Source organism: Lissotriton helveticus, chromosome 7 (assembly GCF_964261635.1).
Source record: "Lissotriton helveticus chromosome 7, aLisHel1.1, whole genome shotgun sequence".
In the NCBI taxonomy this organism is placed as follows: Eukaryota; Metazoa; Chordata; class Amphibia; order Caudata; family Salamandridae; genus Lissotriton; species Lissotriton helveticus.
The window spans coordinates 1,789,952,640-1,790,024,728 of NC_136068.1; positions in this window are offsets into that span (position 1 = coordinate 1,789,952,640).

Consider the following 72,089-nt stretch of genomic DNA (forward strand, 5'->3'; position numbering starts at 1 on the left):
ACAACATGACCGCCCTCAAAGACGCCACCCGCAAGCACCACCAGCTCATCCGCACCACTAAGAAGAAATCACTGACGGAACGACTGCACAACAACGCCCACGACAGCAAGGAACTCTTCAGCATCGTCAAGGAGTTCTCCAATCCCAGCACCAGCAACAACGACATCACTCCTTCACAAGATCTCTGCGACTCTCTCGCCTCGTACTTCCACCGCAAGATCGCCGACATATACAACAGCTTCGGCGCACCTTCCACTCACTCGACCGTCGAACCAATGCCCCCCACCGCCATCTTCCGCACCTGGACCACAATGACCACCGAAGACACAGCCCGCACGATGAACACCATCCACTCCGGATCTCCGACCAACCCCTGCCCCCACCTCGTCTTCAACAAGGCCGACTCCATCATCGCACCCCAACTCCGGGACGTCATCAACTCCTCCTTCAACACCGCCACCTTCCCGGAGAGCTGGAAGCATGCCGAGCTCAACGCCCTACTGAAGAAACCAACAGTGGACCCCACCGACCTCAAGAACTTCCGCCCCATCTCGCTCCTCCCTTTTCCTGCCAAAGTCATCGAGAAGACCGTCAACAGACAGCTCGCAGCCTTCCTCAAGACGAACGGATCCCTCGACCCCTCGCAGTCCGGTTTCCAAGCCAACCACAGCACCGAGACCGCCCTCATCGCAGCCACCGACGACATCCGAGCCCTGCTCGACAACAGGGAAACAGCGGCCCTCATCCTCCTGGACCTCTCTGCAGCGTTCGACACCGTCTGCCACCGCACCCTAGTTCAACGCCTCAGCAACATCGGTATCCAAGAAAAGGCACTGGAGTAGATCATCTCGTTCCTCGCCGGAAGAACACAAAGAGTCCGCCTCCCCCCGTTCCGATCCGAGGCCACCGAAGTCATCTGCAGCGTACCGCAAGGATCATCGCTCAGCCCAACCCTCTTCAACGTCTACATGAGCCCTCTCACAGCCATCGCACGCCAACACAGCCTCAACATCATCTCCTACACCGACGACACCCAGCTGATCCTCTCCCTCACCAACGACCCCGCCACCGCCAGAACGAGCCTACACAAAGGGATGAAAGACGTCGCCGAGTGGATGAAGAACAGCCGCCTGAAACTGAACTCAGACAAGACGGAAGTCCTCATCCTGGGACCATCGCCCTCCGCCTGGGACGACTCCTGGTGGCCTCCCGCCCTGGGCACCACTCCCAAGCCAACAGACCACGCACGCAACCTGGGCTTCATCCTGGACTCTTCCCTCTCGATGACCAGACAAGTCAACGCCGTCTCCTCATCGTGCTTCAACACCCTGCGTATGCTCCGCTGGATCCCGACCGAAACCAGGAAGACGGTCACCCAGGCACTCGTCACCAGCCGACTGGACTACGGGAACACCCTCTACGCAGGAACCACAGCCAAACTACAGAAAAGACTCCAGCGCATACAGAACGCCTCCGCCCGACTCATCTTGGACATCTCCCGACGCAGCCACATCTCTGGCCACCTGAGGGACCTGCACTGGCTCCCCGTCAGCAAAAGGATTACGTTCAGGATCCTTACCCACGCACACAAGTCTCTCCCCAAGTACCTCAACGACCGCCTGACCTTCTACACACCCACCCGCCAGCTACGTTCTACAAGCCTCGCCCCCGCCGCCGTACCACGCATCCGAAGAGCCACCGCCGGAGGAAGATCCTTCTCCTACCTGGCAGCCAAGACATGGAACTCCCTCCCCATCCACCTCCGGCTGACACAGGACCATCTCGCCTTCAGGAAACAACTCAAGACCTGGCTGTTCGAGCAGTAGCGGACCCCTCCCCCAAGCGCCTTGAGACCCTTCCCGGTGAGTAGCGCGCTATACAAATGCTATGATTGATTGATTATCTCACGTTATTTAAAGGTGACTGGCATGGGAACACACATTGAAGAGATCCTCATTGAAGCACAAATTATTATAGTGCACAGAAAAAAATTTTATGTGTCAAACCAACACTATAGTTCTTTATAAAATTTCACGGATATCACCACGGTATAGATATAGTATGGTGGAAATTCCACACACTTTATCACATTATGTAGGATAACTGGAGTTATTAGTATACAAAATATTTTCCAGTATACAATAGTGAAGAAAATCACAATGAGAGGAGCTTGCCTATCCACAAACCTGGTTTAATGTCCCAGCAATATGTGTTTTCTTATTTCTCCTTTCCATAGAAAAACTACTAGAGAAAAGAGAAACACAGGTGAGTGCATTAGGCTTCATATTTGTTGCATGGAATTTGTGGTACTTTTTAGAGCAGGGATACATAAGAGTAGATATTTGAGCCCTGAAGAAGGCCCCAGACCCAGATGCGCTAAGGTTGTGGGCCAAAACATGTTGGCACTTTGAGGGTACAGCTGAATCCAAATATTCAGATACCATCTGTTTTTTTCATATTTTTATCCCATACCCCAGGTAACCACCAAATAAACATACTGTTTGGGTATAACAGTAGGTATTTTTAAGATCACTAATCTGGTTCTCTGCATGGCCAGTTTTTGCTTTATATAAGAACTCCCATACCATCTTTGGTTAAGTCCGCCCAGTTAGTACCATCTTACCTGGGTGTGGAAAGACTCCTATGATGAAGCATGGCACGATAAGTGAGTAAAGCGTCTTCTCCAATATCTTTGGATATACCAGCACCCAAAGATTGAGTGGAGGGAAAGCATACTACCCTGACAAAACCACTTTCACTTTCTCTTTTTCTTTTCTTCTCCTTCTTGATAGTCTGGATATCATTAGGGATAGAAAGACAGCAGCAGTTGCCTTTTTGTGATGCAATTGAACCCGGGAGATTGCAACTGAACTGCTTCTGTCACTCTCTCTTGTGAATAAGATGCTAAGGGAAGTGACAGTAGTGTAATGTTCATGCGATCAGCACAAATTACAACAACATGTGCATGGAGGTAACCTTTTAGAGTAATGCAATTGCCAAACATGTGCCAGCACATTGACTAATGCATCACCTGTTCTCGGTGTGGTTTAAACAATTCTGCGAAGTATGTTGTTCTTGGAGCACACAAGTGTAAAGAGGCCATGCTATACATCCCACAGCAAGTGACATCAATAAAGAGGCCTTGGTGAGGTTTTTTTGCTCATTGTGCCAATTGTAGGTTCCAGCTGTGGTGCTCAAGGTAATCAAATGTATCCCATGGGCCAATTACAGGTATGCTAACTCTGGTCATCTGTCACGCTGTTCCGTCACATGATTGTGTAGAAGAATCCATTCTCTCCATTCAAAAGAGTGAGTCCATGAGTCTGACTCTGTGATAGTGACAACACATGCCATTAATTGACAAAAACAAGTGGTCACTGGTTGGAACATGGCTGAAAATGTGAGGTATGATGTTAGATCCACATTCCCAACAGTTGATATGTGTGTAAATGCTGTTGACTATACATACTTGGGGCTTTGTAAACCATGTGTATGATGCATCAGTGTCAGCCTGAGAGGTGTACAATATACCTGAATAGTAAAAAAAATAAGATGGGAAAGAAGAGCAATGTAAGCTGTTGAAAGTGTGCAATATGTCTGATAGAAGTGAGGGACATTTAGACTTGAGCCATACAAATGTGGACCTCGGTAGTCGAGACAGATTTGGGACACAGTGTTGACTGGACTCATGTAGAATGGCGGTTCAGTACTGATAGTCTGTACAGACAATGCACCCTGACAGGCCTGTGGCAAGGTGTTCCACCAGAATCATTGTGAAGATGCAGTTATCGAACTTGGAAGTGTGTTGACCATTGTTCACATGTGAAAATGGTGAGCTGTTTACAATGTGCACAACATTCTGATTCATCTTCATGATACTGTGCATAGATGACACAAGACAGTGGGCCACGTGTCTCCCACACTAGCTATGCCTATTACCTTGGTGTGAGAAGTTCCCCTGGTATATGCTCTCCACTAATTGGTTAAATGAAAGGAGAACCACAGAGTAGTTATAACAAGCATTTGCAATGCAATCGGTCTCTCCTTTGGGACCTTATATGTATTTAGCTTTGCAGCACATTAGCCTGAGTGCTGAAACATCTACTGTTGTTTAACATGGAGGGAAAGTAAGCCCAAACTGCGTGATACACCAGGTATGGGAACACATGGAGAGAAATATTGCCTTTCAGTGGGAATTGGTATAGTCCAAAGCTCTGTTTTTAATATAAAATCAGGGCCTTCAGTGGTCGTATCACTGAAAATGCAAAATTTGAAAAAAATGTTGTCTATGGGTGCGCATGGAAGACAATTCTATGGACTGGAATCTAGAGAATGCTAAAGTGATTCTGGTAATTTACTGACCTCTGCTGGTCGTCTTCTATCAAGAAAGTTAAATAGAGGCAGTTGCCAGAAAAAAAGTCCCTCAAAAGAAAGCAATTCTGGTATTTTACTGACCTTTACTGCTCATTTTCTATCAAGACAGTTAAATAGAGGCAGTTGAACAGAAAAAAGTCCCTAAGCGGAAGCAGGCAAGTCTGAGGGCTGTTCTCCATAGCCCACAAATTGCATACACATATAAGTATATACTAAAGTATAAACAAGAGGTCTGAAATGCTCAACCTAAAAAGGGAAGAAAAAAAGCAATACTGAAACGCAGAAGACCAATCAATGTGCAATCAAGTCTACAAAGTCTGAATCTATAGACGGCTTGCAGAAAACTTGTCAATGCAAAGAGTGTGAGTTCATTTGGCAACAGTGTAGGAAAGCTATGTCTCGAATGGCTACAGAAATCCACACTGCCTGAAATTCAGAAACACTTAACTTTACTTAAAGAAGGTGCTGACTTGCGAGATTTCATAATGGGACCTCGCGAACAGCGTAAAAAACGTTTCATATACGCCAGTATATACGCTGCTTACAACGAAGCTTGGAAAGTAATGCAAATTGAAACTGCTGAAAAAATACGAGAAATTGATCCAGTGATTTATTCACTGAACAGCATTGTATCATCTGCTATTGATACAATAGAGCAGGACTTGCTAATGTTACAACATGGCCAGTCCTAATTGCGTTCTATTGTGCAGTTAGGCTGGACGTTACAAAACCCCTGTTCAGGCTACGTGCCATGGCGTCTAATCAACACAACGTCATTATTTTCTGTCTTTAACCTTACTGATAAACAAATCTCTTTGGCACAAAAAGGAGCAGACTATACAGTGCTGAGCATTGAAAAACTAGAAAAATTACCATTGATAATGTCTGAACGACCTGTCATTGAATGGATAATACATGGTACAATTACAATTCCGATAACAACTTTTCAGATTCAATATTGCCAAAAGTATATGCCAGCAGGCCTGTATGAAAGGTTGGGTAAAGGATACATCAAGTCAACCTGGAATTTACCTTATACACAAAGATGTTATATTGAAGGGAAAAAAGAGGTATTTCTTAGTGCTAACAACTGTAAAAATTCATTAAGCGGTACACTTCTGTGTCAAGGTATTAACTTGCATGGAGCCTGCGAAGGTTCATCAAATAACCTTTCATGTCACCTGCACGGCACCTCTGCAACACAGATAGAGCATTTTTTCAGACAGCTTTCCAACGGCAGCTACATTATAATAAGTGATCACAGCTGTTGTGGCATTGTGCCAGGAATAGCCTATCTCGTGAACCTTACTTCCAGGGTCATTTGCTGTATGCAAGTATTGTATCCAAACAGCAAACCAGACAAGGAGGCAGCAATATGGCCTTCTCTGAATATCTCTTCTATTTGAATTGATACTTTAAGCAGAATGAAGTCTATTCTTTTACAGACAACTGTGCCTTTAACCTCGTCCAAAGAGACGTATGATCTGCAAGTTGCAAGGACAGCGGCAGAGATACAAACACTATTATCGACAAATTGCATTGAACCCTTTGAAGCAGTCCTGAACATCTTCCCGAATTTCATGCACTCTGTGTTCGGTGGCCTGCCTCTTCTCTTGGGACTCGTAGCAGGAATTTTATTTTTGCTCCTTCTGCTCCGATATGGCAAGTCAAGTCACAGACAAAACCCAGGCAACTATGGAAGAAACGATCCTAGCGATGAGATACCGAGAAATGATTAATAAAGTACTCGATTGGCTCGGCTAAGAGATCTGAATACTACCTGGTTTCTTTCATTCAGACCAATCTGGCAAGATTGCATCGTACCTGTTTTACGATGCCTGCCATGCGGAGAAGAATGCGTATTGGACGTCTGTCTTACACTACCATCAGCAGTACCAATGGATATCGATACTTTGCTTGGTTCGGTAACGGCTCATGCAACGTGTTGTCCCCAGCAGCTACCTATTCTGATGACGGCATTCGTTGAGACCTCACCATTACAATTAGGTGGCGGTGAGGTACGAGATGAAAGCGGCACACAGGTACAACCTTCTGTGAACATTGCTGATCCAGACATCGATGATGGCAATAAATATCACATCTGCACTATTTCTACTTTTTCGGACTTGGTCCAACTTTCACCTACTGTTGTAGACGAATTCTTTGCCAGCCTATCTGAACTTATTTTCTCCCCTAACAACGAGAATAACTTTTGAAACAAAACATGAGCACACAGCGTTCCCTGAACTCTGAATTCGGCCTTCAGTTTTTGATAAACAAAACTTCTGAAAACATTTTGAACTATTTTTCTTCCCTGAAAGCGAAATTATTTTTTTCCCGTTCCCAAAATATTTACCTTTTTTGGCACATGGTACTCAGCTTAAAGTAGAACTATTCTTAGAGAACAGAAGTTTCTATTTTTAGAATATCTAGAGGCAATATTTTGCCTTAGCCCCTAGCACATGTACAGTCTTGTATAAATATTTGATGAAATGGTCTCGACCTTCTTTTCTGTATTAAGAGCCATTTCATAAATGTAATTTTCGTAAATCATTCAGCCAACGTACCATATATGCATTATCTGAATGATACCACTGCTTGAAAACGTACAGTATGATACTCATCTTTCGTGTATATACCATATACCATTTCAAATGCATTTTTTTGTATTTTGGGGTCACATGTATCATTATATGTTTAGTATTGCTTAGTATTTAGTAATGATGGACATTATACGTGGAGTGGGTGTTGTGAACGTATCTAGGACCCTAATTAAATATTCCCGATTTATGCCCTTGTGTGGTTATAACAAATCATATCCTTATAAAGGCATAAGAATCATATCCATATTTAGTCATAGCCAATGCAGTCCAAATACGGCAAGGCTACTCCCATAGACTCCTAGAAAGTACAACGCATTCTTAAAACAAACCAAGCCTCCAGCAGCCCGGGAATTCCCCCTGCTTCTGTTTTGATTTGTCCAAGAACTTCTGGAGTCCTGAAAGAACTGCAAGTTCTTAGTGACGTCTTATGTCCAACATTACGTCAAACTCGGCACCTTCCAGGTATAAATATACCAGCCGCTGCCCTAACAAACATACGGTGGTTTGGAGCAGATCGGCTATCTACTTACCCGAAGCCCAGCTGTAACGAGAGCCGAAGGAAGCCGACTCTCCCATTGACGCACTGAGAGAGATGCTGTCTTTTCTCCTGCCGAGAAATTCAGCTCCAGTGTTTCCTCCTTGCGGGTTGCTGGGAGATCGAGTCCTGAGAAAGAGATACAAGACTGTTAGACTTGGGCCTTAGGGCAGGTTCACCCCGAATCTTTTTGCCTTTATTTATGACCCTGTGTAGTGATTTTTGGGTCTTGGCGCACTTTTTCCCTGTGTCCCAGAGTGAAAGTGCGTGCGTGTAGTATGGCTGGCCTGCTCTCCCATAGGAATGCATGGGGAATGTGTGTGCCCTGGTAGTTCCTGATGTGTGGGGAGTGCAGGCTCGAGTTTAGTATGTATGAACTCGTGAGAGTGAATGCTGCGCAATGGTATGTGCGGCTTGTATGTGTCTAGAAGGGAAGTGCTACTTCTGGACATTGATGTATGTGTGCAGTGAGGATACTGGAGCGTGATTGGCTGGAGCTGGCTGGCATGCCAGGCTCCAGGAAGTCTGGATGGGTCTGCCCGGTGGTGAGTGAGAGATCAGCATGAGTGATGTGTGGGAGGAGTAGATCTGTGTCCTGGATGGGCTGGGTTTTCCCCACACAATGCTGGCTCCGCCCCCCTGCGGTTTGTCTAATGACCCTAGCCTCCCCAGTGAATGAAAGGGGTGGTTGGGCCATCAAGGGTACTCCCAAGCCAGCTGCAACTGGTTTCCCCCCACCCTGCACCTCCTAACAAAGGAATTCGCTGTATAAAAATGGGGCTGTGTCCCCACAGAAATTGTTCTACTTGTGGATCCTTGCCAGAGGGGGCTGTTGCTGCTGCAGGGGCCAAGAGGACCGCCACTTGGCTTGTCTCCCTGCCTGGAGACCCAGTGTGCTGGCTCTGGCCCTGCCTTGCCCCTCTGCCTGCTTCCAGACCTTGCTGGAAGCTTTGCTGTGCTGGGGGAGCGCTCTCCCCTGTCCCCAGCGCTGGGAGCGCTTCGTTTTGCTTTTAGCGCTGATGAGCGCTTTATTTTCCCCCTAAGCGCTGGGTGCGCTTTATTCTGATTATAGCGCTTTGGCGCGCTTTGTCAGGCATAGCGAGTGCCTACCTCGCTTTATATTTTGATTTGAGCGCCGGTGCCCACCCGGCATTGCCCGTTGTTGGATTTTATAATTACCTCGAGGGAGCCCACTCCTCGGGTACTGGGAGCCCGCCTGCCTGTCTACAACGAGCCGCCGCGCTGCCCGCGGCGACCCGGAAGTATCTGGCCGTCCGGCCAATCACAGCGCGGCCCCTCAGAGGCCGACCGGAAGTCCCGCCTCGCCGGCGAGAGAGAGAAGCAGCGCGAGGCGAGCCGGCAGTGTTCCTGCCCCCGCGATGTGCCGGTGAGTGAGGGACAGGGTTCTTTGTTTCTCCAGAGCGGCCCCGGTTGGCAGCGGGCCGCTCCAACGATCCGGCCCACATTTGTTCTTGAGCCCTAGAGGCTCCGCCCGCATTGGTTCCCGAGAGCCCCGAGTGGCTCAGGGCACTTTCTGTTCTTCGAGCCCAGCGAGGCTCCCGGCCACATTGTCTTTGAGCCCACGAGGCTCTCGCCCCTATTTAGTTAGAGCCCACAGGAGGCTCTGGGGGCATTTCATTGGTTTAGAGCGCAGGAGCTCTACATTGCCTACTTTGTTTTGCGAGCTCAGAGAAGCTCGAGGGGGCAGTTGATTTATTTAGAGCCAGAAAGGCTCACAGCGCCCACAGTTGTTCTAGAGCCCCAGAGAGGCTCTTGGGTGCCATTCATTGTTCTTGAGCCCACCTGGCTCCAACGTTGCCTACTCGCTATTCACAACTGTCCAGCACTTAGTGGACAGTTGCTACGTTTAGGCTTTTGTGTCTGTGCTGCCTGCGCAGACCCCCTGACACTGAGACTCAGGGCATTCCGCCCCTTTCGAGGCCAGTTGGCCTGAGGGACATTTTGAGTGTTGTGCTACATGCACCCTGCGCATTGTGATTTCTTTGCTATATGATTCTTGCGCAAAAGTTCTAACCTGCACCTCTGAATGTGTTTTAATGTTACATGTGCAATTCTTGTTTATTATTATCTTTGCTAAAAGTGACCTGCTTAGGTAATTCTTTATGTGTTTATCCCCTTTGCTAAAAGTGACCTGCTTAGAGGATTGTTGATGTTTAATTGCCTTTGCTAAATGTTACTTGCCTAGGTGATTATTTTAGGTTTCCTTCCCCCTGCGTGATTTCCCTACAGAGACTAGGGTGGCGTAGGAGGTGATAGGTTTTCCTTCCATAGGTCCTGATGATAAGGTCCTAGCTCCCTGCGTGATTTCCCTACAGAGACTAGGGTGGCGTAGTAGGTGATAGGTTTTCCTTCCATAGGTCCTAGCTCCCTGCGTGATTTCCCTACAGAGACTAGGGTGGCGTAGGAGGTATTTTCCCTTTACCAGTTGTTACTGGTTGTATGCTACATTTTCTATTTCTGTGTTACAGTCATTGTATGTTTATGTGCTAAAGTGTTATACCTACAAGTATTATTTCTAACAAGTGCATACCCCTGACAGTGGTCCAGGTGGCCCTGTCCTGTACATAATCCCTTGTAAATCTTGCCCGTGCCTGTTGGCACATTGTAAAGTGTGTGTGTTATCTAATGTGTTTTTATTATTATAATACAAAGGCTATTTTTGATATAACCTTGTGTGGAGTTTCCTTTGTGGTGGGCCTTTGGTTGTTGTCGCTGGGGTGCACGCGCAAACGCTTTACACATCGCCTCTGAGATTAGCCTTGCTGCTCGCGCCACGTTACCTAGAGGGTGAGCGGGGGTTATCTTGGTGTGTGACTCCCTTGCCCTGACCTTAGAAATGGTGATCCCTGACTGACCTCGACGCGAGTCTTGGCCGGCCAGGGTCCCGTTTCTAACATTGGTGGCTAGCGGTGCGGATTGGACTTGCGTTTGCGTTGTACCACAGTGGCGACGGGCCACACTTCAAAACTCTGCAATTTTAGATAACCACATTTTTGGGATTATTGTTTTTTAGGGAAGTTCAGTTTTGCTTCTCCTGAAAGGTGTCATTTGTATTTTGTCCAGTACCTTGTTCCCCGCCCTGCTCCCAGAGTTTGGTACCTGTGTCGCTAGTGGTCAGGTTGAGATAATCAGGGGTGGTAGAAACTGCCTTACCGGTCCGAGGGGAGGGTGTGTGTGAATGAGTGGTGTGTTACACTGGACAGTGGAGTGCAAGTTCTGAGATAGGAATCTTGCTGAATTTTGTTGATTGTATACTCCTGTTTAGCTCAGACCCCCAGGTTCCCTGTGTGATCTCGTCTCTAGAACGTCTGCCAAAATGGAGCCTGTTTTTGATCTCAGTGATCTAGTTTGGTACAGTATGCAGGAGTTGGAAAGGTTCTGTAGAGAGAGAGACATAGGGGTGGATGAGTCAGATACTGAGAACCAACTTAGGAACCACCTGATCCAATGGTATAAGGATCAAAGGGATCTTGAGCGCAGCGAGGAAAGGGACCAGGCCACATGCCATGAGGGTGGTGAGTCTGTGGGGAGCCCTGAAGATTCTGATGAAGAATGTGAGTTGGATGATGACAGTGGTTGGGCCCCAGCAGATAGTGAGGACCCCATAGGTAGGGAGTCCCTTGCTGGGCCCAGTGTCAGTACCAGCGCCCCATCCCTTGTCCTGTCCCCAGAAGAGTGGGAAGATAGGGAGAAAGAAAGGGAGCACCAGTTAGCGATGGAACAGCTCATGTTAGAGCATGCCCAGGCTATGGCGCAGCTAGAGATCGAAAGACTCTTAGCGCAGGAGAGGATAGAGGTGGAGAGAAGGGCCATCATCCGTGAGAGAGCAGCCCTAGAGGATAGACTCTCCCCTGCGCACAGTTGTAATTGTCTGGATTCCCCAGAGAGGGTGGAGTCCAGTGGTGGCAGCTTTTTAAATATAAGTGTAGACAGTCCCACTCTCAGTTCCCCGAGTATGGTGCCTGTTTTCCCAGAAGAGGAGTTAAGGTTGAGATTCAGGAATCTTAGAAAACTGCCTCACCAGTCTTGGGAAGATTTTGAGGACGAATGTTGTGGGACACTGTTTGATTGGGTAAAGGTTCACACGGAAGATGATTTTGACATCTTTTTTGATTTGATTGTCAAAGAGCACCTGCTCAGTTGTTGTTCACCAGGGTTGCGCACACACCTGTTGGGGTGTGGATTGTCTGGCGCATGTGAGCTGGCAGCGGAAGCAGAGCGATGGGACAGTGCGAGAGGTTCTTCTGAGTCACTAGTGAGTGATTCCAACAATAGTGGGTCAGGTGTCTTCCAGCCCAGTGTGGTGGAGGAGGGTGAGAGTAGCCCAGCTAGGTCCTTGGTTAGTGAGGAGGGTGTAGGGGCTGACTGCCTGTCTCAGTGGAGCGGGAGTGAGTGTGTGACCGAGAGTCCCCAAACGCCCGAAGCCTTGTCACAGAGTCTGGATGGTTCCTTTAGGGAACACCAGGAAGGGAACCTAGACTTGCCTGTTAGTTCACTTGAGGGAGATCTCCTAGTGGGTAGAGAACCTGGAGCATCTGTAAGCGGAGCTTCCATGGTTATAGAGTCTGGCAGTACTGCTCCAGTAGGGAGAGTACCGGAGTCCAGCGTGAGGAGTGATTGGGGGAGTTCCCCAGTGGAAGAACCAGTGGGTCAGGGACTACCCAGTGGGGCTAGGATCCCGTGTAGTGACCATGGTGACACCACTTCTGTGCTGGGGGATCTTTGCGCACTGTCAGGTGGACAGGAGGCGGGAGATCTGCGCCAGGCAGACAGTCACCCAACATATGTGTCATTTGCTAGCCTCAGGGGGATGGTGTGTGAATCCCCAGAAGTCCTGGAGTGCCAGGCAGTGATTCCACCAAAGGTTGTAGACCGGAGGTTGGATGGCCAGGTTCAGGATCAGCCTGACCTGAAGGGTGGGACTACTGTAATCAGTGTCCTAACCAGTTCTTTCTCCAGAGGTACCGCCCCGGTTGGGAGGGAGCAGGACTCTGGAAGGGGATGCAGAGGGTGGGAGAGCCCACCTCTGACCCCGTTACCACCTGAGGGGTTAAACCCTAGGTTGGGAGACTGGTGTTTAGAGGGTACCCCTCGCAGGAGGAGGAGGAACCCTAGGAGAAGAGGTAAGGGGAGGAGAGCCTTCCCTGAGACTCCTGGTCCGCCTGAGGTTGTAGACCCTAGGTTGGAGAACCAGTGGAAGTCTAGCCCTGTCTTACAGACAGGAAGAGTGGAGCATGGCTATTATGTGCCAGGGGTTACTACCCCCCACTTTGTGAGTATACAGGATCCAGTGGTACCTGGGTGGCCTAGGGCCTGGTCCTGGCCGAGGGCAGCTGGAGAGTATCAGTGGGGTGCCCCAGTTAGTCCCTACAGTAGTTTTAGAAGGAACCCTAGGGGTTCACCGTGGCGTAAAACAGGAGGGTGTCCCTGCAGTTGTGGGCCCGCGTCCTTGTTTTATCGCCCCAAGCAGGGAAGCCCATCACGGTGGTGATCTGTCTGCCCTGCGTTTTGGCTGGAAGGGGGTCGTGTTAGACTTGGGCCTTAGGGCAGGTTCACCCCGAATCTTTTTGCCTTTATTTATGACCCTGTGTAGTGATTTTTGGGTCTTGGCGCACTTTTTCCCTGTGTCCCAGAGTGAAAGTGCGTGCGTGTAGTATGGCTGGCCTGCTCTCCCATAGGAATGCATGGGGAATGTGTGTGCCCTGGTAGTTCCTGATGTGTGGGGAGTGCAGGCTCGAGTTTAGTATGTATGAACTCGTGAGAGTGAATGCTGCGCAATGGTATGTGCGGCTTGTATGTGTCTAGAAGGGAAGTGCTACTTCTGGACATTGATGTATGTGTGCAGTGAGGATACTGGAGCGTGATTGGCTGGAGCTGGCTGGCATGCCAGGCTCCAGGAAGTCTGGATGGGTCTGCCCGGTGGTGAGTGAGAGATCAGCATGAGTGATGTGTGGGAGGAGTAGATCTGTGTCCTGGATGGGCTGGGTTTTCCCCACACAATGCTGGCTCCGCCCCCCTGCGGTTTGTCTAATGACCCTAGCCTCCCCAGTGAATGAAAGGGGTGGTTGGGCCATCAAGGGTACTCCCAAGCCAGCTGCAACTGGTTTCCCCCCACCCTGCACCTCCTAACAAAGGAATTCGCTGTATAAAAATGGGGCTGTGTCCCCACAGAAATTGTTCTACTTGTGGATCCTTGCCAGAGGGGGCTGTTGCTGCTGCAGGGGCCAAGAGGACCGCCACTTGGCTTGTCTCCCTGCCTGGAGACCCAGTGTGCTGGCTCTGGCCCTGCCTTGCCCCTCTGCCTGCTTCCAGACCTTGCTGGAAGCTTTGCTGTGCTGGGGGAGCGCTCTCCCCTGTCCCCAGCGCTGGGAGCGCTTCGTTTTGCTTTTAGCGCTGATGAGCGCTTTATTTTCCCCCTAAGCGCTGGGTGCGCTTTATTCTGATTATAGCGCTTTGGCGCGCTTTGTCAGGCATAGCGAGTGCCTACCTCGCTTTATATTTTGATTTGAGCGCCGGTGCCCACCCGGCATTGCCCGTTGTTGGATTTTATAATTACCTCGAGGGAGCCCACTCCTCGGGTACTGGGAGCCCGCCTGCCTGTCTACAACGAGCCGCCGCGCTGCCCGCGGCGACCCGGAAGTATCTGGCCGTCCGGCCAATCACAGCGCGGCCCCTCAGAGGCCGACCGGAAGTCCCGCCTCGCCGGCGAGAGAGAGAAGCAGCGCGAGGCGAGCCGGCAGTGTTCCTGCCCCCGCGATGTGCCGGTGAGTGAGGGACAGGGTTCTTTGTTTCTCCAGAGCGGCCCCGGTTGGCAGCGGGCCGCTCCAACGATCCGGCCCACATTTGTTCTTGAGCCCTAGAGGCTCCGCCCGCATTGGTTCCCGAGAGCCCCGAGTGGCTCAGGGCACTTTCTGTTCTTCGAGCCCAGCGAGGCTCCCGGCCACATTGTCTTTGAGCCCACGAGGCTCTCGCCCCTATTTAGTTAGAGCCCACAGGAGGCTCTGGGGGCATTTCATTGGTTTAGAGCGCAGGAGCTCTACATTGCCTACTTTGTTTTGCGAGCTCAGAGAAGCTCGAGGGGGCAGTTGATTTATTTAGAGCCAGAAAGGCTCACAGCGCCCACAGTTGTTCTAGAGCCCCAGAGAGGCTCTTGGGTGCCATTCATTGTTCTTGAGCCCACCTGGCTCCAACGTTGCCTACTCGCTATTCACAACTGTCCAGCACTTAGTGGACAGTTGCTACGTTTAGGCTTTTGTGTCTGTGCTGCCTGCGCAGACCCCCTGACACTGAGACTCAGGGCATTCCGCCCCTTTCGAGGCCAGTTGGCCTGAGGGACATTTTGAGTGTTGTGCTACATGCACCCTGCGCATTGTGATTTCTTTGCTATATGATTCTTGCGCAAAAGTTCTAACCTGCACCTCTGAATGTGTTTTAATGTTACATGTGCAATTCTTGTTTATTATTATCTTTGCTAAAAGTGACCTGCTTAGGTAATTCTTTATGTGTTTATCCCCTTTGCTAAAAGTGACCTGCTTAGAGGATTGTTGATGTTTAATTGCCTTTGCTAAATGTTACTTGCCTAGGTGATTATTTTAGGTTTCCTTCCCCCTGCGTGATTTCCCTACAGAGACTAGGGTGGCGTAGGAGGTGATAGGTTTTCCTTCCATAGGTTTCCTTCTCCCTGCGTGATTTCCCTACAGAGACTAGGGTGGCGTAGGAGGTGATAGGTTTTCCTTCCATAGGTCCTGATGATAAGGTCCTAGCTCCCTGCGTGATTTCCCTACAGAGACTAGGGTGGCGTAGTAGGTGATAGGTTTTCCTTCCATAGGTCCTAGCTCCCTGCGTGATTTCCCTACAGAGACTAGGGTGGCGTAGGAGGTATTTTCCCTTTACCAGTTGTTACTGGTTGTATGCTACATTTTCTATTTCTGTGTTACAGTCATTGTATGTTTATGTGCTAAAGTGTTATACCTACAAGTATTATTTCTAACAAGTGCATACCCCTGACAGTGGTCCAGGTGGCCCTGTCCTGTACATAATCCCTTGTAAATCTTGCCCGTGCCTGTTGGCACATTGTAAAGTGTGTGTGTTATCTAATGTGTTTTTATTATTATAATACAAAGGCTATTTTTGATATAACCTTGTGTGGAGTTTCCTTTGTGGTGGGCCTTTGGTTGTTGTCGCTGGGGTGCACGCGCAAACGCTTTACACATCGCCTCTGAGATTAGCCTTGCTGCTCGCGCCACGTTACCTAGAGGGTGAGCGGGGGTTATCTTGGTGTGTGACTCCCTTGCCCTGACCTTAGAAATGGTGATCCCTGACTGACCTCGACGCGAGTCTTGGCCGGCCAGGGTCCCGTTTCTAACAAAGACCTCCTACATTCTATAACCAAGGTAGCTGATTAGATCCTTAGAGAATTCTTGAATCAGATTCTTGGCAAAACTATCTCAACTCAAACTACATCTCACTTACTCCTTCCCACGTACTAGGCTTAGGTTAGGTACACCGGGGTAGGCGTATTTTAGAAACACCAGTTGAGCACGTTTAGTCAACTTTTATCATTGTATGTATTTTATCCGTTTTAAGTATCATATGGCTCAGAAACGATATAAATGCTTTTACAGTATTATTTCATAATACTCCTTTTACTGTACGCACTTTACTTTATGACAAGTATTGCAATTGTGGCAATTCACTTCCCGTCTCTCTATTTCTCTGCATTCCTGGTAAAACTAAGCATGCACGATTGACTGAGTGAAATAGCCATCAATTGTTTTCCGTGACTCTGAAGATATACGCCTTATTCTGGGGGGAGCAAAGTTGTCATGTTTATGCGGTTGTCAGAAAATCCCTTCCTGTCTATTCAGGAAAGTTAACACCTTCCTGTTCACTCGAGAAAGTTTCTAGTGACCTCTGAGCTAGCTGGCATTCATAATTAAGTCTAACATATTCAGTAGAAACCTAGTTGACCTCAGTCCTACGTCTAAACTATCGTTTATGTTATTCCAATGCGCAGAGCCTATTGGGAATATAGGAACTACACTACACAATTACATGCGCCTGCTAACATCAACCAGGGCTGCAGCTGGGCCTTCTCCGTCCCTCTTCTAATTAAACAAAAAATGTTGTCTACCGCGAGATTTTAAAATAAATTGCCCTTGCCAAATACACACATTACACACATTCTATTTCATACCCGGACAACGTCGGGACGGGCTGCTAGTACAATCATAAAGTGATCCGTCCAGGTAAGAGGGGAGATGGAGAGGCAACTGAGACCTTCCATATTGGTAAAGATAAGGTCCAGCGTGTGGCCTGCCTGGTGTGTGGGGTCTTCCACCTTTTGGACTAGTACCATTTGGTTTAACTGAAGACGACTTTATTAACCTCTGGGTTTGCAGTGTCGTCAGCATGAAAATTAAAATCGCCAAGTAGAAGAGAATTTGTGGAGGCCAGGACTTGCATGGCTATAAGTTTGATCAAATGATTTTCAAAGTTTGATTTTAGGCCAGGTGGACGGTAAACTAAGGCGCCTTTCCAGACCTCCGAGGGGGACCAGGTGATTTTAAAGATCCCTAGTTCTAAGGTGTCATTGGTAATGGAGGACATCCATTGAGCCTTTAGATGGTTTTTAATGGCAATGGCTATTCCGCCGCACATTTTACCCACTCTATCTAAATGGATAATTGTGTATCCCTCGGGAATAGCCAGGTAGATTGCAAGGAGACTCGACGCTGTCATCCAGGTTTCCTTGATAAAACAAACATCCGGGGAGTGGGAGACAATCATGTCCCATACCTCTATAGAATGTTGAACAAGTGAGCGTGTGTTGCATAAAATATATTTAGGGAAGTTCGAGCTTCGTGGGGATTTGTTAAAATGGCCGTACCGTGCTGTAGTATCAGCGAGAGTATGAAAGTTGCAAGAGCTACAAGCTACTGGGCCTTCAAGGGCTGCCGGGAGCTTTAGCGGGCAACAGATACTACCCATGGATTCATTAATTGCTCTGGCTCTGAGGTCCAGTAAAGCAGGGCCAGAGTAAGTTAACCAGGTGGTATCAGGGGCATAAAGACAGTTTTGTGTGGCACCTCTGGGCTCTGGGTCTGTCGTAGCGCGGACGGGCGAAGACGAACTTACCTTTGGCGCGTCATCGGTGCACCCGCTGCGCATACATGCTGACATCGTAGTTTTACGCACCCGAGGAGGCAACAACTAGAGCGCTGTGTCCCAGTACCTGCCCAATATGGCCACCGCCTCTGCAGCTGCTCTGTGTGTCAAGGTGATTCCCTCAGCGCCTAACTCAGCTGAGTGGAAATGAGGGGTGATGCGTTTTAGAATAAGCAAAGTAAGTAGAAAATGCGGCGCAAATCAAATTTGAAAACAGAGTACCATTTAAAACAGCTCCCGGCTTCCGCCTTTCGTTGCTAGGTCTGGAGTCCACTGGACTGGGTGGGAGAAGGAATATTTGTAATGGCTATAACTCACATCAGGCCCTGTCCAACATACACCTTCCCAACCATCACAAACAGCCTAACAGGAACTAAGTGTACCCACAGTTTTTAAAAATATACTAGCAAGATGCATGGCACTGGCCATTGGTCTCTGACTTTTCCTCAACTACCAACAGGGCCTTGTGCTACAAACACCTGGCACCAGTGTCATCAAGCTATGTCAGTGCATATCCACTTACTCTCAGGAAAGCATAGTTCCAGGGGTGCTGTTGTGCACGGTAGAAAGAGTGTGTGTAGTACAGAGCATGATGGGAGATCGGGTCATTGAAAACACTCCTCCTCCCACCCAGCTCTGCAGGCCCACTATGAAGCATGCTTACCTGACAATGAGTGAAACTGTAACAACAAAATTCCTGAGACTGGAGACTGTTGTGTGGAGCACAAGGCCATGAGTGGACTTGTTGTAAAGTCAGAGGGGATGTATATTAGCAAGATAGCAGAAACTGGGGACTGATATCTGAACCTCTCACAACTACCACATTTGCCCCTGGGCTACAAACACCAGCCACCAGTAACAAATATCTTGCAAGTACCCTTACCAACATTGTTTGGACAACACGCTTCCTGGTGGCATGTTGGGGCTGAGTAGGAGGAAGGGTGTAAGAATTACACAATTAGAGCACACGCACACAAAAAACTGTTTTTCAAAGTTCTTTGCCACAAAATGGCAGAAATCCGAGTGAACTCATCTGACTATGGGACCAATGTACAAAATACACGATCTGTGCAGGCACAAAGCTAATCAGTCACACATTTTGATACTCACTGACAATTATCATGTGTATAATAAGATGAGAACTTGAAGCACCTCACTCACACCATTCCATAAAGCACTGCTTAGAGGGACCTCTTGGGATTGCTCCAGGCTTTAGTTGAACCTCGTGCATGTTTTGCACGGTTTCCTATTAGTACTGCATGTATGGCGTTTACCTCGCGGGAGCCAGCAACAGCGCCATCTGTTAGTAATTATCGCGCTGGCTCCCGCGAGGTAAACGCCATACATGGACTTCGGGCTGCGCGTGCCACTTACAATCCTTGCCGTCTGTGGTATCCGGGTCATCTTTACACCCTCATCGTCGCTTTAACTTTCGCAGCTGCGGGCCACCCTTGGTCTTAAAATGTTCTCTCATCCTTAAATCGCTTAAGCTTTTCGCTAAAAAACATGCTTGTTTTGATTGAATTTCCTCTACTCCAGCTGGCATTGCATGCTGTTTTGATAGCCATTGCCTCCTTTCTCGCTGTACTGCAGATTGACAATATTTTATGTCTGTTTACTTTGGGCCTAAATTCATCACTAAAACTAAAAACGTCAAATGAAAGCGATAACACGAGAGTGAAGACAAACGCACAGGAGTATAGATACAGAGCAAGACAAGCAAACCGACACTCTGTAGAGCTGCGTAGGATCTGCTGCATTAGTCGGCGCCCAGATTTTCACGCTGGTTTGTCGGCGCCCAGGTTTTCACATGAACAGTTGTCTGTTCTGACCATTACAACCTGTAACTCTTCTGTCATATGGAGAACGGATTCGCACCCAAGGGCCTCCTGATTGCTTGACCAGTCAGTCCATGTATTTACAACAGACCACCCTCCTCTCTATTCATCACAGGAGCATGTCTGCAAGACATGGAAATTCCAGTGAACTTCAGTTGATTTTGAACATAAAAGAACAGAATCCGCCGAGTTTAATACACATACTCTGTTTGGTGAAGATGAAAAATGTCTATGCGTAACTGCAGACTGTAGAATAAAACACAGGGAGGCCACAAGTCTGGCTTGCGTTTTTGCAAAAATAGCGAGCAGCTAACAAAAATAGGAAACTACTTTTATCAATGCAGTAGACCCGAGCAGCCACTGAAAATCAGTTTGGAGCTTGTAATGCTATTTTTTATTCCATTTAGATTTAATTCAGTTTAGGTTTCTGCACACTTCACTCCCATACAAGTCAAATGTAGCTTGAACATGTTACATCACCTCTCGCTGCCTGGCCCAGCCTACTTCTCCAACATTGGTCACAGTCTGGCTCATCCTGCCTCTCTATTACTGCCTGGCACATTATGCCTCTCCATCACTGCCTCGCCCATCCTGCCTCACCGTCACTGGCCACTGTCTGTCCCATCCTACCTCTCCGTCACTGCCCACTGCCTGTCCCATCCTACCTATCCGTCACTGGCCACTGCCTGGTCCAACCTGTCTCTCCATCACTGGCCACTGCCTGACTCACCCTACCTCTCCATCACTCTCCATTACTGGTCACAGTCTGGCCTCTCCGTCACTGTCTGGCCCATCCTGCCTCTCAGTCACCAGTCACTGCCTGGCCCATCCTGCCTCTACTTCACTAGTCACTGCCTGACTCATCTGCCTCTCTGTGTCTCTGCTTGGCCCATCCTGCCTTTCCATCAATAACTGGCACGCTATGCCTCTCTGTCACCAGTCCCTGCCTGGCCCATCCTGCCTCTACATCACTGCCTGGCCCATCCTGCCTCTCAGGCACCAGTCACTGCCTGGCTCATCCTGCCTCTCAGTCACCAGGCACTGCCTGGCCCATCCTGCCTCTCCTTGACTAGTCACTGCCTGACTCATCTGCCTCTCTGTGTCTCTGCTTGGCCCATCCTGCCTTTCACAACGTCCACCACCACCCCGACCACCACCATGTCCACACCACCACCATGTCCACCACTACCACGTCCACCACCACCATGTCCACCACCACCACATCCACCACCACCGCATCCACCACCACCACGTCCACCACCACCACCATGTCCACCACCAACACCACCACATCCACCATCAAATCCACCACATCCACCACCCACACCACGTCCATCACCACTGTGTCCACCACCACCAACACCACGTCCACCACCACCACCACCACCACGTGCACCACCCCACCACGTCCATCAACCCACCACCATCACGTCCACCACCACATCCACCACCATGTCCACCACCACCATGTCCACCACCACATCTACCACCACCACGTCCACCAACACATCCACCACCACTACGTCCACCACCTACACCACATTCACCACCACCACCATGTCCACCACCCCCATGACCACCACCACCACCACCCATGGCGTGGGTAAACTGTCACTGGTGGGCAGGGGTAATAGGAGTGTCAACCCTGGCTGTACATGGGACATTTAAGGATGCATTAGGTGCCACCACGTCCACCACCACCATGACCACCACCACCATGTCCACCACCATGTCCACCACAAGGCCACCACCACGTCCACCCCCACCACCACGTCCACCACCACCACTTCCACTACCACCACCACGTCCACCACCACGTCCACCACCACACCCACCACCACCACGTCCACCACCATCACATCCACCACCACCATGTCCACCACCACCACCACGTCCACCACTGCGTCCAACACCACCACGTCCAACACCACCATGTCCAACGCCAACACCACCACGTCCACAACCACCACGTCCACAACCACCACGTCCACCACCACCATGTCCACCACCACAACATCCACCACCACACCGTCCACCACCATGTCCATCACTACCACATCCACCACCACCACCATGTCCACCACTACCACTACCACCACGTCCACCACCACCACCATGTCCACCACCACCATGTCCACCACCACCACGTCCACCACCACCACCACGTCCACCACTACCATGTCCACCACCACCACTACCATGTCCACCACCAACACCACACCATCCACCACCACCACATCCTCCACATGCACCATCACCATGTCCACCACCACAGTGTCCAGCACCACCACGACCACCACCCCCACCACGTCCACCATCACGTCCACCATCACGTCCACCACCATGTCCACCACCACATCCACCACCACCACATCCACCACCACCACATCCAACAATACGTCCACCACCACGTCCACCACCACCGCGTCCACCACATCCACCACCACCACCACATCCACCACCACCACATCCACCACCACCACATCCACCACCACCACATCCACCACCACCACATCCACCACCACCACATCCACCACCACGTTCACCACCAACACCACGTCCACCACCACCAGCATGTCCACAACCACCACCCGTGATGGGTAAACTGTCTCTGGTGGGCAGGGGTAATAGGAGTGTCAACTCCGGCTGTATATGGGACATTTAAGGATGCATTATGTGCTAGAAGGTGGGAATAGGGGCTAGAAGTATTACACCAGCCCCAAGATACATTTTGAAGAGGCACAATGTCACATGGGCTCCTGTAAAATCACTCACAGAATCTCTACCTCACAGTGACATACCTGCATGAGCCACTCACTCAAAACAAGCATTGACATAGCCAATAGGTCTAGCCTTTGAGACCTTATAAGTGTTTAGCCATGCAACACTTGTTATAAACTGGAATGATAGTGGTGGTAGACCAGGAGGGCAACGTCCCTTTCAATGCTGCAGCGTTCAATATCAGTGGCAGTACCGGAGCCCAGACTTCAATGTTGTCCTGGAAGAGATCTGGGGGAATCCCATCAGGGCCCTGGGCCTTGTTTCGAGACAAGGACTCAATGCTCCTGTAAACATCCTTCAACGAGCAGGTAACTGGTGTGGCTGCTGGACTAGGTACTATATCTATTCGAGACCCTTCAAGAAGGGCAGCATTATATACCCTTTCAAAATGGGAAACCCACTGATCTGGGGTGATGTGATTACACAGGATAGGTTTCGATGGCAAGAAAGTTAGGACAGACTAGAGTAACTAAAGTGTTTCGGAACTTGGGAAAAATGTACTGTAGAGATGCTGTAACAATTAATACCAATTTTCTATCTGTAAATAAAAGTGTCAACCTCAATACATAGATAATGAAAAACAATCACCTCTTCATAAACAACTTAAACAGTACCATGCACTCAGGCTTTTGCATGCTACTCTCTACCAAGCCTGATCTCGCTTGCGACCAGTATTCTTACCACTGTCCACCAGAACAGTCTGTCCTCTAGTCTCATCCTCTTCTTGGACGCCTTTTAGTCCAAATAACAATAACATATGCCTTCTTAATATATCTAAGAGTCAGCGGTACAAGCAACTCAACTCATTTATACAGTTCTGGACTGAATCACCGACACGCTCTGTTCGTCCATGGTCTCCAGCTTGGTACAGAGCATGCATCCTTGATCAGCCACAGCCACCACCCTGACCAGTCTCGCCTCTCTTCAGGGTAGGAAAATCGCTCGGGTAACGTAGGGTGCCGCAGAAACAGGTGAAAAGCTGGTCTGTCAGGTCACCCCGCCCAGACCTGCAGCAACCCAGCTCTGCCGCAGTCAGGGTGTCAGTAATGCTCTTTCTCAACGGCTCACCAACGTTCTCTTAGAGTATGTCGCCATGTTACTGGACCGCTACTTGTATTAGAAACTTGGGAATGTACCCAAGAGTGCAATGGGTATTCTTGGAGGAACTTCAACAGATCAATGTCGGTTCCATTTCTGGTGGACACTGGGCTCCCCCCTCACCTAACATGGCTGAATCTGCTCTACCCATAGCGCCATCTATCACTCTCTCTGCCTCTTCATTGAGAAGACTTAAGGGTTTCCGTCATTTGATAAAATTAAAAAAAGATGCTGTTCCAGTTAAACAAAAACTTAGGAATGTTCCTTTAAATGTAAGAGAAGAACTAGGGAAACTGTTAAAAGACATGCTTCAGGAAGGAGTGATTGAGAAAGTGGAGTCGTCGGAGTGGGTTTCTCCGATTGTTTTAGCACGGAAATCCGATAATTCTTTAAGGTTATGTGTTGATCTTCGTGCTTTGAATGCTAATATCCTCATGGATTGTCATCCTCTACCCAATATAAATGAAGTTGTTAGCATCCTGGGTGGGGCAATGATTTTCTCCACTTTAGACCTAAGATCAGCCTATCATCAGGTGGAGTTATCTGAAGAATCTTATCATATGACAGCGTTTATCATACCTTTTGGGCTTTTCCAATTGAAGAGAATGCCGTTCGGACTAGCATCCGCGGCCTCTGTTTTTCAAGGATCTATCTGTCATTTGTTTGATGGGGTAGGATCTTTTGTGAAATGTTTTCAGGACGATATATTGATTTTTTCTCCAGACAAACTGCTGCACTCAGGACATCTTGAAAAAGTGTGTGAAATTCTGAAAGATCATGGACTGACTTTAAAGGGAAAAGAATGTAAATTATTTCAGAATTCAGTTGAATATTTGGGGCATACATTGTCTAAGGAAGGAGTAATTCCTAAGAAATCGTTAGTAGATGCCATACTTAAAGCACCATCACCTGATTCCAAAGACAAAACTACTTTCATTCTCAGGGTTATGTGAATATTACAGTAAATTTATAAAACATTTTGCCGAGAAAATGGAACCTTTGAGAGAATTGTCGAGGAAAAATGTAGAATTTGTTTGGAGTACAAGGCAGCAGGTTGCTTTTGAGAATATTAAAAAAGATATGGTGGAGGCTCCATCTCTCAAACCGTTTTGTATTGGTAAAATTTGTGTGCTTACGGTTGATGCTAGTCAGTATGGTCTGGGTTGTGTTTTGTCTCAAGTACCTGGCAAAGAAACGTGGAATGTAGCATTTGCTTCACGAACTTTGAATGCCACAGGAGTTGTTGGCGTGTGTGTGGAGTGTAGAACATTTCAGAAACTATATTTGGGGTGCGAGATTTGTTATCAAAAGTGATCATAAACCTTTGATTAGCATATTATCACCAGGTGGAGGATTACATGCTACAGCCAGGATAGCAAGGTTAATGTCAAGGTTGCAGGAATATTCTTTTACTATTGAATATGTTCCGGGGAAGTGTAATGTTGTTGCGGACTGCTTGTCAAGACTACCTTGCGTGGCTCCAATATCACTGAAGTGTTGTCTGAGAATTTTGGGTCTATTTCTGAGGATCTCTGGATTAGAGCAATGAATGATGATGGGTTGTTACAAGATGTCATTAGATTTACTTTGGAAGGTTGGCCACAAAAGAATGACATTTCAGAGGAATTACATCCATTTTGGAAAATTTCTGAAGAGATTGTAGTGGAAGGTGACATAGTATATAAGGATGGTAAATGTATTCCTCCTAGTTCTTTACGTGAAACTATTTTGTCTCTGAGTCATGAGACATATTTGCGTATGTCATCTATGAAGAGACTTATCAGATCTACTTTTTGGTGGCCAGGGATTGATAGATTTGTGGATAGAGTTGTGAGAGAATGCGCTGAGTGTGTGAATAGTGAGAAATCTCGTAAGTGTTTCCCTGCTCCTCTAGTTCCAGTTAAATGGCCTAGTTTTCCTTGGCAAAAAGTAGGGTTGGACATTGCTGGTCCGTTCAATTTCTTGCCACATGATTGTAGGTTTGCCATTGTTATGGTAGATTATCATTCAAAATGGCCAGAAGTAAAATTGGTTCCACGTGTTGATACATGTAGTGTTATTTTGTTTCTAAAAGAAGTTTTTGCTCGAGAAGGAACACCAGAGGTAATTATATCTGATAATGGGGTACAACTGAAATATTATGAAATGGAAGAATTCTTAAAGTGTCATAGTATTACTCATGTCACTACTCCTCTTTATGAACCACAAGGTAATGGCCAGGTAGAGAGGTTTAACAGGGTGCTCAAACAGGATGTTATGTGGGCACGAGGTTTTGGAGCTGAGTGGAAAGATAAATTGAGGGAAAGGTTATGGATGTACCGCATAACACCACATTCAACAACGGGGGTCTCGCCTTTCCATTTACTTAAGGGGCGAGATCCAATTTCTAAATTGTGTCCATGGTGGTTGAAGAAGAATGTGGGGCCTCATTCTTCTGTTGTTGACAATGAAGTGTTGGCTGGCAGTATTGAGAAAAAACAACAAAAAAGTAAGGATTTATATGATATCCGTATGAAAGTCAGGACACCTGACTTTATGGTTGGTGAGTTTGTTAGAATTAAAAAAAACGGGATTTATTCTTAAGGGTAACAACAAATTTGGTAAACCGGTGAATGTTGTTAAAGTTAATCGCAATAGTATTGTTACACAAGATGGTCATGTTTGGAATGTTAGACGTGTTTCCAAATGTAGAAATTTAGTTTCTTTAATTGTTTCTTAATATAGTAATGTATTTCCTTTATTTTCTAAGAGGGAAAATGTGTTACATTTCTCTTTTACATGTATTGCCCTTTTAATATTAGAATCTGTATTCTTTCAATTAGTGGCACATGCCATGCAGTTTATGTGATGTCATTTTGGAATCTGCGCAAGGCATACAGAACTGCTTTTCTGCCTGGATGGATGTACCGTGCTCCCTTTAATAAACTAAGGATTTTTTCTAAAATAATCTTATATTTCTTGGATTCTTACAAATATCTGTTGGGTTGCTCTTTGCTACATGTGGTAAGCCGAGTGGGCAGTGAGTGCACAGAAGTGCTGTGTCGGTCTGCCATGCAGATGACACTGGAGCCAGTGTAACATCCATGCTCTTTGTTGCCACATAGGGGAGAATGAGGAAATATGAATATGAGGCCTAACTGCAGGTGTGTTTTGCAAGGTTAATGTTGCATGTGCTAAGCTAGCTCAAACAATGGTAGAGGTGAGAACGACTAGTGAGTGGAGAAACCTACGTGATGGGGCAGGACACATTTAGATATTGTCAGAGAGTATACAGTATGAGTTTAATTCATAGGCAGTTCTTGTGTAGGAGACATGAATTATACATTGTCCCAATGTGAGTGGTTTTAAGATGCGGCGGTGTGAATCAGAGTATGCCAGCTCGTTAGACTGGTTACATCCTGTGCAAGGTATGGTAGGAATAGGTAGATGTGATAGGGGTATAACCAGCTAGGCAAGGTTTGATTTTGGAAGGTGATGAGAGCTCTAGTCTGTGGCACTATTGTGAGAAATTACTGTAACAGGGCATTTTCAATGTGTGAGGATAGTTGTTAATGTGCATAAGTCAATGGGGTTATTGAGCATGGAAGTCAAATGTGGATGTGACAGGGCCACAGTGAGACAAGGTTAAACTTGTCATATGTAACAAAGTGAATAAATGTATGTAAAGAGTATACATCAGTTGTGCAATTTAGGGTGCTGAACAGTGAAATATCAGGTGTTGTCTAGTTGATGTATGTTGTGTTTGAATCTGTGGATGCATCTGTTTTAGAAATGACAATCTGTAGAACTTGAGCAGAGTAAGGTGGGTATATGGTGATATGCAAATGACTGAGTGCATGTTCACTGAGCAATGTAAGCATCTTGTTGTGAGATGTAGTGATGTGTACATGTCAGAGTGGACTATGATGCTTCACGTTGTGACATGAGTGCAGTCCGAGACATTACTGAGGGTGCAACTGGTAATGAGAGTGGTCCATTTGACATGTTACGTTTGACGTCTGCTGAGGAGGGGATGAGTACAGTACATTGTGTGCATGTCATGTATGCAAGAGGTGTTGTGTACATAGTGATGAGTGTTGCTGTGAATGTAGGTGTGGATGAGAGAAGGGCAGCGCCAAAGTGAGATTGTTGGAAAAGTTTGCTACCAAGGCTGGAGCTTGTGGGGCAGATATGCTTTTCAAGCTCGCTGCACCAGAGGGGGCTTATACGTGCTTGTATGTATGATAATTTTGAGAGATGATCATGTATTTTGAAGTGGATGTGAGAGGGGTCATACCCGCCAAGTAGAGTTCATGCAGGGCATGTGGTTATGTTGAAATTTACATATGTGTAGATTATGTGTATGTAAGTGGTCATACAGAGTAGCCAGAGTAAATATGAAGATGTGAAATGTGTTTGCTTCAGCTTGCTGTCTGCCAATGGATGTGCATGACTGATTGCTGTAATGGCCACTTTGAGTACACAGTCATGAGCAAGTCCTATTGACATCACAGGACAAGTAGCCTCCACCTAGCCTAGCCTTATCTTGTCTGAGTTGTGTGGGCATATGTGGCCTGTCACCCTTTGATGGTAGTTATAGTCAGTTATTGGTCATTCCTGTCCTTGGATACTGTCCTGGAATGGTGCTGGTGATTGTGTATATTGTAATGTCATGATGCGGGAACATTGGATAGCTGTCCATTGCTTAGAGGGCTATAGCCCTGTCATGTGAAAAGTTAAGGATGTGTGTTGTTGTGCTGCATGGGGTCCAACTACTCCAGAAACGCTTCCCCATATATCCCACGCATGGGTATTCATGGCATTCTGACTTTGAAAGTCCAAGGAATGGGGGCACCAAGGGACTGGATTAATTGTGATGACATCACTGGTTGTGCTGAGGACAACACATTGCACTGTAAGCAAACTCACATGTGACACTGGAACAGTACACCCAGTTCCATAACTGTGAGCATTGTCAATATTTTGGAAAGTCTAATCTGGTTTGGCAAGGGTAGCCCTTGTGTATATCCATGAGGGCTCCCATTTTGCCAATTAAACACTGCCTTAGAGCCTGAGGGCAATATGTCTTGGTCTCCTTGATGTTTTCATAGATTTTGAGACAGTATCTCAGTGCCAAATGTGGACAAAGCACACTTCATTCTGCATATATCCCTCCTCCTCACAAGATGTACCCCTATCCACAGTCTTGAGGATGGCTATGTTGATTTTGTGTTTGGGAGCCACAAATTGAGCCACCCCCCTGGCATCCTCACCAGTGCTGGAAGCTTATCTCACACAATAGGCTGTGCACTAGAGCCTCCAACAGTTGTTGGTGGATCCTAAGCTCTGAGACTCATGCATAATCCTACTACTCTGCAGGACACAATTAGCACATTCAAAATGGGTTTATGATTTTACGGCACACACTACAGCCTGAGGAGCTAGATGCAGATTTGCTGTGAATGACATTCTCCGAAGATGACCGTGTATACGTACAGATTGGGAGTTGTGTTCAGCGCCCCCAGTCCGCACATGGTGACTGCATCCTACATTGCTGTTGGTCCATGCTTCTCTCCAAGCCAAGATGGATTTTGTCCACAAATGTTTAGATGACGACTATGACACAACCACTTCTAGGTTTTTGTAGTGGAAGGCCAAGCAAACAGTACTGAGTAGCTGGGTCTGTGGAATAGTGTGTAGTCTGGGCCAATATACTCTGGGCTTCACTGTACACTGACTCATCACAATGTCATACTTTTGTGAGTACATTGGAGTTCTGTTGCCCTGCAGTGTTTCAGTGTGTGTTGTGGTGGACTCATGCATTCACTTTGTGATACATACATATGTGTGGTTATGGCAATTCCTGTTCCACCGTCAAATGTGTGTTTCTCCTAGTGTTTAGCGGGCTAAGTGTACTTACCTGATGATGTCATTCCCTCATTGGTCAGAAACAACATGCTATGGACCCATGGTGGGATTGGGATCACAATAATGGCTCGGCACTCTGAGAGTAATTGTCACACATTCTGTAACCATCGCTTTCATTGTTGCCTCTGTGTTTTTACCTTTACCTTTAAAGGGAGGTTTAAAAAAGGTACACTGCTGCTGATCATGGGGGGGTCAAGAGGGGAGGGGGTAGTTTAGACTTGCCAAATGAGACTTGCCTCCTGCAAGGGACCTACATGCTAGGCAACCTCCCGGCACTTGCCATACCCTGAAAGTCATGGCGGGTATGGGAGAGTGAGGCAGCGAGCCAGCCTCGATTTGCAGCACAGCTGGTGAGCAGACAAAATACTGCAGTACCCCTTCTTCCTAACAAGCGGTATACTGCAAGTCACTCTGCCTTCGATGCTCTCTTAGTGTAGCACATAGAAGTAGATGTTAGGGGGTTAGGTTCTAGATGACATTTTAGCCATCTTAGAAATGTACATTTTTTTCTCATTATTTGTAATATGCCTTCTTACTGTTTTTATAATATGTTGTGTAGCTGTTTTAGACCTACCGAGAAACAGGTTGTTCCTGTAGTAATACACACTTTCACTTAAAAGTGTGCATTATATTTTTAAAATTTTTTTTTGTAGAGCAGAGCAGGAAGGCAATACAAACATTATAATATAATTGATCGTCAAGAGTAAAAATCGACAATATACAATAAAACACATTCTTATTCATTTGTCAGATGGAACCTATATTTTCTTAAAAAGACAAAAGGAGTCTGGCTGAACCATACAATGATTTAAAAATACAACATGATCCTACTACCTAGATTTTTTCTAAAGTGTTAAAGTGTAAAAAAATATCTCAGAGTGAGCATGGCTACAAACATTATGTACATTATTACATAACGTCAAGATAGTCAATAATTGATTACCTTTGTTCGCTTCTACCCTTGATTTTAAAGTGCTAGCAAGCAAACAATCAGATAGATCCCTAAATGAGTGGTGAAAACCTTATATCCATGCTCAAACAGGGACATTAAAGTACAAACGTGCCTTCCCTTAAATATGGAAACATAAAGTGCAGTGTTCTAAAGTGCTTAGTTTCTATCACGGTTTCTATCAAAGTGCGCATTTTTCTCGTGCAGTGTGTGTGTGATATAAATAAAATAATAGGTTTGTTACTGTTACCACAATTTCCCTAATAAATTCATATGGATTGTTAGCAACCCAAAAAGCAATAACTCTATGTCAATCCCACATTGAGTACTTTTCTACGGACTGTATGAACCTGTGTTTTACATTCATTGTTGGTGCATTAAACCCAGTTCCCCTGTGTCACCCGTGGGTGGGGAAACACACCTTGTAGAACTATACCAGAGTCGTAGTTTACGCAACGGAGTCTGACTTGGGAGCTCATTACACACACCAGATGAGCTTTCCTGTATTGAAGGGTCCGTGACAAATATTCAATGAAAAATAATTCATTGGCATTACCATAACAGACGCAGCTGTGAACAAGGTCAGGACTGGTAGCTGGCTGGACCATAGAACTGAATCTGCTGGTTTGTCATGTGGACCTGGAAGCTACTTTGAGTCCTGCAATTGGACTTGAGGCTGAGCAAGGGTGAACTCTAAACTTCAATTTTTCACCTAAAGCATACTGAAAGCTGCCACTGAGGCAAAAAAGTAGCCTAATCAGAGAGGCGCATGGAGGTGATTATAGATGCTTGAATCCAATCTGTATGCAGGTAAGTCTACAATTCTTGTGGTAGCATTTTTAGCAGGACTCCTGAGTGGATAGACCATGGTAATTAGACAGGCTGTGACAAAACAAATGGTACCTACTTCTAGGAAGAGAAACAACAGAGAAGGAAGAATGGCACATATCCCTTTGTGTTGTCATGTGTTCAGTGTGGCAAGCACAGTTATCAATGGTGTATATCAGCTTCTACTTTTGCCTGTAGGAAAGGCTGGATTAAAGGCTGATATGCATAAGTGCTGGAAAAGGGCTATCACCTCTTTTTTTCTTTTGCTAATGCTCTGGGACCGCAGACTGTGTGACACTCTCTTCCTCAACTTCCACCTTCACAGTGTGAGTGGTGGACTGAAGCACATGAGTGGAACAGTCAGGACAGGGCCTGATGAGACTGGAAATGCAGCACAGGCTGCCCACAGGAGGAGATGCTGAGCTCAGCTCCCCAGTGCTACTCTTGGGTGTAACTGACGTGTACTGTGACCTTACATGCTGACCTGCACCAGGAATGGAGCTATTCTACAATGCCATTTCCATAAGAAGAAACTTGCAGTTCACATTCTATCCTTGGACTGTGAGAATAGGATCACACATCAGGTTTTCTGACAATGGGAAAATAGTCTTGCAAATAGGTTTCTTCCCTATTCTGTTGTATTCCGTTTTAGGAGCCTAGTGTAATTTTCCCGATTCATGTCCTAATATAGCTATAACATATTGTATCCTTATATAGTCATAGAAATCATAACCATATTAAGACATAAATCAAGTAGTCCTAATACGGCTTGGCTACTTCCACCAATTCCGAAAATCTACAACGATTTCTTGGAATAACTCGCCTTCACTAGTCAGGGACTTCCCCCTGCAGAATATTAATTTATCCAAGAAATCATGGAGTTTTCAGAGAATTAAGTCTCTAATGACGTTATTATGTCCACTCTTACGTCAAACTTCAAGCACTTCAAGGTATAAATATTTCCGCACTTATCCAAACAAACACACGGTGGTTTGGAGCAGTTCGACTATCTTCTTGCCCGACGCGCCCTGCTGCTGCAAGTCCCAAAGGAAGCCAACCCTCCGACTGACGTACTGAGAGAGGCTGTACTTTTCTCCTACCGAGAAATGCAGCTCCAGTGTTTCCAGGCTACCCATGCGAGTTGCTGGGAAATCGAGTCCTGATAGCAGACCTTCTGCATTCTAAAACCAAAGTACAGTGCTGATTAGACCCAAAGAGAATTCTTGGATTAGATTCTTGGCAAACAAATACTAAAACTAGGCTACAACTTACTTACTCCCTCCCTTGTGCTAAGCCTAGGTTAGGTACACTGGGGTAGGCGTATTTTAGAAGCACCAGTTGAGTACTTTAAGTCATTATTTATCACTGTATGTATTTTATGCATTTTAGATATCTTATGGCTTAAAAACCATATCATGCTTTTTCAATATTATTTTATAATACTCTTCGTACTGTACGCTTTGTACTTTACCGCAAGTATTACAATTGCAGCAGTTCATTTCTTATGCTTGAGAAAGAAGACTGTTCAATAAATATTTTATTGAAAACGCCTGTCTCTTTATTTCTCTGCACCTCTGGTGAAACGAAGCATGCACGATTGACTGAGTGAAATAACTATCAATTGTTTCCGCGACTCTAGAGATATATTTCTTATTCTTGGGAAACAAAGTTGTCATGTTTTGAGCGGTTGTCAGAAACGAAATCCCTTCTTGTTTATTCGAGAAATTTTCTAGTGACCTCTGAGCTAGCTGGCATACACACATTTAAGTTTAGTATATTCTGTAGAGACTTAGTAAACCTCAGTCCTACGTCTAAACTACAGGATACACTATTCCAATGCGCAGAGCCTATTGGAAATATAGGAACTACACTACATGGCGCCCAACGTTTGGTAAGGTGATAATTTAACGCTAGATACTAGAGTAACTCATTTGTGCTTTTCACACAGACCCCTTTTTCCCATAAAATACTCCAATAGACGTCTGGAGTGGGTTAAAGGATAAAATATACGCTTTAAACTGAGTAGGATGAAAAAATCCTATGCATTAATTTTCAGTTTGTTCAACGTTGAAGGATACAGTGTTCCAAAATATTGTGCACCTAATCTTTGTTTCCTTGAAACTTGCTCTGCACACTTTCGATCAACAAAAATGACGGATAGTGAAGAAGTGAGAGTTGCACTAGCAGCTCAGGCAGTTTTGGATGACACAAATCTCCAACAAAATTACCGGGATGCAATACTCATTCCGGCAAATATAAGGAAAATAGTTACTATAAACCTTATAGAAAATGGAATATCACCAAGAGGTGGTAAAGTAATATTTGTTATAGAGGCACATGAATATCGTCAGACAGAGGTATTCTATTCATGGATTCTGTTTCCTGCAGCAAATTCAGCAACACACGAGTTCCAGTTCTATAAATTAGAGGAACCACCAGCGGAATACGTTCCTTTCGAGGACGTTAAAATCACATTACCAGGCTCGGTCCACTAGGTAGACCAGGAGCCACATGGCCGGTATTAGCCAGCTATACACCACATCCTGATATTGAAAGAATGACAGCTCCTGAACTGTTTGCTCAGCTAAAACAGCTGATTAAAATACACAGGCAGTTGGTTCAATATGTCATGCAGACTTTAACAGTCCAACCAGCTGTAAGAATTTCACAGCACATCCCATATCAAGGGAACACAAACAAAATTACACCACAGACTATACAGCCAGTAATTGGTAAATTACCCGCAAAACGTGAACAAATTCCGTTCTGGTTAGCTCAAAAGATTACTCAAACAGAGGCAGTATTCCCTTATAGTACACCTCATGAGAAACACAGGATTCTAACAACCTGTTTACCAATGGGGATTGTACCACACGTAGAGGACTGCGACACATGGGGTACAGTCTTTGCTTCAATCTACACAAAAACACATGGTGTTCCGTCAGATGTTCTGAGACAGATTCAAAATGAATATGGTCCAGAGACGGCTTTAAATCTAGTTATGACATTACTGAAAGATTTCAAACAGGTCTCGGCTATACTTTTAGCCAACATAAAAGGTGAAGCAGCTACAGTGGCAATCCGCCAAAAATTAAAAGAAGCAGACATAACAGAGCAACCATTTGAACTTGCAAGAATTATTGAAAAATCATATGAAGAACTAGGTAGAGATAGTTTGAGTGGTAAACCGGTAAAGCCCCAACTAACTGACAATTCTGAAAAAGTTTTTATTAAAAATAATCTGACCACTACCAAAAAGAAGTGGTAACAGACACTTCCAAGAGAGAAGCGTTCTGAGTCCAGAGGAAGGTCTCCTCAACAGGAGCCCTCTGAAAAAAGATACAACCTTAGAAATAGGGATAATTTGAGAAAAACAGATATATATTAAGATAATGATACACGTTCCTCTCGTACCTTTCAGACTTCATCGCAGAAATCTGAAAGAAGAGGACGATCAGAACAAAAAGAAGAACAAGTGAAGTCCAAGGACGAACAACACGTTCCAAAAAATAAGAAAGCTCAATTTACCAAAAAGAAGGTAGCAAGTCTAAAAACCTGACATGCCGAGGATCTTGAGGACACAACTCAAGAACGGCGAGTGGGCCCAAACAATGCTACAAGTGCAGCAGAGGTAACCATAGCTCCCAAGATCCTGAAGGATCATCTGAAGACAGTGGACTTGAATGAAAGCATCCAAGTTGAAACTGCAGATACCAGGGTTAGTGTACCACTTAAGTTATATGAAGTAACACTCCGGATGGAGGGGGACAAACCAAGAAAAATTAGAGCACTCTCTTGGGAGAAGCTCTCTAAGGGTTATGACATCCTACTAGCTGAACAAGACTGGCCACCTGAATTTGTCAGGAAGTGCCCACATGGCGAAGATATAATTATCAACTATCCCAAACAGAACCTGTTTGCAGAGAGACGCACTTTACACTTGCCCCGAAGGTGCTAAATTTTAAATATTTTCTAACGTGTAATCCAAATGAATTTTACCAACGTAATCCAACATGTGAAATTGTTGTATCACTTTTGTGTAAACATGTTATTCAATGACAAACAATATTTTTCCACAAACAATATGCGAATGATTCTTCATAATTTCTTCTTTATTTTTCTTTTCTTTTCTTTTGCATGTGGTTCTTTTCTTGATTCATGACATCATGAATTGCATGCAAGCTGATTCCCAATGCATTTCGGTAATTGTACCTTCTTCAGGGGAATACTACAATAAAATACATAATAAATCTCATCAATTTGTATGTAAAGCTACCTTATGCTTACATCATGACAAACCAGTGCCAATTCCATTTATATCTTGGGATTAGTGTAGTGAGCTTATGCCAAACTTGTGAGTCAAATAGTGAACCTATTTAACCATCCAGAAAGAAACATTACAAAATAATAAAGTGAATTAGTCCTTGCCTACCAACACCCTTGTGGTATATCAACAGCTCATCAACCAACATGCCTCACTGACCTGTTGCGCACTCGTTAAGACATCTGCCCAAAAATAAACACGTAGTCAGACTCACGGTAATACTTGATATGCCATCTCACCTCCATCTGCTGATTCCTACACATACCTTGCGCTTATGAAACGTGGCTCACTGTTGAATGCTGATTTCGATATCGTTCTAGTTTAGCCTTTGTGAAAAGACTCATCCAGCCCTGATGAGAGTCCCGCAATACAAAAAACCAGGACTTTAAACGCGTCGGCCACTATATTAAGTATAGTTTGATCTTTGGCTAATAGGAGTCTTTGTATACATTCGTCATTACACTTCAGGAACATGATGTATCGTTCACATACCACAACTGTTTGTTTTTTATCTTTGTGATTGATTGTCATTATACTTGCTTTTTTGTCAGTATTGTAAATGATTTATTTGATAAAAATGTTTGTTGCATTACTATGTTTATTGTTTATGAGATTGCACATAATGTGATTGTCTGTTCAGTAGATTATGTGTTCTTTTTTGGAATTTATTGCAATATGAAGAATATTTAAAATTAATCAGCCAAAATTGACGGCTAGGATAAACGCATTTATTTTCGTTTATTTCCTCATAATAGTAACAACTTCTTAAAAAATTGGAGGAGAGGGTACACATTCAGTTTTGTTCTCGTTAATAGGCCTTACCTTCCCTCCCTTATCCTGTTGGGCCAAACCCCTTCTTTGTATAAACATGTCTATATAAGGGCATGAATCGGGGAAATTACACTAGGCTCCTACAACGGAATACAACACCCACTCCACGTATTATGTCTAATATTACTAAAATAATACATAAAAAACATAACTAAAGCATGTGTGTCGTAAGCTCACCCAAAATACATGAAATGCATCAAAATTGGTCTATACACATACATGAGTATTCGTCCTGCACGCATTACACCAGCAATAGCTTGTCATTAAATAATGCTATCTGTCGGTAGGTAAATCACACGTCGAGAACCGTGAATGGAATTGACCAGTCAGGGAAGATCCTGTCCTTGAGATTCAGAACAAGATTGACAAACTGACTAAGGTGGCTCTTGAAGAAGGTTTCCTAGGTCCAAAAGAGTTCGAGTTCTTAAAAAAAAAACAACCGAGAACACCGGTTTTGTATTTTTTACCCAAAATACATAAGAACAACCTGGAACCACCCGGAAGACCCACAGTCTCGGGTTGTGATTCAGTATTAGAACCAGCCTCTAAGTATATTGATTTCTTTTTGAAACCGTTTCTCCAAAATGTAACATCATATCTTAGAGACACACCTGATTTCATAACGAAGGTGGAGAGCCTCGATTTTAATAAGGATACACAGATTATGGCCACACTGGACGTAACATCACTGTATACCCAAATCCCTCAGGACGAAGCTCTTGAGGTGATTGAAGTATACTTAGAGTCTAGGCAAAGACCACATAGGGTCCCCACATCCTTCATAATTTCATTGGCTGAAATTTCACTTCGAATGAACTATTTCAAGTTTGAAAATGACTTTTTTGTACAGGTCAAGGGTACGGCCATGGGCTGTCCTTATGCACCAGAAATGGCTGTATTGTATATGGCTCAATATGAGGAAAGATTCATTTTCAACAATAATCCCTTTTCAGGTAACATACTACAATGGTGGAGGTACATAGACGACGTCTGGCTCCTGTGGCAGGGGAGCCAGACCGAGTTGGACCAATTCCATGATTGGGTTAATTCACGACACACTGATATAAAATTTTCCATACAATCAAGCAAAAGCAAAATGACATTTTTAGATGTCTCAATCAGTTGTCAAGATGATAAACTTTCTACATCACTGTACAAAAAAGAGACAGACAGAAATACTATTCTGCACTATAAAAGTTCGCACCCACAGTGTTTAAAAGAAAATCTGCCGTATGGACAACTATTACGGATCAGGAGGAATTGAACTGAGTTGGTGGACTTTGACATGCATGCTGATTCTTTCTGTAAGGAAATGGAAGGGAGGGGGTACCCTAGAAAACTATTAAAACATTCTAAGAAAAGAGCGAGGTTCACCCCTAGGGAGACTTTATTGGAGAAGAAGATTAAATCTGATTTGGAAAAACTTGTTTGCGTGACAACCTTTGGGCCTCACACAAACAAGTTTAGACAAATTGTTTTAAAAAACTGGCATTTATTGGAAAACCTTGACTCCCCCATGTCAAAACCTATTTTCGCAATGAAAAAGAACATGAGTGTTGGTCAGCAGCTAATACGCGCTGATAGCTACATTCCGAAACCAATAAGCAATTTGACAACACAATGGAACCTACCACCTATTACTGGACACCACAGATGTGGTAATTGTATTGCATGTCCATCAACGCTGGAGGGAGAGGTTTTTGACCAAAATGGAATTACATGGAAGCAGACAATTTTTACAAATTGTAAAACAAAAAATTTAGTTTATGCAGTGCTCTGCCCTTGTAATAAAGTTTATATCGGCAAAACAAGTCAACAAATAAATATAAGAATAACACAACACAGATCGAGAATAAAGAAAAAGGTTCAATATGCACCCATGGTCGAACACTTTTTGACCTTAAATCACAATGAGAACCAATTTAAATGGACCATCTTGTCCGCAATTGATGCGAAACATCGTTCTCCCAGTGTCGAAAGTGCCTTGTTACGCAAAGAAGCGTATTTGATTATGAAATTTGACAGCATAAATCGAGGACTAAACTGCATGAGTGAGCTTAATAGAGTTTAACTTTCAGTTTAACTCTCTGTCTTCATAATACTGTGGATAATCAATATGGGTTCCATTGGTGCAGACCAAATGCGTGAACCTCAGATATTGTTTCTGGGCGAGGAACAACTTTGTTCATTAAAATACAAATCCCATAATTCATTGCTTTGAATAGTTGGGTAGCTCCGCCCCCTTCACGATCATGTGTTGTTTCAACTCGGTAAAGAAGACAGGAGAATGGAGGCAAGCTCTCGCTCCTACCAAGTTTGAGTTATTCACTTTAAACGGACATGAGGCGTTGATAAATGGTAAGCGTGACTCCGTGTTTCAAGAAGAGGTTCGCGCACACGCATAACTTTAAAGCATGTTAGGTTCATTATTGGTAACGTACTGCATTTGTCCTCCGTTTTCAGAACTTGAAATCGGCAGAGAATTGAACACTTTAAAGTCGTGGCTCCCTGCCTGAATTGAAATCGACCTTAGTGTAAGTACAAGCAACGCGATCGCCGGTTGCGTTTGTGTAATATCAAAGGGACAAGTGATTGATGTATTCTTTCGAACCGCTTTCACTCGTTTAGATTTTATGAACCCATGCGCCACGACCTCAGTCATTGAACTTGAAGTCTTGAGACCAGTACGCCCCAAAGAATATTTCAAAGGTAATTCCTTCATCTTGAGAAATAAGAATACAAGTGGTTGTTAGTTTTTTTTATATATAAAACGACTTAGCCTTTGCTACTTTGTTGCAGAGTGGCGAGCACTGCATGAATTTACATCGCAAAGCCTTAAATTGCGCTGGTGAAGGCCAGGTAGCCAGGTATGTTGGTATTTACTTAGGAAAATGTGTAATCATTTTGAATATTAAGTGGGAAGCGCGTCACAATTCAGCTTTTGTTTTTTATCATAAACAGTTGGCCTTTATGAAAAGACTCATCCAGCCCTGATGAGAGTCCGGCAATACAAAAAACCAGGACTTGAAACGCGTCAGCCACTATATTAAGTATAGTTTGATCTTTGGATAATAGGAGTCTTTGTATAAATTCGTCATTGCACTTCAGGAACATGATGTATCGTTTATGTGTGTAAAAGTGATTCTAGTTCACATACCACAACTGTTTGTTTTTTATCTTTGTGATTGATTGTCATTATACTTGCTTTTTTGTCAGTATTGTAAATGATTTATTTGATGAAATGTTTGTTGCATTACTATGTTTATTGTTTATGAGATTGCACATAATGTGATTGTCTGTTCAGTAGATTATGTGTTCTTTTTTGGAATTTATTGCAATATGAAGAATAATTAAAATTAATCAGCCAAAATTGACGGCTAGGATAAACGCATTTATTTTCGTTTATTTCCTCATAATAGTAATAACTTCTTAAAAAATTGGAGGAGAGGGTACACATTCAGTTTTGTTCTTATATAGACATAACATATTGTATCCTTATATCGGCATAGAAATCATAACCATATTAAGACAGAAATCAAGTATTCCTAATATGGCTTGGCTACTTCCACTAGTTCCGAAAATCTACAACGATTTCTTAGAATAACCCGCCTTCAGCAGTCAGGGACTTCCCCCTGCATGAATATTAATTTATCCAAGAAATAATGGAGTTTTCAGAGAATTAAGTCTCTAATGACGTTATTATGTCCACTCTTACGTCAAACTCGGCACCTTCAAGGTATAAATAATTCCGCACTTATCCAATCAAACACACGATGGTTTGGAGCAGTTCGACTATCTACTTGCTGAATGCACCCTGCTGCTGCAAGTGCCGAAGGAAGCCGACCCTCCGACTGACGCACTGAGAGAGGCTGTACTTTTCTCCTGTCGAGAAATCCAGCTCCAGTGTTTCCAGGCTACCCTTGCGGGTTACTGGGAAATCGAGTCCTGAGAGAGAGATACCAGACCTCCTGCATTCTAAAACCAAGGTACGGAGCTGTTTAGACCCTAAGAGAGTTCTAGGATTAGATTCTTGGCAAACAAATACTAAAACTAGGCTACAACTTACTTACTCCCTCCCTTGTACTAAGCCTAGGTTAGGTACACTGGGGTAGGCGCATTTTAGAAGCACCAGTTGAGTACTTTTAGTCATTATTTATCACTGTATGTATTTAATACATTTTAGATATCTTATGGCTTAAAAACCATATCATGATTTTGCAATATTATTTTATAATACTCTTCGTACTGTACCCTTTGTACTTTACCGCAAGTATTACAATTGCAGCAGTTCATTTCTTATGCTTGAGAAAGACGACTGTTCAATCAATATTTTATTGAAATCGCCCGTCTCTCTATTTCCCTGCACCTCTGGTGAAACTAAGCATGCATGATTGACTGAGTGAAATAACTATTTATTGTTTCTGCGACTCTAGAGATATATTTCTTATTCTTGGGATACAAAGTTGTCATGTTTTGAGCGGTTGTCAGAAACTGAATCCCTTCTTGTTTATTTGAGAACGTTTCTAGTGACCTCTGAGCTAGCTGGCACACACACAATTAAGTTTAGTATATTCTGTAGAGACTTAGTAGACCTCAGTCCTACGTCTAAACTACAGGATACACTATTCCAATGCTCAGAGTCTATTGAGAATATAGGAACTACACTACAATCCTTATGTTAGCACCTCACTTGCATAGGGCCAAAGATGGAAATTGGTGCATGCGATAAGGAAAGTCACTAGGTGCCAACGCCCAATATTTATCACCTGATTCTCCAAATGCTCTCTATAGCAATCACCACAGCCTTACCCCTTATGTAATTTAAGTGGTTCAGGAGAAACCTTTTACCAATGATAGCATACAGGGCACATTTCACTGGAGTATTTTTCCCCAAGCATAAGATTATATGAACTACATGTGGCAATAGCCAATGACAATGCCCATGGCCTAAAGCATGTAACACTCTACCTCTCCACCTCCGTCAGACACCTTCACTCGCCATGTTTATGAGGGGAGTCAACACCTGGCTCTTCGACGAAGCACCGTAACATCCTAGAGCCGCACATCTGCCTCCGCCTCCCGTGCTTTGGGACCCTTTCGGGTGAGCAGTTGCACTTTACAAACCCTTGATTGATTGATTGATTGATTGATTGATTGATTGAAAGCCTGCCTGGTGAAACATAAGCTATCTTAGCAAGAAGAGGATGAAGGGAACATATTTTACAAAAAGAATCCTACAATTATAGGAAATAGGTCTGACAAACTAAATTTGCTCATGAGAAGCAAGTTTTGAACTTCACCATCCAGTGGCAAAAAGGAGGCTATTGAAGGCTGGAGTGCGTAGAGGCAATAATGGGGTGTGCTGTATATTAGCAATGCATCCATGCCAATGCTCTGTATTTAACAGCTTTATAAGTAGGTTAGCGGGGCGTGGCTGAGCAGCTCATGGAATAGAACGCACCTTGCGGTGTCTTTGCTTCCCCGCCGCCGGCCTATACTTGTCTGATGGAATCGGGACCTGGGAGTAGATAGCGGACCAAGTGCTGACGAGCTGCTTGTTGCCTGCTGCGCCTTGTGAGTACCCAGGACCCCTGGGGGGAATCACCTAAATGTAGCACCGAGGGCTGGGAGCATGAAACAGCTGGGTTCGCCATCTTGTAACCAGGAGAAGGCAGAGGCGACAAGTTCCCGAGGGCCGGGAGCTGATCTTGGAAGTGCATTGGACCCTCCACCCAGAGCGTAGATGTCTGTCCGGGCTTGGATAGGGCCTGTACTGCTGCTGCCATCCTGAGATGCAGATGCGGCCCACGTGGCAGAGAGTGAGACCGCCATATTGGGGGCCTATTGCTTGATGGTAACCTCGGCTGCCTGGCTCCACGGGGGCTGGGAGTCTCATTCCCCTGGCCTTGGCAGGATATTGCGGGCTGGGTCGGGCCCAGGAGGCGCCACTATGGCCTGAATCAGACCGTACATCAGACCCCCTGTTGCTTGCCTACGTGCACCCTGGGGGGGTGGTCCATACTCGGCTTCCCCCGCGGTGTCCTGGCCTGGCTGCATGGTGCGGCAGGGGAGTGTCAGTGAGCCTGCAGGCCTCCTGAGGGTGCCTGTGTCAGGGTTTGTGGATGGCCTACATACCCCACATCTGAGGCTGATACTGGGACCAAGGGGGTTCGGCATAACGATGAGAGACCCTATTGGCATTTCAAGTCTGACACTGTTTGCAGCATGGGAATGCCGGTGCCTGGGGGTATCAGATGCATTATCAGGCGGTGAGTGTTCCCCCGGCCACCCACTGAGTGACTGAGGGTGCTGAGGTCTGCTACTTGGGCCAATATGCCACTCTCGATGATCGGGCCTACCCTGGGCTGCCACCCATTGGAGAGACTGTCTTGCTTCTTCTTTGTCTCTACCCCTGCGCCGTAACTGGTAATTCTCTGCCTTGTCTTGCTGTTGGGCCCTCCTGGATTGACTTGGCAGTCAGCAAAGGCGAGCACTTTGTGGAGGATTCTTTGCAGTTTGGCTGCTGGTGGGGGTTACCTGGAGTGGGGCGGGGTTGATTAGCCATGCTGTCATGCGGCAAATGCTCACCCCCACTGCCTAGACGCAGATGGAGGACCACTTCTTGACCCCTGAACCGTAGTGGAGAGACAGGTCTTCTCGTAGCCCACACACATGTACCGAAAAGACCAACCTGGAGCCTGTCTCCCACTTTCATCCCTCATCTGGCCAGTGGTTCTAGCTGCTCTGCTTCCCCTTTCGAGGAGCCCTTGGCATACTAGTCTATCCTTTGGCCAGACCTGGACCACCCGGTGAGACCTCTCACCTACCTTCCACCCACCTTGATACCTGGGGTGCCGCTGGGACTCACTCTTGGACTGCTTTTGGGTGCTCCAAGACTTCTCGCTCCTGAGGAGAGTGACCTCTGGGAAGTGGTGGACCCCCCTACTCCTTGGCTCCAAGATAGGATCTGTCGCCTCCTAGCACTCCGGTGGTGGAATGGTGACACCTGCCCCGGCCCCTGCCACTCATCGCTGGTGTCTCTGTGTGGGAGGGGATATCCCATAGGAACATGCCCCGCACCAAGGCCAGAAAGGAGACATCTGCTGCTTCCTCCTGAGCTGCTACTGTTCCATCCTTGTGGATGATATCTGGCCCCTCTAACTCATCTCTGCTGTACCCCCTGCTGGCCTCCTCCCTGGGGACCCAGGTTTGAATCCTCTCACACAGGCCTTGATGACTAACTTTCTACAGGAAAGAAAGACGGAGATTGTCTTACTTAAGTCAGACTTTCAAGCCTTCCTTCATGGCCCTCAAGCATGATGTGGTGGAAATCAGGGGCAGGGTTGAGGATCTCAAATGTACTCTGGACTCACAGTCGTAGGACCAGAAGGACCTTCAGCGCAGGATGAATGCCTTGGAGGGGCAACATATAGAGCAAATCAAGCAGGAAGACCTGGAAAACAGGAGCAGGAGGAACAACCTTAATATCCGTGGATCCCAAGGGGTGCGGAGGGGTCAGATATTATGACGTGCACGGTGGACCTCCTCCATGCAATTAGGGGAGATGCCACCAGCCCTAGACAGGACCCACAGGGTTGCAGCTCCATGGGGCAACCCGGACCTCATGCGGGACATTCTCACCCAGTTGCACTTCTTCATGGAGAAGGAGGCAATCTGTGCTGCCAGAGACAAGGCAGAGCTGACCTACAACGGGCATCGTATTTAGATCTCAATGCAGTAAACACAATGAAATCACCCTGCCACAGACAGCTAAAAGCGGTCAGGCTTGCTCTTCAATGGGACAAATGTTCCCACACGTAGGCCAAACCACCCTAGTGCTTGAAAAATAAACTAATATGCGTAGATATATAAAAATATGCTGAATTAATACAAAATATTTTCAATACATATAATATCCTTTAAATAAATACAATATAGTCTAAAGCTAATACTGAATCAATAATATGAAAAGAAAACAAAAGAAACAACAATTTTTAACCTCTACTCAAACAACATTTATACCTCCTCAGTCATTCCTACACGTGTATTTAATCTTTCACACCATGCATTCATTCATTCATTCATGCATTCACTTCTTAGTGCAGAGCACTCTTGTGACTTAACTTTTTTTTTAGAAATACTTTTAACCTTTTTCTAAAATATCTTGTGTGTACCTGCTAATTTGCACTTCTTGTCGGACACAGCTCCCCGGTCCACCGCGATTTATCCCCTTTGTAGTGGAGGGAGTACCGGCAACTTTCACTTCCCTCTTCCTGGTTGCAGACCGGAGGGGGGGAGCTTACGAAATATTTAAACCCATGCCCATTCTCCCGCGCAGTGGACGCACGCGGCTGGCCAGGCAAGCTAGGTGATATCACTCCTTAGTGCAGAACACTCTTGTGACTTTAATTTTTAAAAAATATTTTTAACCTTTTTAAAAATATCCTGTGTGTACCTGCTAATTTGCACTTCTTGTCCAGCACTGCTTTCCCGGTCCTCCGCGGGTTATCCCGTTTGTAGTGGAGGGAGTACCAGCAACTTTCACTTCCCTCTTCCAGATTGCAGACCGAAGTGGGAGGCGCTCTAGAAATATTTCAACCCATTCCCATTCTTCAGTGCAGCGGGCGCACCTGCGGCGCGCCAAAGGCAAGCCTGTTTTCTCCCATCCGCACCCGGCCTGGACCAGGGGCCATGACCCCTGCTAATTTTCAGATAAAGTCTATAACTTACAGCGCCCAGTAACTTTTCTCACTTAGTAAAGAACCCAATAATCCATGCCGGCACTCTTTAAATCCTATCAAGGGCGACTCCCACTGCCACTACTGCGGTTTCTTGCTGCAGCCATATGCAAAAACGGCAACCTCTTCAGACACATCATCGCCACTAAAACGTTTCTTTTAAACTGAAGATCGCTTTCAAAACATTCAACAGAATTGTCAATATTATTGCAATATTTAAAACCTGATGCACTGTTTTTGACGGAAACGTGGCTCCACAACGATTCTGACCCTATTCTTATCCAAACTCTCCCACCCGACTATCTAAAACACAGGGTAGATCAAAAAAGGGTAGTGGTGGAGGAATAGCTGTTATTGTCAATAATAAAGTCAATTGCGGTATCACAGCAGACCGTTTCCCGGACTGCGAACGTCTCATTTTTGCGATTGATGTCTCACTGACTAGCACCTTTTCAAGCCTCCTAATCTACCGCCCTTCAGGCGCTCCTAAACATTTCCTTGATGCCCTCCCTATCACCGTCGCTAATCTAGCCTTTGATCCTTCCAATTTCACGGTGCTCGGAGACCTTAATCTCCATCTAGATGATCCATCTAATAAAACGGCCAATGAACTGTTCGAGAACCTCCTGGCATTTCTGTTTAGTGAGAAAGTGAGAAAACACACTCATGCTAAAGGCCATTTATTGGACCCTGTTTTCAGACACTGTAACAAACTAATCGCTGGTATTTCTGTCCCTCTCATTTTTTGATCCTGTTAATCTGGGAAATGCCCGGACCATCTCCTCCCCGTAGTACAATCTTAGTTCAGGAACGGAACTGGCCCAAACTTCCCACGGATCAGTGGAAACACGTCCTGGAAGTCACTAGACCAGCCAATGACCCTAATCTCCACCAGGCCATCGAGAAGTTTAACCACTGGATTCAGGGCTCATTGGATGCAGTTCTTCTAAAAACACCATAAAATTAATTAAGCAGGCAGAATGTTGCACCATGGTTCTCCCCTGAGTTGAGAGATGTGAAACAGTACTTCAGAAGGCTTGAAAGGAAATGGAGAAGAGACTATTCAGACCTCGCTAAATCAGAATACAGGGAGCCAATTAGATCCTATCAACTTGAAATAAAAATTGCCCAAGCTGTCTTTTATCAAGGAAAGATTAACCTAGTCGGTAACTCTCCCAAAGAAATTTTCCTTTTTGCCAAAATCCTCAACAAAATGCCCAAGAAACAGCCCTCGCCGGATGGTGCTCTCTAACGTTGTAATAGCCTGGCTGAATTCTTTTCTCAGAAAGTCCAAAACATTTATTCATCATTTCCAACCTCAAAGAACCCTCCTGCTGTGCTATCTATGAAAGATCCACAACCTGGACAGATCCACAACCAAATTTCTCTTGAACAATTCCCTCCCCTTGATCTTGCACTGCTGAGTCCAATTATGACCAAACTCAAATCTGGCTCCCCGACAGACCCTGCCCCCCGCAGATCCTTACTTTAGCCACCGATATCGTTTGGCCGGTTATTCTTGACCTTGTGAATGCCTCCATCTCATCGGGCATAGTTCCCCCAGCCTGAAAATGTGCCATGGTCAAAGTCCTCCCAAAGAAACCTAATTTAAATAAGGAATATCTTTCCAACTACCGGCCCAGTTCTCTGCTCCCCTGGGTGAGCAAGATTCTCGAGAAACACATTAATACTACCTTTGTGGACTTCCTTGAATCAAACAATCTACTCCATTCCTCCCAGACCGGCTTTCGCCCCCAATTTGGGACTGAAACCGCCCTTCTCGCAGCAACTGAAGAGGCCAGGAAGATCTTGGATGGCATAGGTAATGCTTTGATTATCCTCCTCAACCTCAGTGCCGCTGTTGACACTGTAAATTATAACACCCTCATCCTCCGACTCAAAAACCTGGGAGTACCCAGCACTGCTCTGACCTGGGTACAATCCTTTTTGAACGAGCGATCATTTAAGGTCTTCGAAGGTGATGTTGTCTCCAATCAATAGCCCCTTAGTTGTGGGGTGCATCAGGGCTCCTCCTTGAGCCCCACATTGTTTAACGTGTATATGAGGCCCCTGGCAGAGATTGTCCATCCATTTGGCATGAAAATCATCAACTATGCAGATGACACTCAGCTCGTGGTGGCGCTAAACCACAACGAGTAGTCAGCTATCACCCTAGGCTGCTGCCTAGAGCAGGTTGCCAGATGGATGGAGCTCTCTTGCCTTAAACTTAATGGGGATAAGATGGAGCTCATGCTCCTGGAAAATTCCTCCTCATTCAACTCTGCCTTGCTTTGGCCCAACTGCCTTGGACCCGCACCAGCCCCAAAAGACAAGATTAAAAGCCTGGGCATATGGCTTGACTGTTCCCTTACATTCAATCATCAGGCAGCGAAACTTTCAGCCACATGCTTTGGCCTACTTAGGATGCTGCGAAAGATACTTCCACTCCTCTGTTTTTAGCCAGAAGAATCATGATCCAGGCTCTCATTCTCTCCCGCCTGGACTATGGGAATGCTCTCTATATGGGTGCCCAACAATATAACATCAGGATACTCCAGATTATCCAAAATTGTGCCGGCTGTCTCCTCTTGCAGATCCCCCACCAACAGTCTGCAAAGCCAGCCTTGGAGATCCTGCACTGGCTGCTGATTAGGGAAAGGATCCAGTTTAAAGCCATGTGTCTGGCCCACAAGGCTTTGTTGGAGAATGGTCCTGCCGTTATCCAATCCCTTATCACCCCCATACCAACCTGGGAGGAACCTCCGCTCAACTACTGCCTATCTTCTCCTACCACCTAAAATAAGAAGAGCCAGATGTGGTGGACGATCCTTCACCTATAACTCGGCCACCCTCTGGAACATTCTCCCACTTTCTCTTCACCAGGAGCCCAATCTGCTGGCTTTCCGAAGACTTCTGAAAACATGGCTCTTTAGGAACCACATCTAATCCCTCTTGCTGACCACTGCTTGTTGCCATCAGTAGCACTTGGAAGCCTCAGGGTAGCCATCACGCTTTATACATTTAATTTAATTAATTCATTCATTCATAACCAACTATCATCACTTACATCCTTCATAATATTCTTTTAAGTGTCCACAGTGTAAATACAAAGAAACAAGTAACATACAGCCGGAGCAGCATGAAGATAGTAAATCCAAGTATTATAGTGTAGTGAAGACTATGTACATCAGTATACATTCTCCAATACATTCAAAATATTTATATTAATCCAGGCGCCTTAATAAGTCACTATAATGTCCATAATTATAACCATTTGGCAAAGGTTTCTTAGTACATCATTGGCATCCTGATGCTCCTGTTGTGATCTGCGCCAACACGTGTTTCAGTTACTCCATGAAGAGGGGCTACACCTTCATCAGGGTGCCCAGATAAGATGATCCCAAAAAACAATGGCGGAATAAGGTGGGGGTAAAGCTGAAAGCACGTATATATAAGCTCAAGAGGGAACCGCAAAAATATCAATGAGCATGGGGAAGGCACACCCCTTTGGTCCTTCTGGGTGAAGGCACCCACCCTCTCAGGACTAACACTTGCTTTCCTAGTCCACAGGGGCTATGTTAGCAACATTGAAGAGGGACATTATGGCCCTAGGCCTGGTAAATGCATTGCGCTATAAGTCCCCTGATGCACAGGACTACCCTTTCTTATCCCATGTCCCCCACTTGTATGCACGCTTTGACTAGATTCTCCTATTCCATTCCCTTGTCCGATCCCTTGAAGCGGTGAGCATTCACGATATCCTTATCTCTGACCATGCACACCTTGAGATCACCCTGTCAGGTGCTGGGGCGGCACGCCATTTTGCACAGCACTGGCGGCTCCCCCCCACATTCTACACGACCGGGTAAATATCATAGAAATCCAGCAAGAGATCCAAACTTATTTTGAGACAAATGATCTCCCTGACACTAATGGGTATGCCTTATGGGATGCCTTTAAAGGTGGCCATCTGCTGCACTATCACCTCAATCGTAATCGCCAGTACCTGGGAGGCCCAGCTGGTAGAAACCAGGCTATCTAGGGAGATCTGGGCCCTGTAATGCTGGGAACATGCCGTACCTTTGCAAAGGCACAAGAAGCAGCTGGTCTTGCTACGTGGCCAGTTTCAGGCATTGAGGGTAAACAAAGCGGAGAGCTCACTCCTGGCACGTTGGTAGCCTCCAAAAATGACAAACAGCGGGCATTCCATGGATTCTATTCTGCCCTATATAGCTAAGAGGATACCTCCCAGGGAAAGGCGAGCTCCTTCTTGCTTTGTGTCCATGGCTGCCTCTGGACCGGGCCCACACTTCCAGTCTCGAGGAAATGTTTACACTGAAAGACCTTCCGGTGGGCAGAGTCCCAGGCCCAGATGGTCTTATGGTGTCTTTCTACTGCTTGTTTCTGCCCCAAATACAAAACCACCTCCTTAACATCTACAAATCCTTCTCCGATACCAGTAGCCTGATGCCTACAATGACCATGGCTGAGATAGTTCTAATACACAAGCCGGGGAAGGACCCATTGATCTGCGCATCATACAGCTCTATCTCCCTCCTTAATACGGTTGCCAAAATATACACCAAGCTGGAGCCATATCTACTGGGTTTAGTCGACCCGGACCATGTCAGGTTCATTCGGCAGCGCCAGGTGGCATAGAACATCCGGCGCCTGGCCCACTTGATGGAAAAGGTCCAGTAACGAGACATCCTGACATGCCTCCTCTCCCTGGATGCTGAGAAAGCTTTTGATAGGGTGAAATGGGCCTTTCTCAGAGCGGTCCTGATGAAAATTGGGCTCTGACAAATTAATGATATCCCGCATAATGGCAGCCTATTTTGCTACTACAGTGCAGATCCAGGTCAACAGTCTTCTCTCCCCCATAGTGCACATCTGTAGAGGCACCTGACAGGGATGCCCACTATCCCCCCTACTCTTTGCCCTAGCAGTGGAACCTCTGGCGATAGCCATTCGTTGGGTGCCCAACATTAAAGGCATCCCTTTAGGAGGCGACGTGCCCAAAGTTGCGTTATTTGCGGATGATATTTTGCTCACTTTGACCAACCCCAGTGATTCATTTACTGTCCTGCTCTTGATCCTTCTTACATTCAAACAAATCTCCGGCCTCAAGATCAACACAAACAAATAGCAAGCACTGAATTTAACACTTCCGTGACAGGGGGCTCTGCAGTTGCAGTCACTCACCCCGTTCCAATGGCCAATCCACTTGATCCGATATCTGGGCATTAACGTGACTCCTAAGCTAGGCAATTTGTCCCAAGCTAACTGGCCGAAAATGTTGGCGCTCTGTCTTAGAGAACCTGAGACGATGGAGAACCTCCCCTATGTCGTGTCTTAACACAGTAAAGATGTCACTACCGACGAAAGTGCTTTCTCTTTTTCAAACACATCCTATGCCCATTCCCCAAACAGCTATCACAGGCCTCCAGAGGGAAGTGGACATCTTTATTTGGGGAAAAAGGTCATCCACGGTTCTCCATCAAGATACTCATGCTACTAAAAGATCGCGGGGACTTGCGTGCCCCAATCTACTTGTTTACTACTGGGTGGTACACCTTTGCTATATCTCGGAATGGGTGGTTCATGAAAGCGAAAAACATTGGTTTCATATGGACAGGGCGGTGGCATGCAGACCTCTGGCCAGATCTTGCCTGGTTCCCGAAAAGGCTAGGACAATGCAGTGCTTACATTGCCACCCACACAAAAATTGTTCTGGACATATGAGACAAACTTGATTTTGCCAGGGGCCTCACTTCTTTATCTCCCCGCAACAGCCAGTTGCTTCAGAATACTGACTTCCCTCTGGCATTGCAACCCCACTCCTTCTTAGACTGGGGGAATGGGGAATGTTGCATAATCAGCGATCTTTTTGAGTGAGAAACCTTTAAGACTTTCAGCCAATGCACATGAGACTTCCACCTCCCCGCCACAATAGGGCTACAATTTCTCCAGCTCAGACATTGGCCATCATCGATAAAACAGCTGGGGAACATGGCGGCGGCAGGCTAGCGGCTGCTGCGAGGTTCCGTCCCTGATGCCCTAGTTAAGAAGTTACTATGGGTCTCTTCTCTTCTCTTCGTTCGTTTTCCCAAGCTGGATTATAAACGGAGCATGTTGATTGAGTAGGTGAGTGAGAAGTCGTATTTTGTCATCGTCCTTTCAGGGTACGGCAACTCAGTTTCTCTCACCTTTTTCCCCGACGTCCACGGAACGAGAGCGACAGCGGATGCAAACGCCGAACAGGGAGACGGAAGTAAGGAGAAGGCACTAGGACCTACGCGGACCGCTTGGTAGGACGGATGAGAGAGCAACACGGCGCGACTCACGAACGGCGGTATGCCAGGGAGTCGGCTACTGGTCAGTTGTTTCGTGTCTATGGTGAGGCGCTACCGTTAGCACTTGGAGTGGGTCCTCAGCGTTCTGTGAACGGGCACTGTGGCTGCAATGTACGATCCCAGGCAGAGCAGATCGCAGTCAGTATAAAACCCTGGGTAAGCTGTAATATCATTGGCCCTCAAAAGAAAGCTGCTCTATGGTATCGGTTAACAGGAATTGCAAGCCGCGAGAACTACCCTCATTTTCCAGTGTTTGCATCTTGTTGGAACTCCACAGTTTGTATGGATGCAGATAGGAGGATTCCTGCTACACAGCTAATTAACTTGGGAAACATAAGCCCCTCTAGGAAGGAAGACACAACGAAAGGGCTCCTTACAGCTAGAGCACCTGAACAATGTTCCAAAGTGGGAGTAGTTAGCGCCGAGCAGAAAAGTGCCATCAAAAATAGATATCAGCTTCGCTCACGAAGGGAGCTTAAGATAAAGGGGGTACTAAATACTGCAGATTTGGCCGAAGCTACTAGTAAGGGTCCGGAGCCAATTTCACCAGGTAGACAGAGTAGAAAGGGGGGAGCGAAGAGGGGTAAGGCTAAAGGCTCAAATCACTCTAAATCTAACTCGTTTAAAAGTACTCCGTCACTTAAGAGTTACTTTAAGATAATGGAGCATACACTGTCTTCTAAAACAGACAGCACCGGTATGGAGAGAGGTGGTGGAGGGGAGCCAAGTTTAAATAGTCCGACTCAGGTAGCAGTTTCCCCTCTTCTAGCCTCCTTTCCCCTGAGTAATAAATTTGGGGCTCTGGAATCAGCTAACACTCCAGCGATAGCAGTTGAAGAAGTCTCAGCTACTAAGGCAAGTGAAGCAATTGCCCAACCTTCAGTTAGTTTCTCAAAGACTGCTAATCAAGAAATAAGCCATGGGAGTGAGCTGCCAGAATACATTACGCAGGAGGTTGAACTCCAGCCTCTCCATACAGAGGAAGAAGGAGCTTGCGGTGGCAGTGACTCTTCAGATAAAAGTCTAGAATTCCTACTACAGTCCTTAAGAGGGGATCTACTAGGTAGATTTGAGACTTCTGAAAAAAATCAACAGCGTCTGCATGATAGATTTGACCTATTAGAGGCAAAAATTGACGGTATAAATACTAGAACTAGCACACTGGAAGGAAAGGTTTCTACACTCTCAGAGTCCTCAAATACCAATTCTAAAGAAATAAAAGCGTTGAAGGCCCAGAATAGATCGCTAGCTATGGATTTGGAGAGGCTGGAAACTCAATCTCGCAGGAACAACCTGAGGATTCTAAAAATTCCGGAAGGGACAGAGGTGGAGGACTTAAAGGGTTTTGTTTGCAGATTATTGCGTGAAGATATCCTCAAGGATCGTCCTGATATAGATCTAGAAGCGGAAATTCAGAGGGTACACAGAGACCCATATAGGTTGCACCCGGACAGGAAGGCACCTAGGAAGATTTTGGTGAACTTCCAGACATATAGCGTGAAAGAACTGATTCTAAACAGATGCTTATCACGCACTTCCCTACACTTCCGAGCTAATCCATATCATATTAGATCTGATATAGGTGGTAAAACTGCTCAAAGACAGTGGGAGTTAGGGTCTAGAATGCCAGAATTACGTTCCATGGGGGCAAATGTACAGATGAAGTTTCCAGCACTTCTTAAAATTATGTGGAATAATAAGATGTACACGTGCCAATTTCCAGAAGAGGTAGATGCTGTTCTAGAGAGGATGAAGGCCCAGGAAGAATAGCATATGTAGAGGCGATCTTGAGGTTCCATGTCTCAAATCTAATTACTCTGTATTTCACTATAGGGTAGAGTATGTTAGTGAACAGGTGAAGGGAAAAAAAAAAAAAAAATAAGAGAAAAGGGATTTAAAAAAAAAAAAAAAAAAAAAATGTGTGCAGGTGTACACATATGTATATATACAGATACATATAGATAAACATTACAGAATATACAAAGGGGAAGAGGGGGGAAAAAAAAAAAAAATAAAAAAAAATAAATAAATAAAAAAAAAAAAAAAAAAAAATTAGTAAGTATGTATATATATATATAAAATATATATAAAAGAAAGATTAAGAGTTTTTTTTTTTTTTTTTTTTTTTGCATGTAATGGTCAATAAAGATAGGGGAATGTGACCTGTTTATATGTTTGTCTTTCATTAGAGTAGGGTAATCAGGAAACGGGGCCTTCTAGGGCGTTTTCGCCAATCCGGAGGGAAGGGTTCCCCGCAGGGTGGGTGGGTGGGCGCTACAGGGGAAGGGGTAAAAAAAAACAAAAAATGTCCTCAGACACCATAAAAAAGTTTTTTTTCTTTCTGTTAATTAATTTTTACTTTTATAAGGTACCAAGTTATGCTACTAGCCACATTCAAAATTTAAAATTAGAGTATGCAAGCTAGCCAAACTATAATCCTCTCCTGGAATGTGAACGGTTTAGGGAGTTATAAGAAACAATTTAATGTTTCTCATTTTTTAGAAAATGTTGGAGCATCACTAATCCTTCTGCAGGAGACTCATCTGGAAGCAAATAAATGCAGTGAAGTCTTTAGAAAACATAAATGGGTTCAGGAAATCTTCTGCTCAAACCAAATAGGTACTACTAGGGGGGTGGCAATCATTATTCGTGCCAATAAAGGAATAGTTGTCCATGATTGGGCTACAGATCAGTCAGGGCGGTGGTTGGTGGTGGTGGTATCAGTGGGTACTGTTAAATTCTTATGTGGGGTTTATTATGGCCCAAATGAAGATAATCCATGTTTTCTCCATAAACTAGCAAGTTATTTACTACAATTTTCTATCCCTATAGTGCTAGGGGGAGACTTTAACTTACTACTGGATGCAGAACTTGACCGCACCTCAAAGGCTAGATACAATTGCCCAAAAAAATCGATATGTACGCTACAAAACATCATTAAGGAGTATGCGCTGTGCGATGCCTGGAGAGTCAAATATGGCTCGCAGAGAGAGTATTCGTTTTATAGTAAAAAAAACCATCAGTTCTCCAGGATAGATTATTTTTTGTTAGATAGAGCGATGTTACCAAATATTCATTCTATTGTATATATACCGAACGGATTATCAGATCACTCTGTGGTTAAGTTGTGTATTAGCATTCAAAAAAAAAACCCATCAGAGTACAGGTGGACTCTCGATAGGACTATTTTATTGAAAGCTGACTTCAATACTAGCACCAAGAAAAACATAAGAGAGTTCTTCTTATTTAATAATGATTCAGCCCCGAACCGAATCATATGGGACGCCTTTAAATCCTTTTTAAGAGGTATATACGGCTCCCAAATGGCCCTAAATAGAAAGTTAATTAAAGAAAAAGAAGCAAACAATCTCAATCTGATTAAAATAAAAGAGCAGCAACTTCTTCATGCCATCTCTAATGATCGAACAGAAATATTGAGGCTGGAAAAAGAATTAAATGACTTACAAACTAATTACAGATTATGTTCTGAAAAAATACTAAGAGACAAGTGGGAGGTAAGCAAGTTGAGTAATTTTGAATATGGGGAGAAATGTGGATCATTACTTGCCTGGAAAGCGAGAGCGGAAAGGTCCAGAAACAGCATCAAAACTTTAATACAACGTGGAACTGGGGCTGTTCTATCTGAGGATGAAGACATCAAGGAGGAGGCCAGATCTTTTTATGAGGATCTTTATCGTGAAAGAGTGAATACTGCACCGGAAGAAATAGAAAACCTAGAAATTCTGAGAAACCTAACTTGTTTGAGGAATGAAGAAATAGCGTTCTTAGGAAGTGAAATCACGGAGGGGGAAATAAGATCTCAAGTCGAGAAAATGTCAAGAAAGAAAGCTGCGGGTCCGGATGGGCTCCCAACAGAAATCTACAAGGATAATTTGGATGAATTTATTGTTCCAATGCTTAAACTCTTTAACGAAATTTTCATCCAAGGTCAACAAATCCCATCTTCTTGGTTGGACGCAACCATCTCATTAATTGCGAAGCCAAACAAAGACCCACAAAGGATAGAATCATATAGACCTATATCTTTACTGAACTCCGATTTAAAAGTTTATTCAGGTATTTTGGCAAATAGGCTCGCTAAGGTTATCAAATCCATTATACATCCGGACCAACGCGGATTTATCCCGGGCAGACAATTGAATGAACTCACATTTCAGGCAATTGGAGCTATTGACTATGCAGTCCAAAACAGTAAACCTTTGGCTATAGTTGCAATAGATGCTGCGAAAGCGTTTGACCAAGTAAACTGGAAATATCTATGGTCAACGATGAAGAAATTTGGTTTTCCTGAAATTTATATTAAAAGTGTGGTGTCTTTATATAGAAGTCCCAGGGCTAAGATTTTGGTCAACGGAGGACTGTCAGAATGGTTCAGTGTTAGTAGAGGAACGAGGCAAGGATGTCCCTTGTCTCCGTTATTGTTTGATGTTTACATAGAGCCTTTTGTTTGTTCTTTAAGACAGGATTCTGTCATTTCTTCGTTTAAAATTGGGGAATTATCAATTAGGACAGCGCTATACGCAGATGATCTTTTGTTGTATACTTCAAACCCTCTCGAAGCAATTCCTAGGTTATTTTTGCTTGCGGAGAACTTTGGCTTGGTCTCAGGTTATACTATTAACAAGGAGAAAACCGAGGTAATGTGCTGGAATAATCCACTCCCTATTCCAGAAGCCAAATGCAAGATGAGATATCTAGGTATTTACTTAACCCAGAATATAGACGACACCCCGAAGGTTAGTTGGGAAATTGTGATAAAGGAGATCAAAAAACTTCTCTCTAGGTGGAATACTTTACCTTTAAATATCTACGGCAGAGTGAATCTTGTTAAAATGATCATTCTGCCTAAGGTTACGTTTTTGTTTAATTCTATTCCTTTAGTTTTCAGTAGAAAAGATATTCTTAACCTTCAAGGTAGAATAGGGTCTTTTATTTGGGCGACAAAATCGCCAAGGATAGCTTGGAAGAAGCTGAGGAGAGGTTTAAAATTAGGTGGTTTAGCTCTCCCGGACTTATTATTTTATTGTTATGCTTTCCAGCTTAAAAACTTTAGGATATTAGCTAATAGATTGGATTTTACTTCAAACAGTTTACTATTCCAGGCTATGCTACAGGATCTCCCTTTTGGTACTGACTATTTTCTCTTTAAATTTGGTGACAAAAAATTCTTCAAAAAAGTCAGGCTGAAAATGTTAAAAGCGGCTTTATATTATTGGTCGCAGGTGTGCAGATTGCTGTGTATTCAATATTACCATCAATATTCCCCACTATGGGACTCACCAGGCACTCCGGAGTGTTTATTGGATCAACTGGCTCTCCCTTTAAGAAGAGCAGGTCTCCTGAAATGGGGGGACTTATGTGACGAATCGAAAGTTCTAAAGTGGGAATTCCTTGTGGGTGTAACTGGAGGGACTTTAACGAGGTTTAAGTTTTATCAACTATCGGCCTGGTGGGGAAGTCAAAATTGGGCCACAAATGACGAGAATTTGTTCTTAGAGTTATATAGTAATTCCAGAAAAATGAAAAGGGAAACGGCACAATGGTATAATATATTACTGAACAATAAAGACAACCTAGAAGTAGAGATTGCAAAAATATGGGACCCCTCCTCAGTTCAGATAGCTGAGGATGTTGAGAAATTGTGGGTTGACTCTTTTTCTTTAGCCCAAAAGATAATTAAACCTTCTAATTTAAGAAGAAATCATTTATACACGTTACACAGAGTGTATTGGACCCCGGCTAAACTTTCTAGGATCTCTGGGGCGCAATACTTCTGTCCTAGGTGTAATCTAATGAGCGCAAATGATATTCATATGTTCTTTGAATGTCCGAATATAGCAAATTTTTGGGAACAACTGTGTAACTTCTTGGAAGAGGTTCTGTCGGTTTCAATTCAATGTACACCTAGATTGGTGTTTTTTGGCCTATTGTCAGATTATGTGTTTAACAGTAACTTGTCACAGTTTATTTTTTATGTTATGACCATTGCTAGAAGAGAGATCTGTAAAGCATGGAAATCTGCTTCCCCCCCGAAATTTGCAGACTGTCTTAAATACATCGTGGCGGTGAGTAAATTTGATGTTCTATGTGGGGGTGATAAAGCTGTTAGGTTGTGGTCTGCACTGAATGCCTGGATTGAAAGGTAACAATAGTCCAATGATTATGCCAGAGGTAAGTGGTCCTGTCCTTCCTTGCTGCATGAATCAATTCGAAAGGAAGTTGGACGGGTAACGACCATTCCTCTGGGCAATCTTCTACAGCTATCCACAAACATGAGGGCTGGAAAGGATAGTTTGTGACAGTGGCTTGAAGAGCGCCTATTTTAGAGCAGATATTAACTGGTGGCATATATGAGGACAAAAAAAAAAAAAAAAAAAAAAGACATTGGCTGTACAAACCCAATAATACACAAGGGGCCATCTTACAGTTCACCTCCTGTGATACACTTGTGCGTTCCTTTGATGGCTTGCGAGGGCTTATTTCGTGTACGTATCAGGCCTTACAACACTCCAACCCTGCGCCCCTCCATACTTACCAGACGCAGTGGCATTCAGACATTCCAGATACCATCACCATGGAGCAGGCAGTGGGAACAGCTCTGGCGCGAAATCCGTAGGATCTATCGAAGTATTTCTCAGCGTGAAACTGCCTATAAAGTTATGACCCGCTGGGACTATAGGCTTGTCTGGTTTCAGATAATGTTTCCTACATCCTCACCTTTGTGATGGCGATGCAGCTCTGCTACAGGCCCCTTCCTCCATATTTGGTGGTCCTGTCTACTTGTTACTCTTTTTTGGAAGGAGGTACTGAGTAACATCAAAAACATAATGGGGTTTCCCATATCAAGTATGCCACAGGTATCCATTCTAGAGACCCGGCCTCAATCTCTCAAAGCTATGACACACATTAACTGGGGCCTGATCCTACAAATGCTGGGGGCAGCAAAACAAACTATTGAATTGCAGTGGAAAAAGCCCCCAACCCTACCTACCTCACTATGGTTCACCCATCTATGGCACATTATGGCAATGGAGCTCCTAACCTGTTGTATCATGCACTCTGAAATCAAATTTACACATGTACGGAAACCACTGCTTGACCACCTTTCCAAACTAGAAAACTGCCACGTTATCCCCCGGCCTCCGAGCTCACTAGCTATTTGAAGATATCCTCCTGCCACGAGGGTTCGATCCCTCATAATGCACCGGCCCTCCCTAACAGAAAAAAGGATCCTCTTTCTTTAAGTGATAACCTCCTTGGGCCCCTCCCCTTATTTTCCCTCTTTCCCCCTTTTCTTCTCCCTAGTTTTCTGTATTATTCTGTTCTATGTGGCACAATCAGAATGCGATCTCTAGATTGCAGCCCCCTCTTTAGCCAAGGTGGTGCGACCACAATATATGCTGTATACTGTGTAACGCTTTGATTTATATTCAGCGGTACAAAAGGGGGTGGTGATGGATGGAGCATCCGAACCAATCAAACACTCACACCCAGTCAACAGATCTGGGTTTAATCCATCACCGTTCTTTAGCCCACTTTGCCACCCCAGTTCAGATATGGCCATATGCAGTCTGACCCTGTGCCTCATGGGAACAGTCCAGCCCGAACTGCTAAGCCATGCTTTCCCTGGACCGGATTCAAGCTGTAGTGTAGTTCCTATTATCCCAATAGGCTCTGCGCATTGGAATAATATCTTCAATAGTATAGACGTAGGACAGAGGTTAACTAGGTCTTCTACTGACGATATTAGACTTAAAGTTTAGTGTTTGCCAGCTAGCTCAGAGTTCACTAGAAACTTTCTCGAATAGAATAGTTTAACCTCCCTGGATAGACAAGAAGGGATTTAGTTTCTGAAAACCATAGAACATGACAACTTTGCTCTCCCCTAATCAAGAGTGTATCTCTAGAGTCGTGTGAAAACAAAAGACAACTTATTTTACTCAGTCAGTTCAGTGCATTCTTAGTTTCACCAGATTGTAGAGAAAAGGAAGATACGGGCGTGTTCAATAAAAAGATGTTATTTATTGATCAGTCTCTTTTCTCATACAAGAGAAATGTATTGCTATTATTGCAATACTTATCGTGAAGTAAAGTGCATACAGTAATAACAGAATTATAAAATAATACTGTAAAAGCATTGATATGGTTTCTTAGCCATATGATACTTAAAATGGATAAAATAGATACATACATATATACATTGAATAATCGTTCTCAACTGGTGCTTCTAACTACGCCTACCCCAATGTACCTGACCTAAGCCTAATACGTGGGCGGGAGTAGATAAGTAGCAGTTTAAGTTAAGTTTGCTTTGCCAAGGGTCTGCTTCAAGAATTCTCTGCAAAGGGTTATTCAGTTCAGTACCTGGGATTTAGAAGGCTGGAGGGCTGGTATCTCTATCTCAGGGCTTGATATCCCAGCTGCCTGCAAGGGCGGCTGGAAGCGCCGGAGCTGGATTTCTCGGCAGGAGAAAAGGCAGCGTCTCTCTCTCAGCGCGTCAGAAAGGAGGGGCAGCGTCTGTGGGCTTCGCTGTCAGCTGGGCTCCTCGGAAAGTCTCGCTGCTCCAATCTTGTCACCACCTCGTGTGTTTGCTTAAGACAATGTCGGTATTATTTATACCTGAAAGGTGCCGAGATTGACGTAAGGATGGACATAAATACGTCAATAAGGATGTCATACGAACTGGTCGTTCGCACATTCTTTACTGAAGTTCTCGGCTAAATCAAAACAATGGCTGCGGGGATTTCCCAGGTCATGGTAGGTTTGATTTGTTTTGAGAACACCGTATGCCTATTAGGGGGCTGGAGAAATAGTGCTTGCCTAATGAGATGGCATGCGCTATGACCTAATCAGATAACGGGCTTCTGTGCCGGTGTATGGCTAATCAGATAACGGCTTTCTGTGCAGTTGAATGGCTGCTAGTTAATTATTAACCAGACAAGGGTCAGAAATAGGGGGATCGATACAGTACCCATAGTAAAAACATCACACCCACTCCACGTAATCTATGTCCATATTTACAAATCTAGGCATAGTAAACAAAACTAGTAGTGCATGTGTATACCGAACCACCCCAAAATACAATCAAATGCATTCTGTAAATTGGAAATGCGAAATACACGAAAAGATGAGTATAGTTACTATGTGCACTGTAAGCAGTATAATAATGCTAAATCTAATACGCATATTTTGAAATCAGCATGAAATTACACATGAAATGGCTCTTAATACAGAAGAAAAAAATTCGAGACCATCTCATCACAAAATCATAAATACTTGTGAACATGCTAGAGGGTAGCTAATGTCTCTAGAGTAGTTAAAAATAGAAATGTTGTTCTCTAGGAATAGTTTTACTTTAAGCAGAAGATAAGTGTCCCAAAAAATCATAAATATTTATGGAAATGGATGGGAAAAAAAACAAAATGTCTCGCTCTCCGTAAAAACTGGTGAGAAAATTTCTTATTGCTTTATTTTCAAAGTGGAAGGCCAAATTCAGGGTGTAGGGAACGCCGTGTGCTAGTTTCCTCAAAGTCATTCTTTCTGCTCTGGTGAAAACATCATATTGTTGAGACTTTTGAAAAAACTGTAAACTGCTTCTTGCGAAAGTTCCACTAACTCGGAAAATTTTTGTAACATGCATTCATGAGCATGATTGCCTTCATTGATGTTTCGATCAGCATAGCTGACAGAAGGTCGTACCTGATCGATGCTGCTTTGATCTTGTACTTCACTACTCTTCAATCGTAGTGGTGAAGTCTCCACGAATGCCGTCATCAGGATTGGTAGCCGCTGGGGACAGTACAATGCATGAGCCGTTACCGGACCCAACAAAGTCTCTGCGTCCATTGGCACATCCGATTGTAGTGTCAGACAGGTGTCCAACACGCATTCTTCGCCGCATAGCAAGCACCTTAATACAGGCATAACACAACTTTGCCACATCGGTCTAAATGAAAGAAACCAAGTCATGTTCAGGTCTCTAAGCCGGGCTATTCCAAGGACTTTAGTTATGCGGTCCCTGTAGCGTATGGCTAGGATCGTTTCTTCCCTTGTCGCTTGTGTCTTTTCTGTGACGTGGTTTGCCATAGCGAAGTAACAGGATCAAAAATAGGATGCCTGCCACTAGTCCCAAAAGGAGAGGAAGTCCGCCAAAGATGGAATGGACAAAATCAGGAAAAATACCCAGGATGGCTTTGAATGGGGTTAAAGCTCCCGAAAACACTGTCTTAAATACACTCGAGATTCCACTTGTATCAGAAATATTTAAGATTTCGCTCGGTATTTCTGCGAAATGTATGGGGGAATTGGTTGATAACAGTGAATGAATTTCTGCAGTTGTCCTTGCAACTTGGAGATCATACGTTTCTTTTGATGACGTTAACCGGGTTGGCGTCTGTAGGAGCACAGTCTTCATTCTGCTTAAAGTATCAATTCGAATAGAAGAAATTTTCAAACTGGGCCATAACCTTGCCTCCCTGTCTCGAGCATCGTTTGGGAACAATACTCGTTCACAGCACATGACCTTCGTAGTCACGGTTATGAGATAAGGTTTTCCGGGCAGCAGACCGCAACATCTGCGATCTACAATTAGAATGTAACTCCCGTTCGAGAGTCTCCTAAAGAATGGTTCTATTTGTGTTGTAGGTGTGCCTAGCTGGTGACATGAAAGGTTATTTGTAGTCCCTTCACAGGCTCCATGCAAATTAATACCCTGACACAGAAGTGTACCGCTTAGTGATCTTGCACAATTATTGCCACTAAGAAACACATTCTGGCCTTTATTACTAACACATGTGTGTGTATAGGGCAGGTTCCATGTTGACTTAATGTACCCTTTACCCAACCTTTCATACTGGCCTGCCTGTATATATTTTTGGCAGTATTGAAACTGGAAAGTTGTTATCGGAATATTTATTATCCCATGTATTATCCATTCAATGATAGGTCGTTCTGACATTGTCAATGGTAATCTCTCAAGTTTTTCAATGCTAAGAATTGTATAGTCAGCACCCTTCTGTGCCAAACTGATTTGTTTATCAGTAAGGTTAAAGATATTAAATAGTGACGTTGTGTTGATTAAACGCCAAGGCACATAGCCTGAACGCAGATTCTGTAACGTCCAGCCAAGTTGTACAATAGAACGCAATTGGGACTGACCGTGTTGTAACATCAGTAAGTCTTGCGATATTATATCGATTGTTGAAGACACAATACTGTCCAGTGAATACATTCTGGAGGACAGAGTCATTAACCCATTGTCCACAACAGAAAGTAATTTTTCCAAATTAATACGGTCAATTTCCCGTATTTTTTCTGCTGTCTCAATTTGAGTTACTTTCCAAGCTTCATTGTAAGCTGCATATATAGAGGCCGCTATGAAACGTTTTTGACGCTGTTTGCGTGGTCCCATAATGAAATCACGCAAGTCAGCACCCTCTTGAAGTAAAGTTAGGTGTTGCTTAATTTCTGCCAGTGTGGATGTTTGTAGCCATTGAAGGCAGAGCTTGCCCACACTGTAAGTAGTTACTATCCCTGGATGTTGTCTTTGGGAATATCTAGGGTCTGGCCTGGTCAATTTGAACCCATGTATTTTGTTCAGGAATCTGTCTTGACAGTTATTTGTGTCTGTGGGCCAGATCAACCATTGTTTCCAATCAGGATGTGTTCTGTTTTGGTTTAAAATATGGTTCACGTCTATCTCAACATCTATAGAGCTATTACTGTTCGTTGTTGGCTTTGGAATAGACGGTTTGTTTAAGTCTTTGATTTTGGCTAAGCCAAGACAGGTAGTTTGTTGAATAGTGTCATTCAAAAATATAATTTGTTCTGGGATCATGCAGGCTCTGAACAATGATTCTATACCTTGTACTTGCCAATCTTTTGTACCCCAAACAGTTTTTGTTTCAATGTTATTGTTCCAGAAATCAAAACCAAATGTATTCATTTACTCAAAAAATTAATCTGAATATATCAATTTCGTGTTTGTAAGCATGGTCTTCATACCTGTCTTATTCGACAATTTAAAATAAAATGTTTCTGCATTACTTGTGTTAAACCCTGAAAAATATGAATATTTATCAGAAAATGTTTTAGAACTACCCTTTGGAGGAGTAGCACAATGTTCCCATTGGTTATAATTTAAAACATTTCTAGGTTGTGCAGATTTATGGAGATAATGGTTACCATAGTGGTTGTAGCAGAACATTTGATCATAATTAGACGAACCCTGCAAATAATCATGTTCTGTAAATTTAGCAGACATTACTAGGTCAGACATCATATCATTAATACTTTCAAAGTCCCAATCATCAGCAAATGTACTAGGTTTTACAAAGTCACTTAACGAGATCTTAAATTGATGTAGATACTTCAGGATTTCAACCGGGCCATAGATTTCATAATCAGTATTGTCCCATGCTACACCGCCTGGTATAGGATTGGCTGTGAAGTTTACTGAAGAAAGTTCTCTTTTCTTGACGTGTGAAGATGTGTGTGGTTTAAGGACCAAGTTGATTTTCTGGCTTGCTGTGTCCATTTTAGCATATTTTCCCTCAATGAAATGTCCCAAGCATAGTACCATGATGAGCCAAAGTATGAGGACAAATGCACCTAATGTCACCCAAATTTCAATCCATGGAGAGGTCAGATAGGTCCCCTTTAGTTGATGAAAAAGTTCCTTTGCTTTGTCTTTAAAAGTTTTTGTTGATGGCTGTACTTCTGGTTCACTTGGATCTTCAGAAAAATCATCGAAGTTGATGAAGTAGCCGGATGCCGTTCTGTCAATTGTTCCAATTGCTTCTGGATTACTTTTTGCTTTTGGCTTTTGCTTTGTTTCATTAGAAAAGTCTGTAGTAACATCATCGTAGGTCGGTGTTTCTTGATGAAAAGCTTTGATTTGGGTTTTAAGAGGTTTAAGTTCCATTGCTTCATTGCATAGTCCTTGTTGTTTCACTGTAGATTGTTCAAATGTGATCAGTCTTTCAGTTTGAACCTCTGTTGATGTAGCAAACGTTGGTGTTCTGCTACTTCTTGGGAGTCCACTTGGCCTACTATTTGTTATCGGCCACATGATTGTGGTTTAACCAGGTCGATGGATATGACTCGGTTCTCCTTTTTACCAGCAAGGGGCGGTAGTACTACTGATCTTGTCCCGTTGATAGACAAGACAGGAACTGCTTTTCTGTAAGAAGGCCCAAATTCCTTCTTTACCACGATCTTCTCTCTGACCAGATCCCCGACTTTTGGAATCCAGACAGGCCTTGCTGGGACAGGTGGTTTTTCTTCAGTGGTTGTTGGCTGCTGTTTCAACTTTATGTTGCTCAGGTCTTTTCTTGTTTCATTTAAGTCCTGTAAAATAGCCAAGCGATCTTTGATATCAAAGCATTTTTCTTTAACCACTGAAGTCTGACTATCTAAGTCCTGGATTAACATTCTAGTCCCAAACAATAGTTCGTACGGACTGAGTCCTTTCAGAGAATTTCTTGGCAGGTTATTTAGACTACGTTGGACACTTATTAAATGTTTGACCCACCCAGCTCCTGAACCTAATACCTTTCCTGTTATAGATTGCTTTATGCCTTGGTTTTTTCTTTACACCATCCCGTTTCCCTCAGGAAGGAAGTGAGAAGAGTCCCGCAATGCTATGTTCATTCTGGCCAGGCACCCCCCATAAGCTGTTTTAGAGCTAAAGGAAAGATTTTGGTCAGAACGTAACATGCTTCTAGCGTATATGCCATTCTAGACTCGCAAATCTTTGTATAACAGTTCCGACGTCAGCGGAAAGTTGGGGTCTACTATATAAGTGAAAATAGTCTTTACATGTTAATGTGACGCATTATTCATACTGGGTTTTTATTCTTTTTGTTGATTTGATACATTCTGGAGTGAAACTCCATGGTATTAAACCGTTTCTCTCGCCGCTGCGATCTCTATTGCAGTCTGGGCAGTTTTTTACAAAAATGTGATGATGCAGGCTCATGCCTGGCCACCAGTACACTGATTGTAATTCTTCCAGAGAATCTTTTAGCTTAAGGTGTCTGAGACCCTCACCCATATGTGCGTCTGCTATTAACAAGCCTCTCCTGTTCATGTTTGGAATTACTCTATCCCCCACTCCAGGGATTCGAGCAAAAGGAACGGAGTTTACATCGATTATGTATGTATAATTGAGTGGATAATTGATCGGTAGCGCTGAGCAGTCGCCTTTTGATGACGTTTTTACTGCCAGCACAGTTTCACCGTCAATGTATTTTACTGCACGCTTTTTTGTAGCTACGGAAGCCGATTTAGTTGCTACCGCTGTGGCTGTCTCAGCCAATGAATTCCCTGCAACGTGAACGCCATCACGCTGATGACTCAGTGAGTGTATCACGTGAGTTTTTGGTAGTTCTTTCTGTAAAAGAACTACTTGTTCCCAAAGCACTTTTTGCTTTATTGTTGCACCTGTGTCATCTTTGTAACCGTTTTGAATCCATTTCTGTAAATCGTTATTGTATGATTTGACGCAGTAATACGAATCGCACACTATAAGTGTCGGGAATTCGCGATCGGCATTATCTAGCGCCATTTTTAATGCTATTATTTCAGTTTGTTGTTCTGAATTATTTTCCACTGAGTGTGTTTTTGTAAGTAGAGGTCTTAATTTACCTCCGCGCCATACGTCTTTTACAATTTCGCATGTGGCGTTGTAAGCCAGTTCTCCCCAAACTGAGGGTTGAGCATGACCGTCTGTATATATTACAGAGGCGTACTGTCGTAAAGGCAGAATGTCGATTGGCAGAGGGTATTCTTTCTCATATTCTAGATATTTTAATTCTTTCATTTCCGGGTCAAAATAGTATTTTACTTTGTCTGTAGCAACAGAATTTACCCATTGTATCCATTCTGGATTCAGTGCCGTTGTCGGTAAATTACATGGTGTTGTTAATGCCTCAAAAGCTGATTCTGCTGTTCTGACTGTAACCTGTCTACCGTCGGCTTGGTATTTTTCTTTTGCTACGGCTGTTTGAACCGCATGAACAATGTTTTCCTTAATGCTGAAGCTTTTTTCAGCTTCTGTGTACAAATGTGATTTGTATGCTATCGGTACCTTTTCTCCCTCATTAGAGGTCAGGTATTTCAATCCGTATCTTCCTGCGATGACTCGAATCACAAGGTTGCGTGTGTTGTCACGTGTTTGTAATTTTGTTTTAACTAACATATCTGTTTGTAAAGATCTCAAAATTTCTGTGTGTTTTTGAGTCCAATTGATTCTTTTAAAATCTGGTTTGATAAGATCATAGAGAGGTTTAACTCTCTCCGCATAATTTATAATTTAAGTTCTTCCGAAATTTAGGAAACCTAGAATTGATTGTAAGTTTTTTAGTGTTCTAGGTGCTTGGATTACAGCACATTTCTCTAGGAAATTGTCAGCCAGCTTTTGCCTTCACTTGATAGTTCATATCCTAAAACCAGGACAGTTAGATGGGCAATTCTTGACTTTTTAAAGTTGAATTTGTAACCCTCTGCTGCGAACCCAAGTATTATGGTGTTCACTCTCTTCAAGTGAGTATCCAAGTCATCATCTGTTAGATAGATGTCATCGACATAAGATAATGCCTCATCATCATATATTTGTAGTAACTCTGTTACTCTTGCTGAGAATAATCCTGGGCTGTTCTTGAACCCCTGGGGCAAACGACAGAAATTATTTTGCGCGCCATTTATTGAGAACGCGGTCAAATATCTGCTCTCTGGTGCTATATTTTGACAGAAGAATCCATTAGAGATGTCTAATGTTGTTTTGTATTTTTTGCGCACTATGTTATTCATCAGTGCAGCACTATGCGAGTTTTGTACTGCAAAGGTTTTGCAACATGAGTTAAGGTGTCTGTAGTCCAAAACAAGACGATATGAATTGTCTGGTTTGGAGACAGGAAACAAAGGATTATTCATTTGTGAGGTGCAAGTTTCAATCACCCCCTGGTATTCAAGTTGATCTAGGAACTCTTTTACCCGTTTTTTTGCTTCTTGCTTAATTGGGTACTGCCTCTGAGCAGTAGGTTGTGATTTTAACTGGATTTTGTGAGGAGGAGAGTCCTCATCCCATCCCACATGGTTTTTATATAATGCAGGAGCTTGGGCTACTGCCCACTTTCTTGCAAGTGTATATTTTTTATGAATTGGAATATGATTTGAGAAGGCAGGCATAATTATTTCTTCACCATGAGGGCACTCCCTGACAAACTCTGGTGGCCAGTCTCTTTCAGCTAGAAGGATGTCATAGCCCTTGGAGAGATTATCCCAAAAGAGACCCCTTATTTTCCTAGTCTTATCCCCCTCTATACGCAATGTTATTTCATATATTTTATGAGGTTTGCTAACTCTGGTATCTGCAGTTTCCACCTGAATGTATTCATTCGTGTCCACTGCAAGTTTCATTCACCCCCTGGTATTCAAGTTGATCTAGGATCTCTTTTACCCGTTTTTTTGCTTCTTGCTTAATTGGGTACTGCCTCTGAGCAGTAGGTTGTGATTTTAACTGGATTTTGTGAGGAGGAGAGTCCTCATCCCATCCCACATGGTTTTTATATAATGCAGGAGCTTGGGCTACTGCCCACTTTCTTGCAAGTGTATATTTTTTATGAATTGGAATATGATTTGAGAAGGCAGGCATAATTATTTCTTCACCATGAGGGCACTCCCTGACAATACGCAATGTTATTTCATATTTTATGAGGTTTGCTAACTCTGGTATCTGCAGTTTCCACCTGAATGTATTCATTCGTGTCTCCAGATGATTCATAAGGATCTTGCGAGCTATGCTCACTTCTGCTGCGCTGTCTAGCATTGTCTGAGACCATTCTCCGTTTTTCAGCTGTGTCCTCAGTATTCTCGGCATGGTTGATTACTTTAATACTGGCTACCTTCTTTTTTGGAAACTGTAATTTTTTATTTTGATGAGCAGGTTCCTTGTCTTTGGACTTGACGTGCTCTTCCCTGTGTTCTGATCGTCCTCTTCTTTCCGATTTCTGCGAGGAAGTCTGAAAAGATTGAGAGGGACGTGTATCAATATCTTGATATCTATCAGGTTTCTTAAGATTATCCCTATTTCTAAGGTTGTATTTTTTCTCAGAGGGCTCGCTTTGGGGAGACTTTTGTCCTTGGTCCGGAGATCTTTCTCTCCGTCGAGGAGACCTTCCTCTGGACTGGAATCTTTTTTCTTTAGGAGTGGATTGTTTATTTCCATCCCAGATCTTCTTTGAAGTGTTTAGATTATTTTTAATAAATACCTTTTCAGGTTTTTCAATAAGTTGGGCTTTCACCGGTTTTCCACCCAAACTATCTCTTCCTAGTTCTTCATAGGATTTTTCTATGATTCTGGCAATTTCAAATGGTTCGTCTGCTATATCTGTCTCTTTTAACCTCTGGCGGATCGCCACATTTGCTGCTTCTCCCTTTATATTGGCTAATAATATTGCCGAGACCTGCTTGAAGTCTTTTAGTAATTTCATACCAAGAGTTAAAGCAGGTTCTGGACCGTATTCATCTTGAATTTGTTTTAGCACATCTGGTATTACTGACATGGATGGAACACCATATGTTTTTGTGTAAATGGAAGCAAAGACTGTACCCCAAGTGTCACAGTCCTCCACATGTGGTGCGATTCCCATTGGAAGACAGATAGTCAGAATCCTGTGTTTCTCAACCGGGGTGGTATCTGGAAACACCACCTCTATTTGAGTGATTTTTTGTGCTAACCAGAATGGAATTTGTTCCCGTTTTGCGGGTACTTTACCTAGACATGACTGTATGTTCTGTGGTGTAATTTTATTTGTGTTCCCCTGATGAGGGATCAGCTGTGGAATTTTAATAGCTGGTTGGACTGTTGAAGTCCGCATTACATATTGGACTAATTGTCTGTGTATTTTAATTAATTGTTTTAGCTGTGCTAAAAGATCTGGTGCAGACATTTCTTCAATGTCTGGATGTGGTGTGTATCCCGATAGGACCGGCCACGTTGCTCCTGGTCTACCTAGTGGACCGAGCCTGGTGATGTGATTATTATGTTTTAGGGCGCCATTAAACCAGAGCAGGTGCTCTTGGTATTTGAGTGGTATTTCCACCTCCTAGAAAGGAGTGTACTCATTTGGAGGTTCCTCTATTTTGTAATAGTGGAAGTCCTTTGTTACAGCGTTTGCTGCTGGAAAGTTTATCCATGAATAGAATACCTCTGTCTGCCGATATTCGTGTGCCTCAATTACGAATATGACTGTACCACCTCTCGGTGTCAGACCATTTTCTATAAGTTTTAAAGTTATAGATTTCCTTATGTTGACCGGGATGACTATTGCATCCGGGTCTTGCTGTAGGAGACTATTGTCAGCCGCTAGGAGTTGAGCTGCTAATCTAGCTGTCTCCCTTTCCACTTCATTGTTTGACATTTTATTGACAAGAAGATTTTGTTTATTTGCAGATCAGGTTTCTATGGAAACAAAGATTAGATGCACAATATTTTGGAACAGTGTATCCTTCAACGTTGAATAAACCAAGAACCATACATATGAGTCTCCTCCTACTAAGTTTGGCGGATTTAACCTTTCACCCACTCCAGACGTCTTTGGAGTATTATGGGGAAAAAGGGGTCTGTGTGAAAAAGCACGACTGAGTTACTCTAATGTCTTACGTATCCATTCTAGAGACCCGGCCTCAATCTCTCAAAGCTATGACACACATTAACTGGGGCCTGATCCTACAAATGCTGGGGGCAGCAAAACAAACTATTGAATTGCAGTGGAAAAAGCCCCCAACCCTACCTACCTCACTATGGTTCACCCATCTATGGCACATTATGGCAATGGAGCTCCTAACCTGTTGTATCATGCACTCTGAAATCAAATTTACACATGTACGGAAACCACTGCTTGACCACCTTTCCAAACTAGAAAACTGCCACGTTATCCCCCGGCCTCCGAGCTCACTAGCTATTTGAAGATATCCTCCTGCCACGAGGGTTCGATCCCTCATAATGCACCGGCCCTCCCTAACAGAAAAAAGGATCCTCTTTCTTTAAGTGATAACCTCCTTGGGCCCCTCCCCTTATTTTCCCTCTTTCCCCCTTTTCTTCTCCCTAGTTTTCTGTATTATTCTGTTCTATGTGGCACAATCAGAATGCGATCTCTAGATTGCAGCCCCCTCTTTAGCCAAGGTGGTGCGACCACAATATATGCTGTATACTGTGTAACGCTTTGATTTATATTCAGCGGTACAAAAGGGGGTGGTGATGGACGGAGCATCCGAACCAATCAAACACTCACACCCAGTCAACAGATCTGGGTTTAATCCATCACCGTTCTTTAGCCCACTCTGCCACCCCAGTTCAGATATGGCCATATGCAGTCTGACCCTGTGCCTCATGGGAACAGTCCAGCCCGAACTGCTAAGCCATGCTTTCCCTGGACCGGATTCAAGCTGTAGTGTAGTTCCTATTATCCCAATAGGCTCTGCGCATTGGAATAATATCTTCAATAGTATAGACGTAGGACAGAGGTTAACTAGGTCTTCTACTGACGATATTAGACTTAAAGTTTAGTGTTTGCCAGCTAGCTCAGAGTTCACTAGAAACTTTCTCGAATAGACAAGGAGGAGTTTAACCTCCCTGGATAGACAAGGAGGGATTTAGTTTCTGACAACCATAGAACATGACAACTTTGCTCTCCCCTAATCAAGAGTGTATCTCTAGAGTCCTGTGAAAACAAAAGACAACTTATTTTACTCAGTCAGTTCAGTGCATTCTTAGTTTCACCAGATTGTAGAGAAAAGGAAGAGACGGGCGTGTTCAATAAAAAGATGTTATTTATTGATCAGTCTCTTTTCTCATACAAGAGAAATGAATTGCTATTATTGCAATACTTATCGTGAAGTAAAGTGCATACAGTAATAACAGAATTATAAAATAATACTGTAAAAGCATTGATATGGTTTCTTAGCCATATGATACTTAAAATGGATAAAATAGATACATACATATATACATTGACTAATCGTACTCAACTGGTGCTTCTAACTACGCCTACCCCAATGTACCTGACCTAAGCCTAATACGTGGGCGGGAGTAGATAAGTAGCAGTTTAAGTTAAGTTTGCTTTGCCAAGGGTCTGCTTCAAGAATTCTCTGCAAAGGGTTATTCAGTTCAGTACCTGGGATTTAGAAGGCTGGAGGGCTGGTATCTCTATCTCAGGGCTTGATATCCCAGCTGCCTGCAAGGGCGGCTGGAAGCGCCGGAGCTGGATTTCTCGGCAGGAGAAAAGGCAGCGTCTCTCTCTCAGTGCGTCAGAAAGGAGGGGCAGCGTCTGTGGGCTTCGCTGTCAGCTGGGCTCCTCGGCAAGTCTCGCTGCTCCAATCTTGTCACCACCTCGTGTGTTTGCTTAAGGCAATGTCGGTATTATTTATATCTGAAAGGTGCCGAGATTGACGTAAGGATGGACATAAATACGTCAATAAGGATGTCATACGAACTGGTCGTTCGCACATTCTTTACTGAAGTTCTCGGCTAAATCAAAACAATGGCTGCGGGGATTTCCCAGGTCGTGGTAGGTTTGATTTGTTTTGAGAACACCGTATGCCTATTAGGGGGCTGGAGAAATAGTGCTTGCCTAATGAGATGGCATGCGCTATGACCTAATCAGATAACGGGCTTCTGTGCCATTGTATGGCTAATCAGATAACGGGTTTCTGTGC